Source organism: Sapajus apella, unplaced genomic scaffold (genome assembly GCF_009761245.1).
Source record: "Sapajus apella isolate SASKATOON/1434 unplaced genomic scaffold, GSC_monkey_1.0 scaffold96, whole genome shotgun sequence".
Lineage (NCBI taxonomy): Eukaryota > Metazoa > Chordata > Mammalia > Primates > Cebidae > Sapajus > Sapajus apella.
Window position 1 is genome coordinate 6497915 of NW_022437036.1, and position 52938 is coordinate 6550852.

A 52938-nucleotide genomic window follows, 5' to 3' on the forward strand; every position below is an offset into this window, starting at 1 on the left:
CTGGTGTGAGCCTGTCCTGGTGTGTGCCTGTCCTGGTGTGAGCCTGTCCTGGTGTGAGTCTGTCCTGGTGAGTGCCTGCACTAGTGTGAGCCTGTCCTGCTGTGTGCCTGTCCTGGTGTGCTAGAGCTGCCATATCAAAAGACCACAGACCAAGTGGCTAAGAAAACAGACATTTTTTTTCTCATAGTTCTGGAGGCTGGAAGTCCAAGAGCAAGGTGTTGGCAAGTTTGGGTCTCCTGAGGCCCCCTTCTCTGCGTACACAAGGCCATCCTCTTGCTGCTTTCACACGGCCTTTCCTCTGTGCACTTCCCTGGCGTCTTTTCCCTTCTTCTAAGGACCTTAGCCAGGTAGGATTAGAGCCCCTCCTCTCACTGTCATTTTAATAATCACCTCTTTGGAGGCCCTAATACAGTCAGGTGGCTTAGTTCTCCCCCAGACCTACTGCCCCCAAAGGCCTTCGTTTAAACTAAATTACCTCTTTAAAGGTCCTACCTCCAAATATGGTGACATTTGTATCCCCTGGTACTAGGGGTTGGGACTTCAACATATGAATTTGGGGGGACACAGTAATATGTGTATAGCTCCTAACTGTGCCACACACTTTGCAACGCCTTCCTTTCCTTTGAGAACATTGCCTGATAAGCTGATAGTGTGGACCCATCACAAAGCAATACCACCTGCAAAACACATGCACTACAGCCAGCTGGCAGCTGGGAGAGCAAAGCTCGCCTGTCCACCATGTGGAAGTCCCCAAACATCAAGTACAAAAGGCATAAGAAATATCACTGTCAGCTGGAGCAGGCCAATGACCGAGCTCCACAGCAGGCACTGGGGGAACACACGGCAGGCTGTCACCACACCTGGGCATCTGTAGGAGACCACATAGCATTTACAATGAGGAGGGCCTGGGTCTCAGCAGGGTTTGGATGCCAGCAATAAGACACACTTGGTTCCCTGACATCCACTTCCAGCACAGCCCCTGGGGATAAGGAGGACATGGTCTGGGTGGAGCGGGGACAGAACTCCACAGATAAAAAGGCTGGACAGGTACATAGCACTGGTTAAAGGAGAAACTGAAGCCCATCTGAGGAACCGAGACTTGACAAGGAGGGTGTGAGCACCGGAGTCCACTGTTCTTTCATCCGAGACTAAATACAAGCACCTTGCCTTGCAGTCTATCTTGATCCCCTAAAAAGCAGAGATGTAAAGTTTACCTGGCAGAAACTGCTCCGCACACTCGGGATACAAGTAGGATCCCACATCCTACTTTTCTAAACAGTTTCCTGGGTCGCACGGGCCTATGAGCGGAAATCCTGCAGGTCTGGCTTGGAGCACCTCCCCGCAAATATTATCCAAGAACCCGGGGAAGGAGCAAAGTTTACCAACTGCAGGCCTGTCTCCCCTGTCTGCTTGGTCCTCGCTCCCCCTCCTCAGCCCTCCCCTGCCATCTCTTTCTCTTTTTAAGCCCCTTTGTCCCCTTCAAGTCTAACTCAGTTTCCCCTTTCTCTATCCCTCCTCCCACTGGCTTTAGATCTCCTTTTTAAAAAACACCTTTTAAATGGGTATTTGAAATTTTCTAAACATGATTCCATAATATAAACTCTGAAAAACTTTCTAGCTGCCTGAGTGTCACAGCTATCATGCAAAATTAACCAAAAATGCACTAAATACATGCTGATTGTTCCAGAAGAAAGAGTCATTTAAATGATTTAAAATAAGTCATTGTAGCACACTATTTTCCCAGTGACCTCCAAATATGTATTTTCTTCATATAGGACACATGCTGTGACAGAAACCGCAGACACCACCCAGAAACTAGGGAGCCACGAATATCACTGCCAAGCGTACTACCACTGCTACCTGGGTGTCTTTCAAAACTGAATTTCGTTCTATCTTTAATACTATTGAAAATGAAAATAATCTTTGAGTATATACTATTTGCGGATGACATGCAAAGAGGGAGCTGTGGACAGCAGGCAAACACAGAGAAAGCACTTTGATGGATACAGAAAGTTCTCTGGCTATGGATGGGAGGGAAATCCATCCCTGGGATTGGTAGATATGTTTAAACAAAAGAAGGCCAAGTGAAACCATTTCCTCATCCAGGTCAATTTTCGTCACTCCAGGAGTTTTGGGGATCAATCTCCAATCTCCTGTTTGCCATACTTTCTCCTCTGAGCTGTTGTTTTTGGATCTGTTTTTCGCAGCATACAAATATTTACTCACAATCAGCAAATGAAATGCCGTTAAAATTTTGAAACAAAAGTGAAAACAACAGTTCCTGGAATGTTGTAAGCTGTACCTTAAATCAGTGAGGTACAAATTATTTCAATCACTCGTTGGCTGCAAATTTGCATTTTTAAAAATCTGGTTGGAGGTATCAACCCAACTTCTTCTAGAGACCATCAGTACGATTAATTTCCATTAACAGTAATTGACTGAAGTTAAAACGCGCATAACAAAATGAACCACTTTAGAGTGAACAGTCCAGTGTGCTTCAGCCCGTTCAGAGTGTTGCCGCCCCGTTGCGTCTACCTTCTTCCTGGTACACGCCTGTCCTCCATGGCCCCACCCTCCCACCTGCCCTAAATGAGCTCCTGGGAAGAACGCATGAAGTCCAAAGCACCCCGGCTCCATCGGCTGCCTCCTCTCCCTTTCCAGCCGCCACATTCCTGCCCTTTCTCTGCTCAACTCCCCTGTCTTCTCCCTCGGACGCTCATCCTCCTCCACACCCGCCTACAGAAGTTCTCCCTTTTCTGCCCTCGTCTGTCTGCCTCGTCGTCCCCTCTCTTCCTCGTTCCTTGAGCTCCCTCTGCTCCCTCGAGGGTGCTCAGGACTCGGCAACTCTGCACACGTCTGTGCCCCGGGCCCCTCGGAGTTCCTCCCCTTTCCCACCACGAACCCTCTTTCTGTCCCTTTATTTCCATCCCCATCCCCTGCCCCCACATCTGGGGTCCCTGTCAGTCTCCATCACCCCTGCTGCCCTATCTCCCCCTCCTTCCAAGTCTCCTTCCCTGCACATTCCCAGCCCCCGCCTGGTTCCTGCTCAGTTCTCCATAGCTCCTAGGGGGCCCTCCTCGCCCTCCACTCCTGCCCTGTCCAGCCCACCCCACCCCATCTCCCAGAATCCTTGTAAGGTCTCTCCCGCCCCAGTCCCCGCTGTATCCATTTCCCACCCAAATCTCTTGGTGTCCCCTTCCCCGGCCTCTCCCACTTCCCCTCCTTATCCTTCCACTCGCCCCCACCCCTGCCTAGGTCTCCCAGCGCCCCCTGCAGGGCCCTCCTCCTCCTCTTATCCATTCCTTTCCCCTCCAAGTCTCCCAGCTCCCCCTGCAGACCTTCCTCCCCTCCTTATCCATTCCTCGCCCCTCCCCAAGGTCTCCCAGGGCCCCCTGCAGTCCCTCCTGTCCTCCTAATCCTCCCCCAGCGCCCCTGCAGGGCTCTCCTCTCCTCCTTATCCATTCCTCACCCCCCCACCCCCACCCAGATCTCCCAGCGCCCCCTGCAGGCCCTCCCCCCTCCTTAGCCATTCCTGACCACTCCCACCCCCACCCAGATCTCCCAGCGCCCCATGCAGGCCCTCCCCCCTCCTTAGCCATTCCTGACCACTCCCACCCCCACCCATTTCTCCCACCGCCCCCTACAGGCCCTCCCCCCTCCTTAGCCATTCCTGACCACTCCCACCCCCACCCAGATCTCCCAGCGCCCCCTGCAGGCCCTCCCCCCTCCTTATCCATTCCTCACGCCCCCACCCCCACCCAGATCTCCCAGCGCCCCCTGCAGGCCCTCCTCCCCTCCTTATCCACCCCCCCATGTTTCCCAGGGCCCCCTGCAGACCCTCCTGTCCTCCTAATCCTCCCCCAGCTCCCCTGTAGGACCTCCCTCCCCTCCTTATCCATTCCTCATCCCCCAGTCCCCCAGGTCTCCCAGCGCCCCCTGCAGGCCCTCCACCCCCCTTACCCACTCCTCCCCCGGGTATCTCAGTGTCTTTTACGGGCCCTCTTTTCCTCCTTATCCACCACCCCCAACAGGTCTCCCTGGCCCCCTGCAGGCCCTCGTGCCCTCCTCGGCTTACCCCTGAGGTCTCCCAGCGCCCCCTGCAGTGCCCTCCTCCCTTTCTTAGGCGCCCACCTACCCAGGTCTTCCAGCGACCCCTGCAGACCCTCCTCCCCTCGTTATTCACCCCCTCCAGGTCTCCCAGTGCCCCGTGTGAGACCCTCCTCCGCTCTTCACGCACAACCCCAGGTTCACCAATGCCCTCTGCGGGGCCCTCCTCCCCTCCCCCCACAGTAATCACCCCTCCCCCAACCCCGCCTGGCTCCGCCCCCTCGCGACCCCTCGCGCCCCCTCTTTCCGCCCCGCGCCTGCGCACTGCCACGCTCCACTCGCGCCAGCCTGGCGGCGGCGGGCTGTGGCCTGCAGCACCTGGCGCACGAGGTGGAGCCCACAGGAGACCCACGCAGTGGGCAGGGCACACCGGTCACGCCTCTGGCGGTGAGGGGCCGCCCCGGGCAGGATCCAGCCCTCCGGCCCTCCTCCAAGAGCAAGGGCTGCTGTGGGCGTGGGCGGAGGGGTTGGCCGGAAAGGCCCGAGGGCAGGCGGCAGAGGCTGAGGGGCTGCCCCGGAGGGTGGGGCGGGTGTGGGGGGCAGCGTAAAGCAGGGGCACTGCCAGGCCTCCAGATGGGTGTGTTTGGCCTGGCTGAGGCCTGCTTGGCCAAGTCTGGGTGGGGTCGAGGCCACTAGGCCCAAAGCCTGCCTGGCTCTGAGGGTTCTAGGTACAGAACCGTGCACCAGGGGAATGTCCGCCCGAACCTCGCTAGGCCCAGGATGGGCACAGGCCCAGCGCCTGCTAGGGCCCGAACCTTGCTACGCTTGGGATATGCACATGCACTGACCCAGAGCCCGAACCTCGCTAGGCCCAGGATACGCACCGGGCCGGAGCCTGCTCAGGCGGGACCCTGCTAGGCTCAGGATGTGCCCCAAGCCTGCAGAGGCCCAAACCTGTTCCTCCTAGAGTTTTGTGCAAAATCCTGCTTCAGATAAATCCTGCTCAGCCTCCACCCCCTCCTAGACCCAGGCCAGATCAGCATTGTCCCGATGCTACTAGGTCCAAAGCCTTTTGAGGCCAGACCTTATTTCAACTCCAAAGCCTGCTAGGCCCCAGCACCCCCTTTTCTCCCCCTGTGAAAATCGCTTGCTTCTTTCTCATACAGGCTCCAAGTCATCATGGCAGCCACTGAGATCTCTGTCCTTTCTGAGCAATTCACCAAAATCAAAGAACTCGAGTTGATGCCGGAAAAAGGCCTGAAGGAGGAGGAAGAAGACGGAGTGTACAGAGAGAAAGACCATCGGAGTCCTGGTGAGCTGGAGGCCGAGTGTACCGCTGGGGCCCTCCAGGACAGTGTCCTGGAGGAAGAGCTGGAGCTGGTGCCCGCTTCCTCCGAGGAGAGTGAGAAGCACATCCTGACCCTGCAGACGGCGCCCTTCACGTCTGAAGCTTTCGAGTTGCAGGATTTGAGCTTGCTGAGCATACAGCAGCAGGAAGGGGGGCAGGTGATGGTGCAGCAGGCTGGCCCTGGGTTGCTGTGGCTTGAGGAGGGGCCCCAGCAGAGCTTGCAGCAGTATTTGGCCATTAGTATCCAGGAAGAGCTGTACTCCCTGCAAGAGATGGAGGTGTTGCAGCTCCACCTTCTAGAGGATAATGTGCTGGCCAGTGAAGAGAGCAAGTTAGCAGCGAGCCTGGCTGAAAGTGCTGGACTGACTAAGGTACAGCTGGTTTTAATAAACCAACCCCTTACATGAAAAAAAAAAAAAAAAAATTCAAGTCAGCTTTTATGCAGTACTATGTCTGGACAAGGTATTTTTCCAATTAAAGACGGTAAAAATACTTCCCAGGAAAATCCTGAGAGATCTTATGTTCTTTTTTTAAAAGATTTTAGAAGTTGTGCTAATTGGAATACTGTAAGGTACATTAAGTTTTTAAAAAAGTGTTAAGTTTCACTGCCACAGCCCTGATGCGAAATAATTAACATTGTGATGCATAATCTTCAACTTTTGCTTTGCTTTTTGTATTCTGTGGTTTATCCAGGCAAAAATTTAATCATATTGAAATTAATAGTGTATTTGTTTGAATATTTATTGTTGTTTTCTAGCTCCAGGAAAGGCAGGAGAAAGAGCAGTTATTGCCTGAAAGAAGATTGGCTGAAAGAACAAAGGAGCAATTCTTACATTTGGGAGCGATGCCAGGAGACAAAGGAAGTGACGAAATCTTTCTGAAAATTTCAAATTTAAACGTGGAAGAACAAGAGGATCGACCTATAGCTGTTCCAGCAAATGTTGAAAAGGCCAAATCTGCAGAAAATCAAAGGCAGACAAAGGGTAGGCTAGTTCATCTCATAGAAGACACTCCATAAAACTGGGCTGCTGTTTTTCTTTATGGGAAGGTGATGGTGATTGAAGTTTTAAGTAGTTGACTTTTAGTTGCTTTCAAAATGTCAGGAAATGGGAAAAAATTTAAACTAATGTTCTGTATTGTGAATCAAATCCATAAGCGTTTTGCGTTTTGCATTTTGCACACAAATGTTTTAAAAGCACAGTAAAAATGTTCCCGCAAGCCTTGTGCACATAAGTATAGAAGGCCAAGCCCTGGTCTTTGCTGTCTAGTTTGCGCCCCATAGGAATATGGGGGACGAGTCATTACAGGACAGGTGGTGAGGTCTTGTGTGCTTCAGGGCCGGGAGAAGGAATGATTCCTCCTTCAGGAAGCAGTGGAGGGTGCCTTCTAAGGGAGGTGATATTTAGGTGAGTCCAGGACAAAGAAGCCATTAAGACAGGGATCGTGATTCCAGGCACTAGAAAGTGGTCTGGGCGCGTAGCTCTGAAAGTATCTGCTTTCTATGTGAAGGTGGAGAGCTCTACTGTGTCTGTAGGCCTGGAGGCTCAGAGAGGTGAATAGGGCCAGATTAGGGAGACCCTGAAGCAATATTAAAGTCATATTAAACTGAGATTGCATTCCAGCAGCCCACAGGATGAATCTGTGCTATTAAAATGATTTGTTCAGCTTATTTTTTAAAAAATATTAGTTTCTCGCTTATTTAAATCAAGAGATTTCACCCCCAAAATTTCCATTTCTAGCTCTTTTAAAAAATTGTATCTTGCAACATTTGGCACAGTTTCCTTCCTTCTGGCAACAGGTGCCTGGGATTGGAAAGTGACTCAGTGTAGAAAAGGAGAATGCTGCCCAAACACACTGCCACCACCATCTCATTCTTCTTACATGTAGTCAGGGCCCTTCACTTAGGTTTCTTGCCTCTGCCTTCCATAGATGATTGAGTTTGCAGCCTCTTGGTACATAGTAGTTTCTCATGTGTTTAAATCAAGAGCTTCGTACCCCACATTTTACCATTTCTAGCTCATTTTTAGGCTTTTGATGTAGTCACAAATTTGTAGAACCATCACCAATCACTGTCTAAATTCCAGAATATTTTTATCACCCCAATAAGAGGCCTGTACCTGTTAGGCAGTTGCTTCCTACTCCCTTCCCCCTCCCCAGCCGCTGGCTACCACTCATCTATTTTTTGTTTCTATAGATTTTCCTGTTCTATACATTTTCCAGAAGTTGAATCATATATGTATACCATGTGGCCGTTTGTGTCTAGATTCTTTAGCTTTGCATAATGTTTTCAGTGTTCATTGGTATTGTAGCACATGTCAGTGCTTCATTCATTTTTAATGGTTAAGCAGTAATCCCTGTATGGGTACACCACATTTTATTTATGCATTCATTCATAGATATACACTGCAGTTGTGTCTACCTTTCAGCTAGTGTGAATGGTGCTGTTATGACCACCTGTATACACGTTTTTTGTTTGAGCACCCGTTTGCAATCCTTTCGGGTATACACTTAGAAGTGGAATTGTTGGATCATGTGGTTTACTCTATATTTAACTTCTTGAGGAGCTACCACACTATTTTCCGTGGCAGCTGCACCAGTTTGAATTTCCACCAGCCGTGTGTGTAGCTTCCAGTTTCTCCACATCCTCACAATGGCTACTTTCTTTGTTGTTATTGTTTAATTATAGCCATTCTAGCAGATGTGAAGAGGTATTTTGTTGTACTTTTGGTTTCCATTTATCTAATGACTAAAGGTATTGAGTATCTCTTCATGTGCTCATTGGCCACTTATGTATCTTCTTTGGAAAAAATGGCTATTCAAATATTCGGCCCATTTTTAACTGGCACTTTGTTAGCTTCCCAGGGATGCCAAGACAAAGCACCACAAACTGGGTGACTTCAAACAACAGAGACATACCTCTCACAGTTCTGGAAGCTGCAAGTGTGAAATCGAGGTGTTGGCAAAGCCATGCTCTCTTGGAAGGCTGTCGGGGAGAATATATTTCATGCCTTTCTCTTAGCTTCTGGTATTGCCAGCAGTCATGCCGTTTATTGGCGTACAGATGCATTGCTCCAGTCTCTGCCTCTGTTATCACATATAATTATTCCTGTGTGTTTCTGTTTGTGTCTCTTTATATTTTGGGACTGTTATTAGGTGCATATATATTTGGTTGGTTGGTTGGGTTATTTTGAGATGGAGTCTCACTTTGCCTCCAGGCTTGAAGTGCAATGGCATAGTCTCGGCTCACTGCAACCTCTGTCTCCCAGATTCAAGCAATTCTCCTGCCTCAGCCTCCTGAGTAGCTGAGATTGCAGGCATGTGCCACCACACCCGGCTAGTTTTTGTATTTTTAGTAGAGATGGGGTTTCATCATGTTGGCCAGGCTGGTCTCAAACTCCTGACCTCAAATGATCTGCCTGCCTCTGCCTTCCAAGTGCTGGGATTACAGGTATGAGCTACATATATGCCTGGCCACATACATGTTTATAATTGTAACTTTATGATAGATGGACCCTTTCATTATTATATAATGCCCTTTTGTCTTTTATAACAATTTTGTCTTAAAGTTAGTATAGCCTGATATTTGTGTAGCCACCCTGGCTCTCTTTTGGTTACTATTTGTATGGAATGTCTTTCTCCATCTTTTTACTTTCAGCCTATTTGTCTTTGAATCTAAAATGAGTCTTTTGTAGAAGATAAATAATTGCATCTTGTTTAGTGTCTTTTCAGCCAATCCCTACCTTTTCACTGGAGAGTTTAATCTCTTTACTGATTAAAAAAAAGGGGGGGGTGTTTATCTCATTATTTCTGTATTTGTTTTAACGTCACATCTTCTATTCCTCAGTTCTTTTATTACTCCTTTCTTTTGTACTGAATAGCCACTGCCCAGGGTATCATTTTAATTCCTTTATTATTTATTTTACTATATATTTTTGAGTTATTTTCTTTAGTTGTCCTTGGTGTTACATTTAACATCTCAATTTATAATAATCTGGTTAGGTTAATGCCAATTTAATTTCAATGGTATATTAAAAAAACTTTGCTCCTATACAATTCCATTCTCCACTTCACTTCCTGTTGTTATTGTCACAGAGTGTATCTTTATAAATTATATACTATCAACATAGATTTATAGTCATTGCTTTATGCTTTCTTTGAATCAGATAGGAAAAAAGAGCATTACACATTAAAAATGTATATTGTCTTTTATATTCGCATGTGTTGTTACTTCTACCACTGTCTTTGTTTTTTCATATGGATTTGAGTTGTTGTTTAGTGTCCTTTCATTTCAGCCTGTTGGAGTCTCTTTAGTGTTTTTTTTTGTAGGATAAATCTGCCAATGAAGGCTTGCTCAGTTTTTATGTTTCTGGTAATGTCTTAATTTTGCCTTCATTTTTGAAAGGAGGTTTTGTCACACATAGAATTCTTGTTTGATATTTTTTTTTTCTTACAACACTTTGAATGCCATTCCACTACTTTCTGGCCTCCATGATTTCTGATGACAAATCAGCAGTTCATCTTATTGATAATCCCATGTATGTGACAAGGCATGTCTTGCTGCTTTCAAGATTCATTCTTTGTCTTTCAGCAACCTGATTATGATGTGTCTTTACGTGGATCATGTTTACTTTATCCTGCTTGAAATTTATTAAGCTTTTCAATGTATAGATTTTTGTGTCAAATTTTGGGAGTTTTGGCAATTATTTCTTCAAGTACTCTTCTCCTTCACTTTGGGCCTCCCATTGTGTGTATGTTGGTGTGCTTGGTTATGTCCCACAGATCTCTTAGGCTCTGCTCATTTTTCTTTGTTCTTTTTTTCCTTTCTTTCCCTCAAAGTGAATAATCTCATTTGACCTGACTTCAGGTTCACTGACTCTTTCTTCTTTTTGCTCAGCTCTGCTGTTGAGTCCCTCTGTTGAACTTTTCATTTCACTTATTGTATTTTTCAATTCCAGAAGTTCTATTTTTTTAAGTAAATTTTATCTATTGGTATTCTCAATTTGCTGAAGCATCATTTTCATGTTTTTGTTTCGGTTTTTTTTTTGTTTGTTTTTTTTGTTTTTTTTTTTGAGAAAGGGTCTCACTCTGTCACTAAGCTGAAGTGCAGTGGAACAGTCATAGCTCACTGCAGTTTCAAACTCCTGGGCTCAAGCAAGCTTCCTGCCTCAGCCTCCTGAGTAGCTGGAACTATAGGCATACCCCACCACACCTGCCAAATTTTTAAATTTTTGATAGAGACAGGGTCTCACTGTGTTGCCCAGGCTGGTATCAAGCTCCTGGCCTCAAGCAGTCCACCCACCTTGGCCTCACAAAGCTTTAGAATTATAGATGTGAGCCACCATGCCTGGCCTTTCTTTTAGTCCTTTAGACTCAAGTTTTCTTTATTTCTTTGAACATATTTTTAGATAAAATGTGTTTTAGATAAAATATGATTTAGGGGCCAGGCGTGGTGGCTTATGCCTGTAATCCCAACACTTTGGGAGGCCGAGGTGGGCAGATCACAAGGTTAGGAGTTCAAGACTAGCCTGGCCAACATGGTGAAACCCCATCTCGACTGAAAATACAAAAATTAGCCTGGTGTGGTGGCGGGCGTCTGTAGTCCCAGCTATTCAGGAGGCTGAGGCAGGAGAAATGCTTAAATCTGGGAGGTGGAGGTTGCAGTGAGCCGAGATCACACCACTGCACTCCAGTCTGGGCAACAGAGCGAAACTCTGTCGCAAAAAAAAAAAAAAAAAAAAAAAAAGGTGAAGGTGGGAGGATGGTTTGAGCCCAAGAGAGTTCAAGACCAGCCTGCACAACATAGCAAGACCTGGTCTCCAAAAAATATATGTATATATATGATTTAAAGTCTTTTTCTAGTATATCCAATCCCGGGACTTCCTCAAGGACAGTTTCTATTAATTATTTTTTCTCTGAATGGGCTATCATATTTTTTTGTTTCTTTGCATGCCTTATAATTTTTTACTGAAAACTGGCCATTTGGAACATTATAACGTGGCAACTTTGTAAATCAGATTCTTTCCTCCCCAGGGTTAGCTATTGCTGCTGGTTGCATTCATTGTTTGTTTGGTGATATTTTTGAACTAACTTTGTAAAGCCTGTTTTCTTTGCTTTGTGTGGCTGCTGAAGTCTCTGTTAGTGGCTAGACAAAGATTTTCCTCAACACCTGAAACCAAAAAAAAAAAAAAAAAATTTCTTAAACCTCTCAGTCTTTGCTGAAGAGAACTGTGTGTGTTTATTAGAGCTGGCCCTCCCAGCATTCATCCAGCTCTGACTTAGCCTTTACTTCCTGCTTCCTGAGAGCATTGAGGTCAGCCAATGATGAGAGCTTGGAGCCTTCTCAGCCTTCTCAGCTTGTTCCTGAGCCAGGAGCGTACTCATGGACTTCTCTATTCCAAGGAATATGTTAGAGCTTGTCTGTGCCCTTCTTCCCCAAAGCATCTCATTCCTCAGCCTTTCCTCCCAAGGTTTTCGTTAGTTCATTATTTGCCCTCACTGATATCTATTGCCTGTGAATGTTTTCAGCAAACATCCCTCCACTCACCTCACTCCAGGTAGCCTCGTTAGCACTGGGCAGTTTCCATGTTAGGCAAGATAAAGGCAACCCTTTTAACATGGTCTTTTCTAGGAAGCCACTAGGCAGGTGAAAGCAAAAATTATAATTTCTTGTGAATGAAGTCTATTCTGCTCTGTCTGGTACTGATACTGTGCATTTAGGCTGTTAATTTCTTTTTAGTATTACTGTATTTTGTGTTTAAAAAAAATAGAGATGAGGCCTTGCTATGTCACTCAGGCTGGTCTCAAACTCCTGGCCTCAAGTGATCCCCCCTCCCTCATCCCCTCAAAGTGCTAAGATTGCAGCCATGAGCCACCACACCTAGCTTGGACTGTTATTTTCAAGGCTACTCGAGCTAGGTAGCAGAGAATGGAACCGGCATTAGAATTCTACCAAGCTCTCTTTTTTACTGAGAATCAGCTAGATTTTTAAAATTATGTGTTTCCCCTGGTTTCTGGAATCTTCCGATTAGTTTCCAGTGTCCTGAAAAAGTTGCTTGTGACATTTTTTTTGCCAATTGTTTTCATTGCTTTTATGGAGGGATGGATTTTTGGAATAGTAACTCAGCCATCTTCTGTATTTGATGTTTCCAACACCTGAAGTCGTCATAGGTCTGGGCCTTCTGTTTGTCTTCCACTGCCCTCACACTGGCATCTTGTTTAGCGTTGTGAGCTCATAGATTCTTTTTAGTGTTGTCTGTGGGAATCCCTTGAAGCCTGGGGTGAAAGTGGGTTCTTTGAGGGGATGATATATATTAATTTCTGCCAGGCAGTGATGGTCAAAAACTGTCTTAAACCAGATCCCCCAAGGGTCGCTGTTAGAACCACTCAGGACGTGCTCACTGGGGCCACCTTCCCTCTTTGGAGCCATCTTCTTGGGAGGGATTTCTTCACCTTTCAGCCAGTGCTATACCAGCATCATCCAAGAGAGCTTCCTTTGCTGATGGCAGTGGTCTTTATCTGCCCTGTTCAGTATGGTAGCCACTATCTCCATGCAGCCTTTGGGCAGCTGAAATGTAGCTTACAACAGAGGAACTAAAGGTTGAATTCTATTTAAATTTAATTAGTTTAAGTCGAAATTTAAGAGTCACAGTTGGCTCATGGCTATGGTTTTGGATGGCACAATTCTAGCTGGTTTTTCTTGCAGTCCCCTGGCTGGAGTGAAGGATGCAGGGATGGGGCAGGTTATCTTTAGTTCACCCTACAGAGAATGCATCCCTTCAGGGCCACATTTTTATAGGAGAATCTCTTCACAGGTGCCCCACTTTAGGTAAGTGTTGTGTCTTTTCTCGTGTCTCCTTAGGTCTACAAGACATTCTGAAATGTTCAGGCGTCTTCTCCCTAGCATTTTTTTTTCTCAGCAAGAAGGATGAGCAGAGTACCTAGGCCACTGTGTGTCCAGAAACAGACATCAGCCCATCTCAAAACAGAAAAGGCACTGCTTGTCATCCAGGAACATGGTGTCCTGAATTGCTTCCATCAGCTTATGAATTAATAGCATGTTCTACTGTTCAGTTCCCACGTTAGTTGAAAAGAGGATGTGCCTATTTACTTTCAAATATTTAAATGGAATTTGAACCTCGAAATGAATGAATACATAAACTATTCCCTGCCTATAGGAGCAAAACGAACCTTCTGCTGTGATGTCTGCGTGTTCACCTCTTCAAGAATGTCAAGTTTTCATCGTCACATGAAAACTCACACCAGTGAGAAGCCTCACCTGTGTCACCTCTGCCTGAAAACCTTCCGCACAGCCACTCTGCTACGGAACCATGTCAATACCCACACAGGTAAAACCTCAGGGCAGGCATTTCTCTGGAATAGTGTGTGTTCAGGCTTATGTAAGAATGTGAATCCCCTGCTTCCACAGTAGCATTGTGTAGCGTTTTATACTTTAGTCTTTTTTTTTCTAGAATTTCCATTAAAAATACTGAGTTACAAAGATTTTTCTCACGTGTATATATGGTATTTATAAAGAGCCTCTTCTTAATTTTTAAAGCATATTTGAGACTGAGTATAATTTAAAAGCTATGAATTCCTTGGAGTTTTTGGTTAAGTCTTGTTTTAAAAGCAGGAACTGTGATTTTACAGGAACCAGGCCCTATAAGTGTAGCGACTGCAACATGGCATTTGTCACCAGTGGAGAACTTGTCCGACACAGACGCTATAAACATACTCATGAGAAACCCTTTAAATGCTCCATGTGCAAGTACGCCAGCGTAGAGGTGAGGCCACTCTTGGACTTGAAGCTTCGTGATGTCTTAGTAGAGGCTGCTATACAAGTTATGTCAAGTGTAACTAACAGTAGAATCTGTTACAAACAGGCTTTGCCAAAGATACTATTCATATAAAATGTATGCAGGAAGTAATGTGTATTCTCTTTTATGAAGTTAAAATAGAAAATTGGATCTCTTTGTTTCTTTGATTAGTAATTAGTGAAAATAATATGTAAAGGTGTACAAATTTCAAATAAATTACTTGTGGTGGAGAAATAAGTCCCAGATTTGTCTAAGAGTTCTGCATTTTATCTAGTACTCAGGGCCACGAAATCAAAATGTGTTTGCTCTAACGTAGAATGCAGATCCAATCTGAATGTTGACTGAAATTTCTGAGCTTGGTTAGATATACAGCGGCTTGCTTGAAGGTTTAAGCATAGCCGCTGCTGTTCTTAATTACAGAGAGACTGCCCTTTCCAAACTTAAGGTGTGTCATGGTCATTTTAATTAATTTTAGTTAATTTGCTTTATTTGTGCCTTCTAACAGGTCTAGCGGTACTAACATGAAACATCATTGACTCATCACTGCCAGTTTTCCACCAGTTAATTTTCGGAGTCCCACTGTGTGTTGGGAAACAGGCTTAGGCCGATATTTAGCCCGGTCAGGACTGGGTAAACAGTACACTCAGATGGAACTAAGTTAAAGGGAAGGGCTAAAGATTAAATACAGTAACAATGCAGCTGGGTTTCACAAATTAGGAAATTTCATGGATAGGGTCAGAATTTGATGCCAACAACTTTTTTCTGCTGTTACTATTTTTAAAAAATTATTTCTCATCTGAGTTAAAGGTTGTGATTGGAGTATGAGAATGTAGAATGAAGGATTCAGGGAAGAGAGTCAGCTGGGGATCCTAGGCCTGGAGTGGACTTGGTGTTGGTGTCCTGCCAGTGCTCGGGGCACACTTCCCAGGCCTGCGAGACCCTCTCCCGGTGCCAGCGGTCTGCACGCAGCCTGTGGGAGGTGTCCTCAGCACAGGGGTCTCTGCTGCTGCCATAGCCCCCCATTTTTGCAGTCTCTAAGTCTTGCCATGTTTGCTTGTTCCCTCATCCCATCCCATGACACAAATCCCAGCAGGAATGTATCAGAGCTATGGTACAGATGCATGCATTTTTTTAAAAAAGCTTTTGAACTGTCCGGGTACAGTGGCTCACACCTGTAATCCCAGCACTAGGTGGATTGCTTTGAAGTCAGGAGTTCGAGACTAGCCTGACCAACATGGTGAAAACCCGTCTCTACTTAAAATACAAAAAATTAGCCACACATGGTGGCACATGCCCGTAGTCCTACCTACCTAGGAGGCTACAGCAGGAAAATTGCTTGAACCTGAGAGGCAGAGGTTGCAGTGAGCCAAGATGGCGTACTCCAGCCTGGGTGACAGAGCAAAACACTGCCTAAAAAAAAAAAAAAAAAAAAAAGCTTTTGAACTCAACTTGTCCTCCCATCCCACCTTTAAGAGTCATCCAGAGGCCGGGCGCGGTGGCTCAAGCCTGTAATCCCAGCACTTTGGGAGGCCGAGGCGGGTGGATCACGAGGTCAAGAGATCGAGACCATCCTGGTCAGCACGGTGAAACCCCGTCTCTACTAAAAATACAAAAAATTAGCTGGGCATGGTGGTGCGTGCCTGTGATCCCAGCTACTCAGGAGGCTGAGGCAGGAGAATTGCCTGAACCCAGGAGGCGGAGGTTGCGGTGAGCCGAGATCGGGCCATTGCACTCCAGCCTGGGTAACATGAGTGAAACTCCGTCTCAAAAAAAAAAAGAGTCATCCAGAGTTTTTTATAGCGGCCTTCTCTGCTCGTTTACACCACTTATCCTCCTCAGACCTTTCATGCTCTGTAGTTTTAAAGATTCTTTTCATTTTGCGAATATGCTTGAAGGCATTCACTTTTCTTCTAAAAATCTAAGCAAAAATTTTTGGCTTGGCTATTGTTTTCCATTGTAAGCCATTTGTTCTTGAGTGTTCCTTAGGCTTCTGTGCGCTCATCACTTACTGGGGAGGTAGGTGGAATGTGGCGTCCGTGGGTCACCAGCAGGACTGATGTGGCTTCCTAACTTCTGTAGTCCACGTATAGTTGACAGTCCAATTTCCTGCTAGGGGTAGATAGGGGCTACCATACACAAATACAGAATAAGAATAGTTCTAGAAGGCAATAAACCAGTCAGGCAGTGAATGCTCAAATGGGAGGTGTTATGTTGTTTGCTATTTAACTGATTGCCTGGGATACGTAATTATTCAAATTAGAATTTAATTTCTTCTGCTTAAAACTTAATTCTTCTTAGGATCCCACTGTCACATGGTACCGATGCTGAGTAGCCAGGGACACCTTCCTCCACTCACACTGTTACCCTGGGGCCAGCCAGGGTGGAGTCTGCAGGACTTGTGACCGTGAGGTGACACATACAGATGTCCCTCCATTAAAGAGCTAGGGTTTCATTTTTATTCTATTTTTTGAGACATGGTCTCACTCTGTTATGCTGGCTGGAGTGCAGTGGCATGATCTCAGCTCACTGCAGCCCCAGCCTCCCAGGCTCAAACAATACTCCCAGCCTCAGCCTCCCAGGTAGCTGGGACCACAGGCATGCGCCACCATGCCCAGCTGATTTTTTATTTTTGGTAGAGATAGGGTCTTGCCATGTTGCCCAGGCTGGTCTCAAACTCCTAAACTCAGGCAATCCACCCACCTCAGCCTCCCAAAGTACTAGGATTACAAGTGTGAGCCACCACACCCAGCAAGAGCTAGAGTTTCAAAATTTTCACTTTATGCAAGAAATAAAAATGTTTGCTGTTGTGCTTTTATGGTGTAATGTAAATTTTGTAATTATTGAGAATGTGTTGTCCTAGAAGTGAAAATAAAGTCTGGTATGGCTTTCGGCAGGTGGGCTTGAAGTGAAGCTGAATGCGAAAGCCTCTCAGAAGTGCTGCTCGTTTTCCCTAAAGGAGCTTATACACACACACACATTAAATGAAATAAAATTGCCCATAACAAATGATAAAAAGTGATGACTTTTTCATGTTTTTTCAATGAGTGAAATATGCTCTCATGCTCTGATGTTAAAATCTGATTCATTGAAATCTCTTTTATAATGCTGATTAATGGAAGACACTGCAATTTTTGAGTTTCCATTGCAATGAACATCTTTTATGTATTTATTAGGCAAGTAAACTGAAGCGCCATGTCCGATCCCACACGGGGGAGCGCCCCTTCCAATGCTGCCAGTGCAGCTACGCCAGCAGAGACACCTACAAACTGAAACGCCACATGAGAACGCACTCAGGTAAGGGCTCTGGTGCTGAAGGCCTGATACGTACAGTGTTAGCTCTTAAAGCAAGTTTTAAAAAATTACTTTTTATTGGCACAGTTAAAGTTCAAAGGTAAAAGTGGACTTTTGTATGCCTTTGGGATACGAGGATTTTGATCTGTCCCTTTGCGTTTATTTAGCAGTAAGAGAGTCTGCATAGATACTGTGCTGCAACCCCACTGCGCAGCATAAAACACGAAGTAGTTCCCTCCATAGATTTTTCAGGTATTTAAAACTCAACTCCCGGCCAGGCACAGTGGCTCAAACCTGTAATCCCAGCACTTTGGGAGGCCGAGGCAGGAGGATCACTTGAGTCCAGGGGTTTGAGACCAGCCTGGGCAACATAGGGAGACCCTGTCTCTACATGTAATTTAAAAATTAGCTGGGCCTGGTGGTGCACACCTGTGATCCCAGCTACTTGGAAAGCTGAAACAGGAGAATCACTTGAACCTGGGAGGTTGAGGCTGCAGTGAGCCGGAATCACTCCACTGCACTCCAGCCTGGGTAACAGAGCGAGAACCCATCTCAAAAGAAAGAAAATAAGTAAATAAAAACACAATAAAAATCAACTCCTTAATTCATTCTTCAACTTTAAGGCAAAACATAAAACAACACAGGTACTTAATGTCTGGTTGTGTAAAGAATACATTTATGGGCACTTCCTGGTTCTTCATACAACCCCATGGATGTGAACCACCTTAAACTTTTGCATTACTACCAGATGCAGAAAAGTTGCGTCTCTGGTCGGTCCTGGACACAGCTGTACTTGACATAAGCTGTCTGGCTTGACTGGGGAGTCTCATACTAACTGGGGACTGTCCTGTGAGAAGGGGCAGCTTGGGACAAAAGAAACGCTTTCAGGCCGGGCGCAGTGGCTCACGCCTGTAATCCCAGCACTTTGGGAGGCCGAAGCGGGTGGATCACGAGGTCAAGAGATCGAGACCATCCTGGTCAACACGGTGAAACCCCATCTCTACTAAAACTACAAAAAATTAGCTGGGCATGGTGGCGCGTGCCTGTAGTCCCAGCTACTCAGGAGGCTGAGGCAGGAGAATTGCCTGAACCCAGGAGGCGGAGGTTGCGGTGAGCCGAGATCGGGCCATTGCCCTCCAGCCTGGGTAACGAGCGAAACTCTGTCTCAAAAAAAAAAAAAAAAAGAAATGCTTTCAGCACAGGTGTCCTTCGGCAAGGATCAGGCCTGGAGGGGGAATCACTTTGTTGTCTACATCTCAGGTGAGAAGCCTTACGAATGCCACGTCTGCCACGCCCGCTTCACCCAGAGTGGGACCATGAAAATACATACTCAGCAGAAACACAACGAAAACGTCCCCAAACACCAGTGTCCCCATTGTGCCACCATCATTGCACGGAAAAGTGACCTACGTGAGTGTCTGTTCTAGTGCTCTTTCTTTTACTACAATATTTGCTGGCTCTTTGGAGCAAGGTCCTGTAAACCTGCAAAGTACTGGCCCTGACACGGGATGCCCGGTCTTTGGGAACTTCGCCCTGGGACAAATTTTCTTCCAGAGGTCCTGTTGCGCCATCTGGTGGCCGCATCTTATAAGTGCATTTTATAGCATGTTTTTAGAATCCGGGCCCGGGCCTGTTCCCTCTGTGCATGCTAAAACCTTTCACAGATGGGTATGATTTAATTCCACATTCAGCCTGTTTTTCAGATTAGGATCTGAGGCACAGAGACATGGAGAAACCTGCCTGGGAGTCACATGACCAAGGATGCTAGGAAGTGGCTGGATCCTGGGTTCCTATATATCAATGCTCTCTCCGTGACACCCAGCCACCTTTTCTTAAATCCTGGCTATGGGCCTAAAGAGTTTTGGGAGCAGAATTTACAAAAGACACAGTTTTCCCCTTAGGACAGTCACTTGGGGAAAGGAGGCGAGTCTGTAATGCATAATCCGCATCTGACGTGGTGAGAGCCTTTTAACTGTCAGACATCACAGAGTGGGAGTGGGAGTCCAGAAGGACTTGGAGCACCAGGCCTAGGAAAGCTGGGATTTGATGCTGCCTGCGGGGAAGCCAGCCAGAGTTGAGCAATGGAAGGGAAGGTGTGGGTAAGCGTGAGTGAATGAGCCTCTTCTTGGTTTCAGGATTCTTGGGCCTCCCTTTTTCCATGATCCTATTTCTCTTGCCAAAATATACGACACTGTGATACGCAAAATATGTTAGCAAAACAAAATATTTACCCTTTTGGCCAAAGAAATTCTGGAGAGAAGATGAACTTTTTGAAAACTTTTCTGAAAGGCTAAGGGTGTTTCACAGAGTCTTAACTTTTATTTTTCATCTGGACCATTTTGTTATTGTTGCCATAGATATTAGCACATCACGAAACACAGCCCCGTGGGGCGTAAGTCTACCCAGTTGCTAGACTTTTTTGACACCATGGCAAAGTAACCCAGTTTATATCTATCTCATGCCAGTGGGTGATACACTTTGAATAGCCTGTAGGATGCTTTATAAACACGTTAGTTCTTCCTTCCCATAACTGTATGAGAATTCAAGCTCTCTAAATGTGTGAGTCACTGTGGGTAAAGTGGAATACCTCTATCATGCAGCTATCAATTGTCATTTGGCTTCTTACACAAATATCACAAAGCCACCATTCTTTAGACTTAGATGAGCAAAACTTGCCCTAGAGCATACCCAGCCAGACCTTACTGGGTCTATCAGGTTAATTTTAACATAGGAAATAACAGGGCACTGACTTCTAACAATGTATGGATTTTTTAAGGTAAAATAAAGATTTTATATCTTTTTATATAAATCCACCTTAACATCATCCTAAAATCCACCTACCCCATAATACGGTAGTTCTCCAAGTGCTTTGGTAAATGAACATTTTAGGTCCAGTATGACATACCTTATATAACATTTAACTCCATTTGAAAAACTATTAAAATGATATTTCAGCATTCTGTTCGTTTAGAGCAGTGATTCTCAACTGGGAATGTTTTACCCCCCAGAGGACATGTGGTGATATCTAGAGGTATTTTGGCTTTCACAACTGGTGAGGGAGGAGGTGCTGCTGGCACCTGGTAGACGAAGACCAGGAATGATCCTTAACACCCTACAGCGCACAGGATAGCCCACCCCGCCCTGCCCAGGAAGGAAACCCCCATGTAGGAGAGAAGGGAAGCAGGCTAACAGAAAGCAACACTCTTGAAGTAGATAATGTTCTGTCTGTTTCAGGTGTCCATATCCGCAACTTGCATACTTACAGTGCTGCAGAGCTGAAATGTCGCTACTGTTCTGCTGTCTTCCATGAACGCTATGCCCTCATTCAGCACCAGAAAACTCATAAAAATGAGAAGAGGTTCAAGTGTGAACACTGCAGTTACGCCTGCAAGCAGGTATTGTACTTTACTTAATTTGGAGAGGCAGTGGGGCATGGAAGAATGGAGAGTTGGGATGGGATTCTCTACTGCTTTGAAAATACTGAGAAGAGTCAGAATAACTAGAAAGCGATGGTGAGCCAGTCATTCGAAATAGCAGTTCTTAAAGAATGTTCACATACCCCTAGAGGTCCCTGCAATTAACTAGGGGCCCGCAAGAGCCAAGCCCTTGTTAGGATAATGGAAAGGTGTCATTTGCCCTTTTGAGACATTGACATTTGCACTTTCGGTGCCAAAGTAGTGGTGGTCCTTAGCCCAGATCAAGGCAGTGACACCCAGCGGAACAGGTCATTGCAGTATTCTTCACCTTCACACACTGGCAGCAAAAATAAAGAGCAGTTTTATATGACAGTGTCCTTGAAGAAGCAGCAAAAGTTGTTAACTTTATTCAATCTTGACCTGAAATACTGTCTTTTAAATATTCTTTGTGATGCGATGAGAAGCTGGCATATGCACCTCCATCATCTGAAGCCTGGAGGGAAAGCACTTGGGGCCTCTTTGAGTTTCCAGCTCAATTAGCCACTTTCTCAGTGAATGTCATTTTCACTGAGAAAGGAACAAGATAAACGAACTTTATTTACTCAGTCATTGGGTGTTGGTGGACTTTTTTTTGAAAATGAACAACGTAGGCCAGGCACAGTGGTTCACGCCTGTAATCCCAGCATTTTGGGAGCCAAGGCAGATAGATCACGAGGTCAGGAGTTCGAGACCAGCCTGGCCAATATGGTGAAACCCCATCTTACTAAAAAATACAAAAATTAGCTGGGTATGATGGTACACACCTGTAATCCGAGCTACTTGGGAGGCTAAGGCAGGAGAACCGCTTGAACCTGGGGGGAGGAGGTTGCAGTGAGCCGAGATCACGCCACTGCACTCCAGCCTGTGTGACTGAGTGAGACTCCGTCTCAAAAAAAAAAGGGAAACACATATGACCAATGAGGCAATTTCACTTTTCAAGAGAAAAATCAGAATTCAAATTTTGGAAAATATATATTCACCATTATAAGCTTAACAGCTTTCTAATACTTAAGATTTTTCTGATAAGATTGGAGTGATTTTTAAAAGCAATTTTTATATTGTGTAATGAAATATGTCAGCATTTAGAAAATCTGTATAACTCAGTAAACCAGTATTTTCCAAATGACCAGTCCATGATGTTACAGACTCATGCACAGGTAAAAGATCCATTCAAAGTAAAAGATAAACCAAGAGATTTTAACTTCATAGAGGAGAACAAGTTTATTGACAGGGTTCCAGATTCCACACTGCAACCCATGGTTAAGAAACTACCATGGGCAGACATACTGGCTCACACCTATAGTCCCAACACTTTGGGAGATTGGGGAGGACAGAACTCTTGAGCTTAGGAGTTCAAGACCCACCTGAGCAACATAATGAGACCCTATCGCTACAAAAAAAAAATACAAAAATTAGCTGGGTTGATGGTGCCTATCTGTATAGTCCTACCAGCTACTCAGGAGGCTGAGGTTGGAGGATCACTTAAGCCCAGGGAGTTGAGGCTGCAATAAGCTATGTTCCTACCACTGCACTCCAGCCCAGGCAACTGAGTGAGACTCTAAAAAAAGAAATTACTACTAACTGACTTTGGTCTAATAGTGGAGAAAGAATGCCCACAGTTATTTGGAAGAGCTAGTAAAATGTTGCTCTTTTTTCAAACTACGTGTCTATGAGAGCAGATTTTCTTTATCACTTAACATACTCAGTGGACTGAGGGAAGAGCAGAGATGGGAATCCATCTGAATATTGAATGGAGTTGTCAGACTTAGCAAATAAAAATACAGTACACCTAGTGACATTTGAATTTCAGACAATGAATAGTTTGGTTTTTTTTTAATTCTTTTTTTTTTTTTTTAAAGACGGGGTTTCACCATGTTGGTCAGGCTGGTCTTGAACTCCCAGCCTCAAGCGATCTGCCCACCTTGGCCTCCAAAGTGCTTGGATTACAGGCGTGAGCCACCACTCCCGGCCATGAATAGTTTTATATACAAGTATGTTGCAGCCTATATTGTAACTGGCAACCTTATCTATTAAGACAGACATTAGGTTAGTTTTGTTTTGAAAAATAATATAATTTTACAAAAATAATAGGTAGCTGGTTTGTTGTTATTTTTAAATGTTTAGATAAACTTATTTTTTAAAATTCTTTAGAATTCCTCAGTTTTGCTAAGAAAGTAAATACTAATACATGCCATCTGCACAAATAAAAGCTCTTCAGAGGCCGCAGTAATTTTTTAAAGTATAAAAGGTCCTAAGACTCGAAGTTTGAAAACCAAATCACTGCTTTGAAGCACTGCAAGCTGTTGGTTACCAAAGGTGAAAATCAGTGCTTACTGTGTTTTGAAATGTGGGCTGTAAACTGTAAATGCTTTGAATAAAGGAAAAAGAGTTTTTCTGGTAGATTTTGAACAAAGAATTTTCTGAGGTCCTAGGCCCAGATTTGTTCAAATGAAGTAGGAGGGCTTCCTGAAAGGCGGATAAGACTTAAAGAGGATGAGGGGCCTGGAGCAGGCATGCAGCGGGCGTGTGGGAGCAGATAGCAGCTAGCCATGCTGTGGCCTCCGGCGGAGGCCCGGAGCACTGCTGGGCACTCCTGGCCACTGCCGTCCTGAAGAGCCAGGTTCCCAGCAGGCAGACCAGAGATTCTGTCCCAAAGGAGGGCGATGAGATGAAAGCTGTGTGTGGAAGAGAGTGTTCAGTGAATTGGTTGAAAGAAAAATTAGAAGAAAGACCGCCAATTAGATTATTGACCGTAATGCAGAAAAGACCAAATATACATTTAATCCAAATAGTCATCACATTTTAAATAAAACAAAATGTGTACTTTTGCCTGACTTCATACGTATTTTTGTCCTGATTTCCCAAATTATTTTCTCCTGTCTAAGCTAAAATCTCTATTTAGGCCAGTTACAGTGGCTCACACCTAAATCCCAGCACTTTGGGAGGCTGAGGTAGGAGAATTTCTTGAGGCTAGGAGTTTGAGACAACCTGGGCAACATAGTGAGAACCTGTCTCTGCAAAAATAAAAACTGAGCTGAGCATAGTGGCGCACACCCACAGTCCCAGCTAGTCAGGCGGCTCATGTGGGAGGATCACTTTGGCTCTGGAGTTTGAGATTGCGGGGAGCTGATTGTGCCACTGTACTCCAGCCTGGGTGACAGAGCGATACCCTGTCTCAGAAAAAAATTGGCATTAAGATCTGTTATGATACTATTGGGAGGTAAATGGAAAAATGTTTAGATACTTAACATACTTACAACCCCAAATGCCCGCTGAATTTAAACTCTGACATTTGATTTTTAAGTTTGCAGGTTCTATTTGCCTTTTGTAAACTCAGGTAATTGCAAATAATTGTATAGAAGGATGACTCCCAGTACATGAGGGGACAAGGAACCATCCTTTCACGCCCTGAGGTGTGTACTCCCACATCCCCAGTTGGATTGGAGAGCCGGCAAGGAATTCACTGCAAGACCTTTATCACTTGCTGGCGCCGCATACAAGTTTGTTTCCTAGAGGGCACATCATCCTGAGAGTGAATGCCGCCCTGTTGAGAATGTGTTTGCAGTAATTCTGCTTAATAATGGACTCATCTTTGGGGAGGGAAATAAAAGGTATTGTACAATAAATAATGTCTAATGTGGAAAAAGACACTTCGAACTAGACAAGCTGCTTTCTTCCCCTTCCGTCTTAGGCACGTCATATGACTGCTCACGTTCGCACCCACACTGGAGAGAAACCATTCACCTGCCTTTCCTGCAATAAGTGTTTCCGGCAGAAGCAACTTCTAAAGGTTCACTTCAGGAAATATCACGATGCCAGTTTCATCCCAGCTGTTTACAAATGCCCCAAGTGTGACAAAGGCTTTTCCCGCTGGGTAAGCTTATTTAAGTCACCATAAATCCCCCGTGGAAAGATCCCTCTATCTTAGGAGGACAATGTCAGACCAGGAGAGTTTAAACCTGGTTATAGAAACCTGCCAGGACTTCAGGAGCGTCTGTCATGCCTTAGGAAAGTGGTTATTAGTTTTTTAAAATCACAAAATTCTTGAAGAATTCTATGAAAGTGTGGTCTCCTCATCCCCTAAAACAAAAGGACAATCCAACAAACAAAATCTTACAGATAGTTTTAGAGAGTCATCAGACTCCCCAAAGAGCCCCAGCTTTTAGAGTAATATTTTCAAATTGTTCCAGTGAACTAGATTTAGGCTACTTGACAGAGAGAATGCAATTTTCACACATTTCTCAGATGTCCCTAGAATAATGCTACTGGTATCTATAATCTCAGCTATTTGGGAGGCCAAGGTGGGAGGATCACTTGAGGCCAGGAGTTTGAGATCAGCCTGGGCAACATAAGGAGACCCTCCATCCCTCCAAAAAAATTAGCTGGGTGTAGTGGTCTACCCCTGTAGGCCTAGCTGCTGAGGAGGCTGAGACGGGAGGACCACTTGAGCCCAGGAGTTGGAGGCTGCAGTGAGTCATGAACGCACCACTGCATTCTGGCCTCAGTCAGAGTGAGATCCTGTCTGTAAAATAATTTTTTAAATTAAAAAAAAAGAATAGTGCTGTTGGTACTGGGCTAAGCAATACATTTATGGTGTATTCTTTTAGGTGTTGTATAAGTTATCTATTTCTGCATGACATATTACCTCAAAATAGAGTGGCTTAAAACCACAAACATTTGTCATCTGTTAGTTTCTGCAGGTTGGGAACTTGGAGCGGCTTAACTGTGTGGTCCTGGCTCAGGGTCACTCCTGAGGTTGCAGTCAGGGTGTCCACTAGGCTGCATCATCCGAAGGCTGGACTGGGGCCAGAGGCTCTGCTTCCAGCATAGCTTCACCCACCAGCTGCTGGCCCAGGCCTCTCAGTCCTTGCCACAGGGACTTCTGTGCAGGGCTGCTGGAGTGTCCTCCTGACTCAGAGCAAGTGAGAGAGTGCAGGCAGGAAGCCACGGTGCCTTTTGCAATGTAGTCTTTTAAATGGCACAACAGCCAGGTATGGGGGCTCACTCCTGTAATTGCAGTACTTTGAGAGGCTAAGGCAGGCAGATAATTTGAGGCCAGGAGATTGAGACCAGCCAGGCCAACATGGTGAAACCCTGTCTCTACTAAAAAAAAAAAAAAAAAATTAGCCAAGCATGGTGGTACATTCTTGTAATCTCATCTACTTGGGAGGCTGAGACAGGAGGGTCACTTGAACCTGGGAAATGGAGGTTGCAGTGAGCTGAGATGGCACCAGTGGCCTCCAGCCTGGGTGACAGAGCAAGACTCTGTCTCAAAAAAAAAAGTGGCACATTACTTCTAGTCACAAGAAATGAATCATGGAGTCCCACCCACACTCAAGGAGTGGGGAATGAAGTTTCTTTTGAAATTAAGAGCGTCAAAGAATTTCAGGACATTTAAAAACCACTGCACATGGCTAGCTAGATCCCTGGACCATGCAGGCTTCAGCCTAACTTTATAAAAGTTTAAAAAAAGTTGAATTTTCTGAAGTTGACCATTAAAAAAAAAAATCTTTCTTCTTAAAAGAAAACAGTAATGTAGTTGTGTTTTTCTGAGTGGCACAGTGGGATAGTTCTGAAATGTCAAGCCTATTAGTTTAAAATTTCAAATAAAAGCAGTGGCAGTGCTCCCAAAACAGTGTCACTCATGCTAAAATTGTAAAGAGTTAAAATTAGCGAGTAGAATTATAAAGAGAAGAAACTGCCCTTTGGTGCAAGAAATAAGAATGTAGAGAAAAGAACAAGTCTGCTTCATGCTGTCCCTCAGAACATAAAATCAGAAGTTTTAAAACTCCTATTCAAGAAAGCATATTTGGACTTATATCTAGAATATGAGAAGAAGTCTCGTAACTCAGTAAATAGACAGATACCCAATGAAAAACAGGTAAAGTGTCTAAATAGACCTTTCTCCAAAGAAGACATACAGCTGGCCAATAAGCACAGCGTCATCAATCACCAGGGCAACGCAAATCAGTTTCTGCCCTTGTATCACAGAAGCAGCTGTGGGTGCAGTTTGTAAATGAATAGGCCTGGCTGTGTCCCAGTAAAACTTGCTTTCTTTCAGAAACACTTGGCAGCCAGATTTGACACGCTGGTCATCATTTGCCAACCCCAGTGTCTAAGCATAAAATGGAAGAAGTTTAAACAACCTGTTACATTGCCCCCACTTAACGCATAAATTCTTAGTCCTTCCATCATAAACGCAGGCCGTCCTGTTAAGCACAGTGGGAAAGTCGAAATGGGAACCAGGCAAGATGTTTTGTATGATTTCAACTTTAAACACCCATTACCAGTTTTGCCTGGGACCCTTTCAAAAAGTGAAAATTTTCTAACTTAAATTATCCTAAGTGTTCATTAGATGAGATGGTGTCATGAATAGGCTTGACTGGGAAGTGTTTGACTTTTATTCCTGAATGCTGTATACAGTTTCATAACTGCCAGCCATGACCTCTGCCCAGTAGCTTTGAGAGAGAAGCTAACAGAATAGTAAAACCTTTATGGTATGTGGTTGATGGTTATAAAATTGACTGAATTTTTGGTTCAACATCAGCCTTAGCTTTCAAGAGTAGAAACATTCTAGAAAAATAAATTTTGTCTTCTCATTGATTTCTATTATTTAAAAACTACTTAAAGCAAGCTAGTATTTGACTAGCCCTAAACACAACAGAAAGGGCCACCTTTAGCAGTCATCATTTTTGTACAAGATTATCAAAGGTCCATGCTGCCCACAGTTTTCCCAAAGCCTGCCTCTTTGTGCATTTTTCAGTGAATTTGGGGAAGCCATCTCTTGTCGCAGAACCAAACTGGGATGTGCTTGCCTGGTGCAGTAAGACCAGATATCCACACTGCAGTTTGCAGCAGAAGAAAGGAAGGTGTTTATTTGCAGTGTGCCAAGCAAGCAGAAACTACAGATGAAATCGTAGATCCGTGCATGCAGGATACATTGCCCTGAAAGGGTCAGATACCTTGCAGCAGGGGCTTACAGGTTGTAGGTAGATTCAGAGACTCTGGTTTGCAATTGGTTAAGGAACAGAAGTTTTGTTTAAAATTTTGGGGTCAACAGAAAAGAATGTTAGCTCTGGTTCATGGGCATGACCTGTCCCTCCAGGCCTCTCAGGAGGAAATTAAGAACAAAATTAGAACAGATTTAGCAATGGTCAGATTTCAGCCCCCAGTTCCCCCTTATCTTAGGTCTACCTGCCAGGGGATCTGTTTGGTAAAGACCCAGGTTTCTAAAAAACAACTCAGGGACAGATGTTAAGATACTACCTTGCCCGGTGCGGTGGCTCACACCTGTAATCCCAGCACTCTGGGACGCCAAGGCAGGTGGATCACTGGAGGTCAGGAGTTTGAGTCTAGCCTGGCCAACATAGTGAAACCCTGTCTCTACTAAAAATATAAAAATTAGCTGGGTGTGGTGGCACTCACCTGTAGTCCCAGCTACTTGGAAGGCTGAGGCAAGAGAATTGCTTGAACCCAGGACATAGAGGTTACAGTGAGCCAAGATCGTCCCACCACACACCAGCCTGGGGGACAGAGCGAGGCTCCATCTCAAAAAGCAGCCGTTACCTTAGGTTTCTGTAAGGGCATCAGACACCCGAGTTTAGCTTCCTTGGCTGTTGTTTTAGGTTTCTATTTTCCTTTTTTTTTTTTTTCGGCAGCCTCGACCTCCCGGGCTGAAGCGATCCTCCCACCTCCGCCTCATGAGTAGCTGGGATCTCAGGGTACATGCCACCACAGCGGGCAAATTTTTTTTATGTTGTATCTTTTGTAGAGATGGGGTCTCACTGTGTTGCCAGGTGGGTCTCCAACTCCTGGACTCAAGCAGCCCTCCCTCCTTGGCCCCCTAAGGCACTAGGATTACATGTGTGAGTCACCGTGCCCAGCCTCCTTCTTGCTAATCAGGTTTCTCATTCACTCCTTAGGGCTAGCAAAGTACCTGGAGTTTCCTTCAAAAGAACTCAGGATTTTCCTTTATTTCCATGTTTGGGGGTCCCCCCAGACCCCTGAAGGGGGTCCCTGCTCCATCTCACTGGCCTTGTGTGTTCTGTGTCAATTCTCCGGCAGAGTAACATGCATAGACACTTGGAGAAGTGTGGCTCAGGGCAAGCAAAGGCAGCTGCTTCAGGAAAAGGAAGAACAAGAAAGAGGAAGCAGACTGTCGCGAAGGAGGCCGCGAGGAGAGACGGTACTGATTTTATGCGGATTTGTTTTTAACACGACAGTGATTTTCTGGTTGTAAATGTCCTGGGTGCCGAGTGTTACTGTGCAGGGGACGTGTCCAGAGCCCCTGTTTGTCCACCAGTTGCTCCTACCAGGTGGCTTGTGCCAGGCCTCTCAGAATGGCAGTGAGCATAGTGTGAGAAAGTCAGTGTGAGAGCCCCATGCCGGTCCACGTGCAACCCCCACCCCCAGGAGCCCTCTTCCATCGCATTGCACTGTCGCCTGCAGCTACGGGGACTGTCCTGGGTTGTTGCAGTAGATGACCACAAGCTGGGTGGCTTGGGACAACAGAAATGGATTTTCAAATAGCTCTAAAGGCCAGAAATCCTCAATCCAGGTGTGGGCAGGGCCGCCTTCCCTCTGGGGACCTAGGGGAGGGTCCTTCCTGGCCTCTTGCAGCTCTGATGGCTCCGGCATTCCTCAGTTTATGGCCACATCCTCCAGTCTGTGCCTTCGTCTTTTTGTAGCTCCCTCCTCTCTTCTATGTCTGGGCCTTCTCTTCTGCCTCTTACAAAGACATTTGTCACTTAGGATTTAGGAATTTAGGACTTCTTTTGAAAGAAGGAGGTCAGCTATGGGGCTTAGGATATGGATATATCCTTTTAGGGACCACCACCCAGCCCCCACAGCCATCACAGTCTTCCCCCTCTGGCCTCAGGGAGCTGAAGTGAGTTTCCAGGTTGTCGCGAAGCTGGGCCCTGTCCTGTGTGTCGTGTGCATGGCTCTGCTGTAAGAGGGGCAGACCCGACACCTGCACAGGTGAACACCTGCTCTCTTTAGCTTCGCCACTCCTTTCCTGTGAGGACCTTAGAACCCGAGATGATTGGAGACCGTCCAACCTCACGGCACGAGCACGTGCCCCCCGTTCTGATTCCAGCCTCAGTCTCTACCTTGAGAATTTACCATACAACGGCTGCCCTCCACCTGCGTCCCTCAAGAGTTGCCAGATCAGATAGAGGATGCCCAGCTCAATCTGAATTTCAGATAAACAGTGAATCATTGTTTGAATGTGTCCCACACATTATTTGGGATATACTTATACTAAAAAAAAATGTCCATCATGTATCTGAAACTCACGTAGAAGCAGGCATCCTGCAGTCCTTCCTGCTACCTCTGTGCGGAGTCAGTTCTGGGTCCCTGGTTCCAGCCGCTCTGTCCACAGGCCACACTGGCCCACTCTTTCAGTGTGTCTCACCATCTGGCAAATCCCTAAGCCTCAGTGTGCCCAAGGCCTGCCTTTCCCATGCCTGCGTCACACAGCCAGGCCCTGTCTGGCAGGACAATGGCGAGACTGAGGGGTCCCAGGCAGTGCCCCGTTGCTCAGCTCAGCTGGAACTCTCCAGAATCAGCACCCTCCTTTCTCCTCCAGGGATCAGCAGTTACCACTGACAGCGCATGTGAGTCCCTTCTTATCCTGACCACAGCCCTCTGCAGGGGGCAATATCATCTGTCTGGCGGAGAGAGAGCTATACCACAGGGTGAGGACGAGCCTGCTCGGGCACGCAGGTCCTGGAGGGTGAGGCTGTGACCAGACCCCAGAGACCTCATTCTGGACCTCAGCATCAAAAATTTTCTACTGATTTCCAATGAGCTCCTTCATCCCTAACTCCCAGCCCCTGCCTCCCTCCCTCTGGGTGGAGGCCTCGCTGACTCTGCACCGGCATATGGGCTCTGCTGCCTGCTGCCCCTGGCACTCCTGTTTCCTCTCACTCCCAGCCTGAGTTCCCACCATCCTCTGCCAGCTCCTGGGGCTTCTCCATACAGCCCCACGGGCACAGGGCTGTCTACAGGGCTCATAGGGTCAGATCCGAAGAAAAATCAGTGTCACACTGATGGGTATCAAGTAATGGATGCAGCCTGGATTCCATTTGTCTTTATACCAATGATGTAAAATATCAATTTTCATATTTTTTAATGGAGGAAGGGGCTGGAGGAGCCACCCCTCCCATCTGAGGCCACTCCGAGTCTGGAACCCACCCCCCAGATCGGCAGCTTTATGACCCCCATTCACCCTCCTCGGCCAACTCATCCCTCCTGGCCTGCCCTTTCCCATCAGCCTTAAACATGCTCCGTGTCTTCAGAAAAATAAAAGCACTTGGCGCGACCGCCCACCTGGTCCCCTGCTGCTGCCCCTCCTGTGCACTTCGCGCTTATTTGGTTATTTAATAAGCACCAGACTTCCACCTGCAGCCCACTGCAGGCCCCTCCCAGGTGGGCCTGGCCCATTTGGTCTGTCCCCAGCTCCTGGTGCCAGGCCTGGCCTTAGCAGTGCTCGTGAAGCCGCCACTTATTGAATAAACAAGTGAATAATACGCACAGTCCTTTACTGGAGAAGACAGACCAGTGAAATGTGACTCACAGTTGGTCCGCTCGAACTGTGGAGATCCAAGGCCAGGTTACTGGCTGCCTGCACCCTAAGTTAGGTCAGATCCTAAAATGTCCATGGGAAATGTGACTTCTGCACTCATTAGACACCTAAAGCCACCTCTGCAGTTCTCCCCATCTTCACACTTCAATATAGTGGGGTTTTTTTTTTAATTATTTCTTAAATGAAATCTCTAGAAGACCAAATGATTTGGGGTGAATTTTGAAAATGTCACCCTCAGTCGGTGACATTTTTGCTGTGAAGAGGAGTTGAGAAGGCTCTCGTAGGCTTAAAAACTGCTGATAGGAATGGTATCGTTCAATATGCAGACTTTTTTCATATGTTTTATGGTCAGTGGTGATATCCAAAGCAAGTGTGAATTAAGGCAAATAACCTGGCAAAAAATATGACTGAATTTGCATTTCAGGGTTTTTACAGCCTGTGTTATCCAGATAATTGCCTCACTTCTGCATCTGCTCTGTGGGTGCACCAGGGTGCAGCACCTTTCCAGTTCATTGATGGATCTCGACACGTTACTGTCTGTTGGCACCAGTGTGTGTGTGTGTGTTTTAGACAGAGTTTCACTTTGTAGCTCAGGTGTGATCTTGGCCCACTGCAACCTCTGCCTCCTGGGTTCAGGTGATTCTCATGCCTCAGTCTTCCAGGGAGCTGGGATTGCAGGTGCCTGCCACCACGCCTGGCTAATTTTTGTATTTTTTTAGTAGAGATGGGGTTTTACCATCTTGCACAGGCTGGTCTTGAACTCCTGACCTCAAGTGCTCTGCCCACCTCGACCTCCCAGAGTGATGGGATTACAGGTGTGAGCCACTGTGCCTGGCCTGATGGCCTGTTTTGTGGGTCTAAGTGTTTTTTTTCATATCTAAGAACTGGTTCTTCTTGTCCCCCGCCATCCCCCACCCAGAAATACTTCAAGGAAGCACAGGCAAAAATATCTTCAGACAACTTAAAACTGGCATGAGGCAATAGCGTTCTTCAGTGTGGCGCTCTATGGGGGTTTGGGGAAGTAATTTGGAAGATAAATAGAGCAGAGGTTCCCAACCCCCAGGCCATGGACCTGTGGCCTGTTAGGAACGGGCCTCACAGCAGGAGGTGAGTGGTGGGTGAGCGCGGGAAGCTTCGTCTGTATTGACAGCCGCTCCCCATTGCTCTCATGACCCTCTGAGCTCCACCTCCTGTCAGATCAGTGGCGTTGTTAGATTCTTGTAGGAGCGCACACCCTGTTGTGAACAGCACACGCGAGGGATCTAGGTTGCACGCTCCATATGAGAATCTAATGCCTGATGATCTTAAACTCTCCAAGTTGTGCAGACTGGCTCCTGAGCTGCTGGAGGGGGAGCAGGTTCTAGGTACACACCTGGCGTTGGCCCCAGCATCCCTAGCAGGATGCGTGACCCAGAATCAGTACTAGGTATATGTTGATTGGCCAAAGGGACCAATGTCCTGTGAGCAGCTGGCTGGCTTCATGTAGGCAGCGTCATTCCATGGGCACCGGGATGAGACTTAGGTGAGCAGCTCAGCCACGATACCAATCTCTATGATCCACCTCGATAGAAATCTGTAAGTTCCTCCTGCACCTACAGCAGCTGTTGCCAACTGGGAGTGACAGTTGGCAACAGCCACATGTCTCCAGACATTTTTATGGTTTCTGCAGCTGGAAAGAAGGGTGCTACTGGCATCTAGTGGTAGAGGCCAGGGTCGCTGCCAACATCCTACACTGCCCAGAACAGCACCCCGCCCCCAGCAGACAGCTCCCTGGCCCCAAACATCTGTAGTGCTAAGGCTGAGAAACCCTGACTGGAGGCAGTGGTTAGATGAGACTAGTACTGTCTTTGCAGTTAGATCGCTTTCTAACGTGCTTGCTGCTGTGTTAACATTTAAGTGATAGTTTCCAAAATATGTTTGCACGTTGATTATTTCCAGTTCCTTGGCTTTCTGATAAATTTGCTCATCCTGGGATTCTTCTCAAGCAGCTGCTGCTGAGAAGGCTTCCACCACGAAGGGAGAACAGTTCCCAGGGGAGACGCTGCCTGTTGCCTATGGAGAAGCCACAGCGAGAGTCAAAGAGGACGTGGATGCAGTGACCTGTGAAATGCTCCTCAACATGATGGATAAGTGAGAGAGATTCAGGCTGCCTGTTCACTGCCCCTAATTCCTAAAGCAATTTAGAAATGTTTAGCATTTGCTTTGAAACCATTAAGTTCATGACAATGAATGAATGCAAGTTTGAGGTAGTGCCTAGAATTGTTTTCCTGTTTTTAGCTGGATATTTCAAAGAAACATTGCAGGTATTTTATCAAATCTTAAACCTTGAACGAGAGGGTAACACCTCAAACCTATGAATTTATTCCTTGGTATTGGCAAGGTGGTCCACAATGAATGAGTAATGATTTTTGGGTAATAGTCACTTCAAAGTAGTCTAGATCAGCTAGTGCGTTAACAGCCAAAGCTGGACATTTTTATGTTGCACTGTGTACACCCATGATATTTCTAATAGTATGATTTTAAACATTAAAAATGAATTTTATATTTTTTATACAAATGAATTTTCTACAAAATTCAAAGCTACCATAATGCTTTTAATTAGTTCTAAATTCGATCAAAAAAGTGCTGTAGTGTTATAAAAAGGAAAACTGAGTAGGGAATGAAAAACTAGACTAGGCTAAAAAATAAGGAATAAATCCATTTTACTTTGGTATCGGTAGCAAAGTCCACCTTTATATTTTTATAGTATCTTTTAATTATGTTCCTTGGCAGGCATGAAATTGTCCTGGTTACATTCCATTATTGCTTATTAGTATTTCACTTCATAACGCTTTTTTCTGCTAAAACTACTTTTTTTTATATTTTTAAAATAATTGGCAGAGTGAGAAGAAACATAAAAATCAGATAATGAAAACATGAACCTGTAAGGAATTTGCACTTTTTCATAATGCCCAATGATTAGTAAGTATTTCTCTGTTGCCAGTTGACAAGATTTTTCCCACCCTCGAGCAGCACGAGAGATGCCCCTTTAGCACTTGAAATTAGTATCTATCTTTATATGGAGCCAGATTTTTCTTCTTTGCTTAGTTCAGCAGTTTCTTTTGCTGCAAACGTCTCTCTACCCCTGTATTTTAAGATCATCGATAGGTCCTAAATTCAGATTCTTAAGATATGGATATGTTACTGAAAATATCACAAATTTAGAGGCTGTATACAATGTGAATATGTGGAAATAATTTCCCAGCAGGAAGAGCATTATATTCTCTATGTACCAGCAAATAATTCAACTCAACTCATGTAAGATTTAAATTCTGTGGGCTGTAGTATGCCATCATTGTAACTGTTTGAATTTTTGCAATGGTTTATTTTTTTACTGTTATTTATAGATGTTTTACATAATTCAATAAAATGAAATGACTTAAAATTGTTATCTTTGTTATATATCAGTACTGGTCCTTAAAAATGCCTTCTTTGTCTGGAGAGAATGTGGAGAAATTGGAACCTCTGTGCACTGTTGGTGGGAATGTGAAATGGCACAGCCACTGTGGAAGGTAGTATGGCAGTTTTTCAAAAAAAAAAAAAATGAAAATAGAATTAGTATATGACCCACCAATCCCACTTCCAGATAGACTGGATACCCAAAAGAACTAAAAGCAGGGCCTCCAAGAGGTGTTTGCACACCCATGTTCATAGCAGCATTATAAAGGTGGAAACAACCCAAATTCCATTGACAGGTGAATGGTTACACAAAATGTGATGTATACATGCAGTGGAATATTATGCAACCTTAAAAAGGAAGGAAGGCCTGAAACGTGCTGCAACATGGGTGAACCTGGAGGACATTATGCTGAGTGAAATCAGCTAGTCACAAAAGGACGAATACCTTATAGGAGGTATCTAGAGTAGTCAGATTCATAGAGACAGACGGTAAAGTGATGGTTGGCAAGCACTGAGGGGTGAGGGGAGAATGCAGAGTTAGTGTTTAATGGATACACAATTTATCGGGGACAAAGAGTTCTGGAGATCAGCAATGGTGATGGCCACACAACAATGTGAATCTACCTAATTATTCCGCTGAACCATACATTTAAAAATAGCTAAAAGGATAAATTTTATGTTGTTTTAGTCCTTTCTCACATTGCTGTAAAGAAATACCTGAAACTGGGTAATTTATAAAGAAAAGAATTTTAGCTGACTCACAGTTCCACAGGCTGTACAGGAGCCATGATGTTGGCATCTGCCCGGCTTCTGGGGAGGCCTCGGGAAACTTACAGTCAAGTCGAAGGGGGAGTAGGCGTGTCATATGGTGAAAGCAGGAGTGAGAGGGGAGGTGCCGCACACTTCTTAACAACCAGATCCCGTGAGGACTGCCACTGTCATGAGGACAGCACCAAGCACATGGTGCTAAACCATTCGGAAGAAATCGCCCCCATGATCCAGCCACCTCCCACCAGGCCCTGCCTCCAGCATTGGGGATTACAATTCCACATGAGCTTTGGGCAGGGACAGATATCCAAACTACATCATGTGTATTTTACTACAACCAACTGTATTTTAATTTCAAGAACAGATAACATAAGAATCATGTTTGAAAATGCAAGACCAGTTGGTATCTAAACACAGTTAATAAATAAATAAAGCTCCTAGAGCAGGTGCAGTGGCTCACTCCTGTAATCCCAGCACTTTGGGAGGCTGAGGCAGGTGGATGACCTGAAGTCAGGAGTTCGAGACCAGCCTGGCCAACATGCTGAAACCCCATCCCTGCTAAAAATTAGCCTGGCATGGTGGTGGGCACCTGTAATCCCAGTTACCCCGGGGTGGGGGCGGAGGCAGGAGAAACACTTGAACTGGGAGGCGGAGGTTGCAGTAAGCTGAGATTGCGCCACTGCACTCCAGCCAGAGCAACAGTGCAAGACTCTGTCTCAAAAAAAAAAAAAGCTCTTTATAAACACACTTTTATAAATAGTTGCATTGTTCCATGTGTGTAACACCTGCTGAGATGGAGAACAAAATTCTGAGGAGATAGGCAATACCTACTTAGTTACGTGCGTGAGTCTCACCCACACCCGGCAAGAAGGTGAATACACTGTTAGTGCATTTGATTCCAAAATAGAAGCAGTGACAACAGTGCCCACAAGAGGGCAGTCGCTTATGTCTTTTCCAATATTGAGACAGGTTTATTATTCGAGGCTAATAAGAACGCAAAGTTATAGCAATGTCTTGGCAATTTTATGAATTCTGTGATAGGGAAAGAGAAAATTTTTTCCTTGCCAAGGAAGAGAAGGGACCTTTGCCAAACCTAGGAGTGAGGACACTAGTTGGCTCTGAGTTCGTGAATGTTTAGTGAGTGACATGATTTGCTTAAAATAGTTCTGAGATCCAGCAGGAAATAATTCCAGAATGTACACCCCTTGCACAGCTTAACATTTCTGTTTTGCAGGGAGGGGGTGTTTAAATTACAACATTGTTTGACAACAGTTTTACTATATAAAGGGTGGCTTTTAAACAAACCTGAGACCTGGCTGATGCATGTTAACAGCCTCTATTGTTTGAGATCAGCCACTGGAAAGGCTGCATAGACAGCTCTGATGAATCTGGTCGTTTTATATGATAAAGTTTGACAGCCTGCCTTTCGAAAATGGCAAGATAGTTTCCAGATATTATTTCCAGAGTAAATGTTTAATTTTTTCTGATAACCATTGAATTGTCCTCGTAAATGCATTCCTTATGACTGTTAGTCATTAATGGGTTAATGGGCGTTGTAATTTCTGCTGAAATCTGTTCCATTCATGCCTTGGGACATCTGGCTTATCAAATTGACTTTCTGCATCTCCTCACTTCCATTGCAGTTTATTTGTATTTGAGAGTATCAGATGAACGTAGGTTTTAAGCGGCAGCCTAGTTTATGCTGTGTTTAGCAACTTTTGTACCATGTATGAGGCATGGGTGTGTTTATGAACCTGATTACTTTAAATCATTATCTTTTAAAGTATGTACAATTTAGCAATTTAAGATGCATATGTTTATTTTTCCGTGCATGGCAGAGAGAGTACTATATGGGATGCCCAGGGCGCTTTGTCAGGACAAAAAGTGCCATCAACAAATTTAATTAGTCTGGGCCTAGTGGCTGGTGCCTGTGATCCCAGCACTTTGGAAGACCAAGGCAGGCAGGGTTGCTTGAGCCCCGGAGTTCAAGACCAGCCTGGGCAGCATGGTGAAACCTTAACAACAATAACAACAACAAAAAATACGAAAATTAGCTCAATGTGGTGGTGTGCACCTGTAGTCCCAGCTACTCAGGACGCTGAGATGGGAGGATCACCTGAGCCAGGGAGGCTGAGGCTGCAGTGAGCCTTAATGAGCCCACTGCACTCCAGCCTGGGCGGCAGATTGAGACCCTGTCTCAAAAAAATAAAAAATCTTAATTGAGACCAGGTGCCAACACTTTGGGAGACGAAAGCAGGGGGATAGCTTGAGCCCAGAGACCCCATCGCTGCAGAAAATAAAAATTTAAAAACTTAGCTGGGTGCAGTGGCATTGACTGTGGTCCCAGTACTCAGGAGGCTGAGGTGGGAGGATGACTTGAGCCTGGGAAGTTGAGGCTGCTTGCACCACTGCGCTCCAGCCTGAGTGACAGAGCAAAACCCTGTCTCAAACAAAAAAAATTGCACCGCAGTGGACGGCAGCTGGCTGCAGAGTTCATATAGAAAGGCTGCGAAAAGCTCCTCTCGGGAGCGACTGGGCGCCTCAACACACGCCGCTATTGTTCCTCTTAGCGAAGTATGACCGTGTGTACAGAAGTCCAAAGGTTGCTGATTAACAGACTCATTCTGGTAATTGCTATAATCATACCCTAAGGCCTGAACTATCAGAAGTAGTAAAATGGCAGAAAATAACATACTAGACAATGACTTACTTTTTTTTTTTTGAGACAGAGTCTTGCCTTGTTACGCAGGCTGCAGTACAGTAGTGCCATCTCCCTGCAGCCTCTGACTCCTGGGCCCAGGCGATCCTCCCACCTCAGCCTCCCGAGTAGCTGGGACTACAGGTGTGTGCCGCCATGCCTGACTAATTTTTGTATTTTTTGTAGAGATGGGGTCTTGCCATGTTACTCAGGCTGGTCTTGGACTCCTGGGCTCAAGCAGTTGGCTCGCCGTGGCCCAAAGTGATAGGATTACAGGAGTGAGGCGTGGTGCCCAGCAACAATGAGTGACTTTAACTCAGTCCCCGTGGGTCACTAGATTCCACAGAAAAAGATGTGTTTTCTCTTGCTTTTCCAGGGTAGCCCTTCACCTAATGGCTGCGTGACAATTTAAACACATACTTGTGTGTGGGAAGAAGCTCATCTGGCATTGCCACAGCATGAGAACCTCTTCGCCGCAACAGGGAGAGCTTGCGGTGCTAAAATTATCTGTGAATACAGACGCGATTTTAACAGCGATCCAAAGATTTTTCTATTAGATAAAAACAACCATTGTGTCAGTTAAATAATGCTCTTGTTACACAGGCATGCCCAGATTTACCGATTGTATAGGAGTTAGATTCAGGTCCCCTGGAGTTCAAAGCCTGATTTAAAGTGGATACAGGAGCAAATATGCCTGTTCTGTCTCTGCGGCAGAGCACCAGTGAGTAGTCTGCAGCTTTCTGCCTGCAACCCCTGAAAAAAATCTGGTATTCGAAAGTCTTCCGAGGAGGTGGAAGGAGTCAGAGAGTTTCATCAATGGATGTACCCAATTGAGCCGCCAGCTCCCCAGCACACTCACCCCCTGGACAAACACCAGAGTCCCCAGGGGTCAGCTCCACATGACTTCAGAGCTCCACAGCCTCCCTGAAACGTGGCCATGATTGCTGACCTCACTCTGTTTTGACTTCAGGTGCCCGCAATTTTAGAATGTGATCCCAAGGATGTGGATATACAATATCCTAGATACAGCCCCATGTTACAGCTGATTACTAGCATCCGATTGCCTAGGAGATACTTGAAGTAAAATGCAAGCCATTTTTAAGGAAAGTGTGAGAAGCACAGTAGGGTGTAGCGGTGCTTTCGATGAGAGGCACAAGGAGCGGGGTGGGAGGAAGGGGAGATGCCCTAGGGATAGAACGCAGTTGCTGCAGCCGCTGTCAGGCAGCTGTGGATGGAGGGAGAGCCCGGCTTTTGACAGAACACATGGTGATCCACCTCTGTGCGACTACGGCTGGCACCCAGTCCCTGTGGGGCTGCTTCCCGCTAGAGGCAGGCTGGGCAGACTCCCTGGACCCTCTCACCTGTGTATGTGCTTCTCGATGGGTCACCAGTGGCTGCATCTGCCTGGGCCAAAGTGTTCCCTCCTCCTGCCATGTGGCCTTACTCAAGTCTTGACATGTGACACCCTGGACTTCCTCTGATCCCACCATCTGGAGGTGCAGGCCCAGCTCCCTCACTGGACATTCAAGGCCCTCAACCACAGTGACTCATAAATCTCTTTGGGCCTAGGGATCTTCTAGGGAGCTTGTAAAAAGAACACATTCAGGAACACCCCCTCCCCCGCTCGCAGACCCTCAGAAACAGAATCTCGGGAGTGGCACAGGAGCATCGGCCCCAGAGGCCACCTGCTCTCCAGCCTGTGTGTCTTTCCTGCTTCCACGGATGTTCAACAAACCAAAGATTCTCTCAGTAGCCTGACCCTCACATTTTATTCTGGGTGGTTCAACCCCAAAGAGCAAGTCAGCATCTCTCTGCGGTCCTGTCACCCGGTCTTTGTTCCAGAGCCTCTGGAAGCAGCACGTGACCCATGCTGTGGAATCTGCCAGGCTTCCTCTGCAGAGTGACCAGCGCGATTGCATGCCCAGGTGACATGGGAACAGAACCAATAAGACCCCAGTTTTGCAGTGGCCAAGCAAGGCTTGGGAGACGGGAAGGAGGCAGCAAGGAGTCTCAGGTCTGACTACACCCGGTTTCCTTCCACCTGGACAGCAGATGGGGTCACATGGAGCATGGCAGGACTCAGCCACCGTGGAACTCGTCTGTCTGACTCTCGAGTTTGTTTGGGGCTTGTTTGGTCTTATATCTGGGTGACATGCCACCCTTGGTGATATGGACCCATTTCCAAATAAGAGCGGCAGTTGCTTTTTAAACATTATCCTTACCATTTATTGCAACGAGTAGGGTGACTACAGATGTTTGGACGGATGGGTGCAGACAGGTAGATAGCCCTGACAGGTGTATATTTTTTAATTCCATAGAGGCCAGAAATCAGTCATGAGAAGGTGAGGCATCACCTGGCCAAATGGAAATGAGTTTATTTACACAGCTTTTTATCTAGTGAAGCGGAAACAGAATTCTTAATTTTCTGTTTTCCAACAATGTATTGTTTTACATATTTTTAAGTCTTTAAATTAAAAACTTTTTTTGAGGAATAACTTACATACAGTAAAATTCCCCGTTTTAAGTATCTTTGAGTTTTGACAAATGAATGGTCATGTCATCACCCCTTCAACCAAAACACAGAGCACCTCCATCATCCAGGCATCCCACTGTGCCCCCAGATTAGAACAGGGACCCCCTTTTTAGGGGCCTGTGGACCCCACACATAAAAACCCTGAGTTCCTTCAAGAAGAAACCCAGACACCCAGCTAGCCTAAAAGCATATAAATAAATAACTTACTAAAACAAAATAATATCCTACGACAATCATTTAAAAAGTTAAAGTCCACAAAATGTTTACTCTTCCTGTAAAACTCAAAGACAGCATCTTAACATAAGCTACTGAGTTGTCTTTCAAAATCTCAGAACCCCTCTAAGGACTTCCATCAGACAGATCCAGACACATACACGTCAAATTTAAGAAAAGTAAAAACTCAACTTTAATCATCATCCTTTGTTCTAAGTTTTATCCTGAGGGGCTTAAAAAGTCACTGTCCCCAGCCAGTTAACACTTTTCTACTGACCAAAGATTTTTTTTTTGTTTTTTTTGTTTTTTTTTTGGAACAGAGTTTTTCTCTTTTTTTCCAGGCTGGAGTGCAACGGCACAGTCTCGGCTCACCACAACCTCCACCTCCCGAGTTCAAGCTATTCTCCTGCCTCAGCCTCCCGAGTAGCTGGGATTACAAGCATGTGCCACCACGCCTGGCTAAATTTGTGTTTTTAGTAGAGAAGGGGTTTCTCCATGTGGGCCAGGCTGGTCTCGAACTCCTGACCTCAGATGATCCACCCACCTCAGCCTCCCAAAGTGCTGGGATTACAGGCGTGAGCCACCACGCCCAGCCCTGACCCCAGATTTTTAAACAAAGCTTGTCTTCCTTAACCAATGGCAAATCAGAAGCTCTCTGAACCTACCTACAACCTGCAAGCCCCACTTGAAGACATCCTTCCCTGTTAAGTCTCAACCAATATAGAACCTTCATATATTAATTTTTAATTTTGCCGGTAACTGTAACTTTCCAATAATTTACCCCTGCCTTCAAAAACCCTTACCTGTAATTCATCGGGGAGGTCAGAACTGAAACATTCAGCTGCCTAGTTCTCCATGCTTGACACTCTACAAGAAAAGCCTTTCTTTCTACACCTAGAAAGCTTGGTGTGGACATCCAGTTTTACTAAGTCAAACAGACCCCAGTCTGGTTCTGTAATACTCCTTTGTAGCAAATCACTCACCCTGCCCCCAGCGCCCGGCACCGAATCTTGTTTCAATTGTCCTATAGAGTTTTGTCTTTTCCAGAATGTCACAGAGCTGGAATCCTACACTATGTATTTGAATGTGGTTTCTTTCATTCAGCAAATGACTTTGAGGTTCACCCTGCTGTTTGGTGCCTGGCTGCTCCTTTCTTTTGATTGTTGAGGGATATTCCATTGCGTGATCATTCCACAATCATTTCATCCATTCACCAGTTCAAGGACATTGGCTTTCTTTCCAATTTGAGAGGCTTGTGAATTAAGCCACTCTAAACATTTGCATACAGGTTTTGGGTAAACATACTTTTCTTTCCCTTGGGCAAAACCTAGGGGTGAGATTTCTGAGTCCCTAAGTAGATAAATGTTTATAAGAAATTGCCAAACCGTTTTTTGACGTGAATGCATCACTCTGCATTCCTACAGGCAAGGTCTGAGCATGCCCATTGCCCCACTGGAAAGATTCACCACCGCTGGCATTGTCAGGCTTTTTTTTTTTTTGAGATAGAGTCTTGTTCTGTCACCCAGGCCAGAGTGCAGTGGTGCCATCTCTGCTCCCTGCAACCTCTGCCTCCTGGGTTCAAGCGATTCTCCTGCCTCGGCTTCCTGAGTAGCTGGGACTACAGGTGCGTGCCACCGCACAAGGCTAATTTTTGTATTTTTGTGTTGACCGGGCTGGTCTCGAACTCCTAACCTCAAGTAATCCACCTGCCTCGACCTCCCAAAGTGCTGGGATTACAGGTGTGAGCCACCGTGCCCAGCCAGGCTTTTGTTTTTGTTTTTAATTTTAGCCATTCTACCACGCATATAGTGACATCCCACTGCAGTTTTAATTTGCATTTCACTAATAGCCAATGATTTGGAAAATCTTTTCATATGCTTACTCGCCATCTGCAGATGGTTTCTGGTGAGGCGCCTGTTCGGATCTTTTGATATTTTATACGCTGGGTTGTTTGAGAGTTATTTATGTGTTCTGGACCAAGTTCTTTATCAGACACACATTTTGCAAATATTTTTCCCGGTCCCTGTCTTGTCTTTTCATTTACTTAATGGTGTCTTTCAGAGAGCAGATTATTTTTTTTCAATTTTGATGAAGTCTAATTTGTCTATTTTTCTTTGATGATTTATTCTTTTGATGTCATATCTAAGAAATCTTTTGCATAACTCAAGGTCATGAAGGTTTTTCCTAGGTTTACATCTAGAAGTTTTATAATGTTAGGTTTTACATTTAAGTCTGTGATCCATTTTGAGCCAAATATTGAATATGGCACAAGGTGAGGATCAAGGATCGCTTCTGCGCACCTGGTTGCTCTATTGTTTCAGCGCCATTTCTTTTAAAAACTACCCCTTGTCCATTGACTTCTCTTGGCAGCTGTGTTAAAATGTATTGACTGGCATGGTGGCTCACGCCTATAATCCCAGCACTTTGGGAGGCTGAGGAGGGCAGATCGCCTGAGCTCAGGAGTCCGAGACCACCCTGGGCAACATGGTGAAACCCTGTCTCCATTAAAATACAAAAACTTAGATGGATGTGGTGGTGCACACCTGTAGTCCCAGCTACGCGGGAGGCTGAGGCACGAGATTTGCTTGAGCCTTGGAGGCGGAAGTTGCAGTGAGCCAAGGTCATGTCACTGCACTCCAGCTTGGGCTACAGAGTGAGACTCCATCCCAAAAAAAGCGGGTGGGGACCAGGCGCAGTGGCTCACACCTGTAATCCCAGCACTTTGGGAGGCTGAGGCGGATGGATCACAAGGTCAGGAGTTCGAGACCAGCCTGGTCCACATAGTAAAACCCCATCTCTACTAAAAATACAAAAAGATTAGCCGAGTGTGGTGGCACACCTGTAGTCCCAGCTACCCAGGAGGCTGAGGCAGGAGAATCACTTGAACCTGGGAGGTGGAGGTTGCAGTGAGCCAAGATTGTGCCATTTCACTCCAGGCTGAGTGGCAGAGCAAGACTCCATCTCAAGGAAAAAAAAAGGTATTGGCCGCATGTGTGGTGTTTTGGCTCCATTCTTTCCCGAGCTAGTCCTTCATCAGCCAGGCTGTCTTGATGAGAACAGCTTTACAGGCGGCATCACACTCAGGCAGTGCAAGTCCTCCAACATTGTTCTTTTTTACTAAAGTTGTTTTTGGTGATTCTGAATCCTTTGTCTTTCCACATAAATTTTCAAATCCACTTGTCAATTTATGCGAAAAGGACATGTTGCTGAGATCTTTGGGGGAATGAACTTAAAGATCAATCTGGGAAGAATTTTACACTTTAACAATACTGAGTCTCCCCCTCCACGAACACAAGAGTGTGTCTCCCCAGTCATTCATGTCTTCTTTGAGTTCTCTCATCATTGTGTTGTATCGATCATAGACATCTTGCACAGATGCTAGATGTGTAGCAAAGTTTATCATGGATCTTCCTTCTGGGAGAGTGCTATTATAAATTGTACTGTTTTTGCAATTTCAATTTCCAATTTTTTGGTGCCAGTATGGAGAAACACAGTTAGTTTTTGTTCATTGACCTTGTAACCTGCAACCTGGCTAAACTCACAGGTGAGTTGAAATTGTTTATCTGTAGATTCCTTGGGGATTTCTATATAGATAATCATGCCATCTGCAAATAGAGACTATTTTATTTTCCTGTTTCCAAACCGTATGTCTCTGTTTTAATTTTCTTGCCATATGGCGCTTGTTACAACACCTGATTGATGCTGACAGGAGAGCGGCAAGCGGACATATTTGCCTTGTTTCCAGTTTAGAGAAAGGTCATTGAGTCTTTTGCCATTAAGTATGATGCTAACTGTAGGTTTCCGTAGGCACTCTTTTTTACATTTTATTTCAGTAGTTTTGGGGGAACAGGTGACTTCTGGTTTCATAGACAAGTTTTTTAGTGGTGATTTCTGTGATTTTGGTGCACTCATCACCTGAGCAGTATACATTGTACCCAACATGAAGTCCTTTATCCCTCACCACCCTTGCCTTCCCCCCCACCAAGTTCCTGAAATGCTTGGTTTTCCATCCCTGAGTTACTTCACTTAGAATAATGGTCTCCAATTCCATCCAGGTGGCTGCAAATTGTACATTATTTCATTCCTTTTAATGGCCGAGTAGTATTCCATGATATGCATATACATATATATGTCACATTTTTTTAACTCACTCATTGGTTGATGAGCACTTAGGCCAGTTTTATATTTTTGCAGTTGCAAATTGTGCCGCTAAAAACATGCATGTTCAAGTGTCTTTTTCATATAATGACTTCTTTTCCTTTAGGTAGATACCCAGTAGTGGGATTGCTGGGTCAAATGGTAGCTCTACCCTTAGTTCTTTAAGGATTCTCCATATTGCTTTTCATAGTGATTGTGCTATTTTACATTCCCACCAGCAATAAAAATGTTCCTGTTTTTACCACATCTACACCAATATCTATTTTTTTTATTTTTTAATTATGACCATTCTTGCAGGAGTAAGGTGGTATCTCACTGTGGTTTTATTTGCATTTCCCTGATAATTAGTGATGTTGAGCATCTTGTCATCTGTTTGTTGGCCATTTGTATATGGTTTTTTTTTTTTTTTGAGAATTGCGTTTTCACGTCCTTTACCCACTTTTTGATGGGATCATTTGCTTTCTTCTTGCTGATTTGTTTGAGTTCCTTGTAGATTCTGGATATTAATCGTCTGTCACATGCATAGTTTACAAATATTTTCTCCTGCTCTCTGGGTTGCCTGTTTACTCTGCTGATTATTTTCCTATACAGAACCTTCTTAGTTAAATTAGGTCCCATCTATTTAATTTTGTTTTTGTTGCATTTGCTTTTGGGTTCTTGGTTATGAACTCTTTGCCTAAGTCAATGTCTAGAAGAGTTTTTCTGATGCTATTTTCTAAAATTTTTATGGTTTCAGGTCTTAGATTTATGTCTTTGATCCGTCTTGAGTTGATTTTTCTATAAGGTGAGAGATGAGGATCCAGTTTCATTCTTCTGCCTGTGGCTTGCTGATTATCCCGGCACCATCTGTTGAATAGGGTGTTTTTCCCAGCTTTATGTCTCTGTTTGTTTTGTCAAAGATCAATTGGCTGTAAGTATTTGACTTTATTTCTGGATTCTCTATTATATTACATCAGTCTACATACCTGTTTTCATACCAGAATCATGCTGTTTTGGTAAGGATGGCTTTGTAGTATAGTTTGAAGACTATGTAATGTGTGCCTCCAGAGTTGTTCTTTTTGCTTACTACTGCTTTGGGTATGCAGGTTCTTTTTGAATATAAATGACCTAAATGTTCCACTTAAAAGATACGGAATGGCTAAAAACTACCAACCAAGTATGTACCGTCTTCAAGAGACTCGCCTAGGTAGAGGGGTGGAAAAGATATTCCATGCAAATGGAAACCAAAAGCAAGAAAGAGTAGCTATTCTTACGTCAGACAGAACAGGCTTTAAAGCAACCGAAGCAGGGGAAAAAAAGAAAAAGAAGGACATTACATAATGATAAAAGGATGAGTCCAATGGGAAAATATCACAATTCTAAATACATATGCACCTAACACTGGAGCTCCCAAATTCATAAAACAATTACTGCTAGACATAAGAAATGAGATCCATGGCAACACGACAGCAGTGGGGGCTTCAGCACTCCACTGACAGCACTAGACAGGTCTTCAAGAAAGAAAGTCAGCAAAAACAATGGACTTAACTATTCCCTAGAACAAGGGGACTTCGCAGGTAATTCTAGGACATTCAGCAACTGCAGAATATACATTCTCTTCATCAGCACATGGAACATTCTCCAGGACAGACCATGTGACAGGCCACGAAGCAAGTCTCCATAAATTGAAGAAAATCAAAATCATATCAAGTACCCTTGCAGGTGCTCTTCATCAGATTGAGGACATGTTTTAAAATTTCTATTTCTTTATTCTATTTTTGTTTTCTATTTACTTTCTATATATTTATATTCACTTATTTCTGTTTGACTTAAATGACTTATGTCTTTATATTTAAAATGGGTGTTTATCATTTACATAGTTTCTTTTTGATCCAGTCCAACCATCCTTGTGTTTCTGTTGGTATATGTGGACCACTTACATATAATGTTATTATTTATGTGGTTGAATTATTTTCTTTGTCCTTACCTCTTTTGGGATTATTTTTTATGGCCTGTCTGAGCCTCGGGCTGTCTGCTGTTCCCTGGGGTGACCACGGGTTGCCCTCTGAGGCTGTGGAGAGAAGGGAAGTGTGGTGCTTCCCGCAGCCTGGCACTGCAGTCAGCAGAGGTGAGTCGCTGACTCAACAACCCGCTCTCAGTGGACTTCCAGTTACTCTGTACTCTGTCGGGGAAGCAACTCCAAGCCACTATGAACATCAGAACCAGAGCAGGCTCCGGTGAGCACTGGGCCGGCCTGAAGTCAGCGGAGTCCTGTGTTGGAACCCAGCATGCTGGTAAACAGGCTTCCGCTGCTCTCCACGCTATCCTTTTTGTAAGTGGTGGGAAGATACACATAAAAATCGGCCGTCTTGGTCGTGCTGAGCACAGGCCGGGGTGTCAGGCACATTCCCATTGTTGTCCTCCCCGTCTTCATAACTCTTTTCATCTTGCCAAACAGAAACTCTGTCCCCACTAACTCCCTGTCCCCCTCCACCCAGCCCCTGGGGCCTCCATTCTCCTTTCTATCCCTTATGAATTTGACTACTCTATGTGACTGGGTTATTTCAATGGGCATAATTTGTTGAGGTTCATCCATGCTGTAGGCTGTGTCAGAATGTTTAACCTTTTTAAGGGTGAATCATTTTCCTTTGCATGAGAGAGATCACATTTTGTTTATCTGTTTATCTATTAATGTACCCTTGGGTTGGACAGTTCTCGCTTTTAAAACTAGTTTAATTAAAGGAGAATGAATCAGCACTGGAGAAAGAGAGGAAGAATCCTCTCAGAGGGGAGCGAAAAGCCCCCCACTCCTGGTGCATATGCCCTGAGGGCCACAGCACTATTGAGAGGCCGCCAGAAAATGACAGAGGACAAACTGAAATCTAGGCAGTGCCTTCCCACCCCATCGCCAGGGCGGGGCTCCGTATTTGTATTGACCAGGAGAGGGCCATCCCGGGACCCAGCTCTGAGAATGCTTCCGACCCATCTGGAGCCAGGTCCCCTCCTGCTCTGCTCCATCCTCCTGCAAAGCAGCAGCCAGGTGAAACAAATCTCGTGTTTCACCAGGCCCCGGGGTAAATGCTGTTGGAAGCCCCAAAGTCTTCTGATGAGTGGTTTTGTTCTTATTACTTAAGGTTACCCTTAATCCATTTCAAGACTTGCATCACTGAAACAGAGTACAGCAGAAATACATGATTCTCAACCATTTAGGGATTGTTCACATGTCCACACACAGCCCAATCCCATGACAGTTAGTGTGTTAGTCTGTTTTCACACTGCTAATAAAGACATACCCGAGACTAGGAAGAAAAGGAGGTTTAATTGGACTTACAGTTCCACATGGCTGGGGAGGCCTCAGAATCACGGCGGGAGGCAAAAGGCACTTCTTACATGGCAGTGGCAGGAGAAAATGAGGAAGAAGCAAAAGTGGAAACCCCTGATAAACCCAGCAGATCTCGTGAGACTTATTCACTACCATGAGAACGGTATGGGGGAACTACCCCCACGATTCAAATTATCTCCCGCTGGGTCCCTCCCACAACACATGGGAATTATGGGAGTACAGTTCAAGATGAGATTTGGGTGGGGACACAGCTGAAGCATATCAGTTAGTAAATGACAGCAGAGAAGCCCACTTTCCTATAAGTCAGCAAGCCTGTCTTTATAAATGGCTCAAAGCTTTCCTTCTAACTAAAAAAAAAAAAAAGAAAGAAAGAGAAAAGCATCCCTTTTGTCCCTGCTATATGAAAGCCAGCATTTCCTGAGGCAGCTGCCTTCCCCGAGTTGGGCTGAGGGCTGGACCCTGGGCTCCTGCTTCCCTGACCCTCCCTGCCTGTACCAGGCCTTGGGTCCTCTTGGTAAATTGAACTGGGACCCAGTTTCCCATCAAATCCAACTGCCATCAGCTCAGGGTGCCTTCCATAACTCTCCGTAGCATTTACTTCCCAAATTTATTTAAATAAATTATTTTAAAAGAAAACTCTGCTGTTACCCGAAATGGAAAACCAGTTTCTTAATAAGTAGTAGGGACCCCCAAAGTGAATTCATTGAACCCTCCTCGTATCTTTAACTTCTGTTAGAGACTAAAGCCCAGGAGGCTGCCATGAGCCTGCCCGAGTGTAAAAGTCAGGCTCGCCACTAAATAAGAAACATCTTTGTAATCAGAAGGATTGGAAAAATAATTGGAAAGGACAGACCTGCCTCAACTCGGGACTCCATGTTTTTAAGTACTGTACGCTCGCACTCCCAAAAATCATCTTGCAAGGTTGCAAGCCACTAAGAAATGAGCGCTCAAAACAAGCCTTGACCGTGAGGGATGCGGGCTACAGGGCGTTCTGCCCAGCGACCCGCAGGGCCTTCATTCAGCCCAGGTGTCCGTGAGCATCACGCAAGAAGAGCCAATTACAAGGCCAGTCCAGGGCTCCGGAGTCAAATTAAAACTGTGTCCTGATCCCTGCTCCACCACTAGGTGACCTTAAGCAAGGCTCTAACTAGACTTCTGGGACCTTGATTTCCTCAAGTCAATCGATACACATTAGTTGAATGCCCCTCCTAGCTACCAGGGAAACAGGGAAGAGAAAGTGTGGTTCTCACCCTGATTATGGCGAAGACCTCTCCTTCCTGCTTCCTTCCCATTGCTGTGGTCCTGCGGAGCAGATGCGCCCCTGCCTGTGTTACAGGGCCTCTGTCAGAGGCGTGCTGGGAAGCAACGGCTTTGCGGGGATCCCTGTTTGTAGCGTTTGCCCATTTTCCTGCTGGCGGATCTCCTGCTACCCAGAAGACAAACAGGAGCGCACGTCCGGACCTAAAGCATTTCCTTTCCCAAATGCGGCAGATGGGGCAAGAGCGTGGGGAGCGGTGAAGCACAGTGTGCTGATTAAACAGTGACATGTCCTGAGGGGCTATTAGCTCTGCTTTTAATATAATTCCTTTAATTACAAGTTTGTGTCATTTAGTTTTAATATTGGCCATAGTTAACAACACATATGCAAACAATCTAGCCATCAGCACCTGTGGGTTCACTGGTAGGAGTCAGCTGGCACACATGGCTGCCTGCTGAGCCTGCAGAGACAGAAAATTCTGCGGCAGCTCCCGGACACAGCCCAGGGCAGGGCTCAGGCAGCACCTGGACTCCCGGCTCTCCCTCCCTGCTCTGGGTTGCACCTTCTGGTGTCACTCCAGTCTTAGCAGAGCTCTCCTTTCCTGGTGGCACAGAGGTGGACAGCAGCCCCAGGGGATTCTTGGGGATCCCAGCAGAAGGTCCCTGGCCTCTGGCTCCCAGCCACGTCCTGAACCAGGGCCAGGGGCCCTGGCCACACCCCTCCCCGGGCCTGGAAGTGGAGGGCAGCATTTCGTGGACCAGAGTTGGGGCCAGGTGTCCCAGGGAACATCTGGTGGCATTAGGGAAGAGGGGCCTGTGACTGTCTGGCAGTCAGAAACACAGAGGGCCCACCACCACCTCCGAAGCTCCTGGTCAGCTGTGCAATCCCATGTCAGCTTTCTGTCCGAGGCCTGTCCGTCTTGAGATATTTTTAAACTTTTTGGTGCTTCAGGCTGTCAGATTTCTGAAGTAATACACAGTTGTTTAACAGGGGAAATGGTAATATTCAGCCCTGCATAAGGGTGAGTTAATCACCTCCCCATCCCCTTCCTCCATGGCTTCACCCTTGCTCCATTCCCATTCCCGCTGTGAGCTGCCTGCGGGGGCTTCTTCCACACCCCGCTGCTGGCTGTGTGGACTCAGACATGTGCGCGGTGCAAGGGGTTGCTCTGTGTTTGCTGACGTAAACCCAAAACACACACGGGGTTCTGCACCTTGCCTTTTCTCACTGCGCAGTGAAGCTTGGGGTTTCCTACCAGAGAAAGCCCTGCTAACAGGAGGGTTTGCTCTCACTAAACGGGGCTGGGAGCCTTTTCATTCACTGCTCTTCCTGACGGCGTAGAAGAGCAAAGACCTCTGAGATTTCTAAATTTGGTCAGAGTGTACAGGGCCGTGGAGGGTGCCTGTGTGCTAAAAATACCAGCCCCAGCCTGGGGTGAAGGCTGCGTGCTCAGAGAAGGGGCGGTGGGGAAGCTGGCTGGAGGTGCACCTGGGGTCCCAGGCAAGGGTGCCTCAGCCTCCTCTGAGTGACATCCACAGTGCCAGCCATGCATATGGCACAATCATGGCTTAGGGAACCTGCCCCAAATGGAACTACCCGTCCCCTGAGGTCCTCCACCCACGGGCTGAACGCCTCCTCGGAACTGGGATCCTACCTAGAAATCACCCATACCAATATTGACTTATTTAAAACTCAGTTTTTAAAATCAAATGCATTTATTTTAAAATAAAATCTCACAGTGCTACACTTGTCATAAATGGTAATGATAGGTAGCTACCGTATACCTCACACATAAAATGATAGTAGGCCAGGCACAGTGGCTCACGCCTGTAATCCCAGCACTTTGGGTGGCTGAGGTGGGCGGATCACCTGAGGTCGGGAGTTTGAGACAAGCCTAGCCAACACGGTAAAACCTCCTCTCTACTAAAAATACAACAAATGAGCCAGGCATGGCGGCAGGCGCCTGTAATCTCAGCTACTTGGGAGGCTGAGGCAGAAGAATTGCTGGAACCTGGGAGGCAGAGGTTGCAATGAGCAGAGATCGAGCCACTGCACTCCAGCCTGGGTGACACAATGAGACCCCAACTCAAAAAAACTAAAAAATAAAATAAAAATAAATAAAATGATAACAAATATTATTGTGGCTGTTATTAACGTTTTTGGGTGTTTGCTCTGGGCCACTGTTCTGACATGCCAGCATATCAACTGGCTTAATCCTTGCAACAGCCCCTGGGGGGCGGTCCAGGCAGCCCCTCCTTCCTAATAGCCTCATTTTAGGAAAGTAGTTTAGGGCACATCGCTACTAAAGACAGGGACCACTGAAATCGTGGCGGAACACCTCTGGTGGACTTTGAATCTGAATTTACTTTCTGCATTCGCTGCATTCATTCATTCACTCATTCCCTCATTCATTTGTTTGGCAAGTGTCTGCTGAGAACCTACTCTGTGCCCCACACTGGGAAGGTGGGTGAGCGGGTCCTGTCCTAGCTCTCCTCAGTGGGACTGCAGTGGAGAAGGCTGCATGAACCTACAGGCGTGGTGTGGGCACTTCCAGCTACAAGGTGGGTGGGGGACAGGGTGTTCGCCAGCCTAGGCTGGGACGGTGCTGCCGGATCAAGTTTCTAAACTTTTAAGGATGAAACTAGGTGAAATAAGGGAAGAAAGGAGGAGGATGGGGCAATTCAGGTACATTTTTTAAAAAAATGGGTGAATCGGGCTGGGTGCAGTGGCTCACGCCTGTAATCCCAGCACTTTGGGAGGCCGAGGCGGGTGGATGACGAGGTCAAGAGATCAAGACCATCCTGGTCAACATGGTGAAACCCCATCTCTACTAAAACTACAAAAAATTAGCTGGGCATGGTGGCGCGTGCCTGTAATCCCAGCTACTCAGGAGGCTGAGGCAGGAGAATTGCCGGAACCCAGGAGGCGGAGGCTGCGGTGAGCCGAGATCGCGCCATTGCACTCCAGCCTGGGTAACAAGAGCGAAACTCCGTCTCAAAAAAAAAAAA

General features: G+C 45.6%; 1 protein-coding gene across 2 annotated transcripts; it reads left to right on the forward strand.

Moving 5' to 3' along the window:
• Positions 1-5226: 5226 nt before the first annotated feature.
• CTCFL (CCCTC-binding factor like) lies at positions 5227-32261 on the forward strand. Of its 2 annotated transcripts, XM_032257207.1 has the most exons (11): positions 5227-5766; positions 6153-6378; positions 13570-13740; positions 14042-14175; positions 17382-17502; positions 18760-18909; positions 20734-20894; positions 24646-24828; positions 29019-29139; positions 30939-30956; positions 32113-32261. In XM_032257207.1, the coding sequence occupies exons 1-11, from the start codon at positions 5227-5229 to the stop codon at positions 32259-32261; spliced, it is 1974 nt and encodes a 657-aa protein (XP_032113098.1). The 2 variants fall into 2 exon arrangements, with proteins under 2 accessions (XP_032113098.1, XP_032113099.1); XM_032257208.1 differs by lacking the exons at positions 29019-29139; positions 30939-30956; positions 32113-32261 and adding an exon at positions 25562-26701.
• Positions 32262-52938: the final 20677 nt, after the last annotated feature.

Excerpts from the sequence above, each read along its gene's own strand:
- CTCFL (XM_032257207.1), top strand. The coding sequence starts at position 5,227 with ATGGCAGCCACTGAGATCTCTGTCCTTTCTGAGCAATTCACCAAAATC. Across the intron at positions 18,910-20,733 it reads TGCACGGAAAAGTGACCTAC|GTGTCCATATCCGCAACTTG; the intron begins GTGAGTGTCTGT and ends TGTCTGTTTCAG. Across the intron at positions 20,895-24,645 it reads GCAGTTACGCCTGCAAGCAG|GCACGTCATATGACTGCTCA; the intron begins GTATTGTACTTT and ends CTTCCGTCTTAG.